Here is a 72089-nt window from a genome sequence, read left to right as displayed (position 1 = left end):
TATTACTTTAGCCACTTTACTTTTATTACAATTTAAATTTTTATTTTATTTTCTAATTTTTCTCTTATTTCCTTCTGACAGGTTTTTCTAGTTAATGACCAGAAGAAACCCGTCAGGACAACTACTTTTTTACGATGAGATCGACCACACAGTTCGTAGAAACTAGAGAGAAATAAGGTGAAGCCTAAGATACACAGAGGACGAGCAAGAGGAGGATTCTTCAACCACAACCGAGGAGATGGCTGAAAACCAAGAAAATCCGCTACCTCCTGCGATTGCTGTTAATTAGAATCCTGCTCCGCGCACTATGTATGATTATGCTAAACCTTCTTTAACAAGAACTGAATCGAGCATAGTTAGACCGGCTGTAGTCGCAAATACTTTTGAACTGAAACCTAATACAAGTCAAATGATACAACAGTTTGTTCAGTTTGATGGTTTGCAGGACGAGGATCCCAACGCTCACTTGGCAAACTTTTTGGAACTATGTGATACATTTAAAATTAAAGGCATTTTTTATGACGCCATTCGTCTTCGGTTATTCCCTTTTTCATTGAGAAACAATGCTAAACAGTGGTTGAACTCATTGCCAAAGGGGTCAATCACTATTTGAGAACAAATGATCGAAAAGTTTTTATGAAAATATTTTCTGCCGGCTAAAACGGTTAAATTACGTAATGATATTTCTTCCTTTGTGCAGATGGATTTAGAAACACTCTACGATGCATGGGAGAGATACAAGGACCTTTTGAGAAGATGCCCTCACCATGGGTTACCGCTTTGGCTTCAAGTTCAAACCTTTCATAATGGCCTGAATCCTTCAATTCGACAAATGGTTGACGCAGCTATTGGCGGAACTATCAATAATAAGACACCTGAAGATGCCTATGAATTTATAGAGGAGATGTCACTGAATAACTATCAGTGGCAAGTCATGAGGACAAAGCCAAAAAAAACAGCCGGCATTTATAACGTCGATACGGTCACCATGCTCTCTAATCAGGTAGAACTCTTGAATAAGAAAATTGATGGTTTCCTTAGTTCTTCACAGGTTCGCCCAGTCATGCAATGCGAAGCAAGTGGAGGCTGATCAAGCAGTTCAGAACACCCACCTTATGGCCACAACATGGAGAACGAACAGTTAAATTACCTGGGTAACAATCCTCGATCTCAAAACAATCCCTATAGCAATACTTACAATGTAGGTTGGAGGAACCACCCTAATTTTTCATGGGGAGGCCAAGGGAATCAGAGACCACGACCTCCAGGCTTCCAACAACCACCCTACCAACAAGAGAAAAACCCGAACCTTGAGGAGATGTTAACAAAATTCATCTCAGTGTCAGAAACTCATTTTCAGAATACCGAGACTGCACTCAAAAATCAACAAGCATCAATCTAGGGGCTCGATACTTAGATTGGACAGCTCGCCAAGTTGATTTCCGAACGACCACAAGGTAGCCTGCCAAGCAACACTAAATCTAACCCAAGGGAGCAACTCAATTCGATTTCCATTCAAGATGCGGAAGGGCTAATTGCAGAACCAAGGCCAGAAACGGTGGTAAGCATAGGTAAGAATGAGGTAGGCCACAATGAGCCAAAACCAGTGATTACAGAATATAAACCTCTGTGCCAACCCTAATGTGATAAGGAAAGACCACTCGACGAACAATTTGGTAAATTTCTTAAACTTCTAAAGAAACTACATATTAACTTACCGTTTAATGAAGCCCTTTCACAGATGCCAAACGCAATCAAGTTTTTAAATGAGCTTTTATCAAATAAACGGAAGTTAGATGAAGCATCGCATGTGAAGCTGAACGTGGTTTGCTTAGCCATTCTACAGAATAAGCTACCTAACAAACTAAAAGATCCAGGGAGTTTTACAATTCCTTGTTTAATTGGTAGTTTAGATTTTAATAATGCGTTGGCTGATTTAGGGGCTAGTATCAATGTTATGCCTTACAAATTATTTAAGCAACTAGGTCTAGGGAAACCCAAACAAACTAGTATGAGCATTCAATTAGCAGATAAAACTATCAGATTTCCTAGGGGTATTATTGAAGATGTACTCGTTAAAATCGAAAAATTTATATTCCCAGTTGATTTCGTTGTTCTAGACATAAAGGACGATAGCAACGTCACCTTAATTTTAGGAAGGCCCTTTTTAGCAACCGCCAGAACAATTATTGGCGTTGGCACAGGTGAACTCACACTTCGTGTGGGAGACGAAACATTCACCCTTCAAGCCCGTAATTCGAATAACACATCAAAAATCGAAGGTGTCTGTACAAATAATTTGGCTAAAACTAACCATATAGTGCAACCTTCTTTTCAGAAAATAGGTTCAAAGAACATACATAAGCCAAGCAACAACAAAGAACCTATCCATGAAGAACGAAGGTTACAAATCGAGGAGCTCGATGAATTGCAGACACATAAATCGAGAAAATAGATAAACCAAAACCACACCATGAGGAGCTTAATTCCTCCAAAAATCCACTTAAAGTTTGAGACAAAGTACTACTCGATGCAGCAGATCCTCGAATCGCCACTTCTAAACCAAATGAAGAAACCCCTCTTACGATAATTAGTATTTTTCCATACAGTACGGTCGAGGTAAACCACTCCAAATTTGGCGGGTTCAAGGTAAATGGTACTCGCCTTAAACCTTATATTGATAAAATTGATAGCAGGGATGAGGAGTGTAAACTCCTCGATTCACCATGATCACGCACCAGAGAAGTAAATTGAGCTTAGACTATAAATAAGCGCTTCTCGGGAGGCAATCCAAGCACTAACAATATTAATTTCCTTAAATTTGAGTTTTTAACATCTAATGTACTAACCGAATCATGGTACACAGACTCTCTAAATACCACACGGCCAGGCACACGGGCGTGCCTTAAGCAGTACGAAAGCAGGGAAAAAATTTTCCAACACGGGAAGCGATAAAGTTGCCACGGCCATGCGACATGGCCGTGGGCGAACCTGCCAAAACAACACGGGAGTTTGACATGCTCGTGCCTTGAAACTGTGGGTGAACTTGTCAAACTAGCACAGGCGTGCGACACACCCGTGCCCATCATTCGTGGGGGAACCTATCAAGTTAACACGAGCATGGACCTATGTACACGGGCGTGGGAGAAACGAATAAAGTGAGACACGATCGTGCGACACAACCGTGTGCACTCATACACCCGAGTAACACGGGCATGGGTCGAATGTCAGATGCACTCAAATTCAAAATTCGAGAAACACACGGGCAAAATTTAGGGCACACGGGCGTGTCCAACAATCGTGTGCCCCAAAATCTATAAAAACCCCTCACTATTCATCATCTCCCTCCCCAAAAATCCTTAACCCTAGCCGCTGCAACTCCACACGCCCTACCCCCACGCCCCTGCGCCACCTACAACATAGATTCCGACTCCCCAAGTTCCTTCTTTTTGCGTTTGTTTACTCTTTCCCCTCTATTTTCTCTAAATATATTGCTTACTTCATGATTCCTTTGCTATATTAAACTATTTTTGAATATTCATAGTTAGAATAATAGAATACTTTTGCTCTTTATAAGAATTATGTCATTTTAGTTACCACGTTATGCTACACTATTCCATTTTTCTTGTTTCCTTGAAATTTATGCTTACACACATGCATCCATTCATTAGATATTCCTGAAACATTATTTTAGTAAGTGCTATTTTCATAACTTGATATATTTGCTTTAATTGTTTTAAGTTTTATCGAGTAATATATAAGCCTTGATTTTCCATACTATTCTTGGGGCTTATTAATTGAACTTTAATTTTTCAATGCAGGTACAATGTCGTCCTCACGCGGTAAGAAGACCGCTGTTCCTACCACAAGAAAAAAGAGGAAAGGAGCAGCGTCATCTTCGGGTCCTACCACAGAGATTAGGCACCCATTCCTCCGAGTTCCCTTGGGACCCTAGGAGGAATTACATCAGATACTACGGGCCTGACCCCTAGGTTGGGCCGTTGCATTGACTGGGTCGCACTCGAGTAGATTCAATTGGTTGACGAGGTCTGAGCCCTCCTAAAAACTGACCCGTGAGGGCTCATCTTCAAGATTGTTGAGTCGACATATCTTGAGTTTTCATTGGAACTCTGCTCGACGTTCCATCTTCAGACCGTCATGACCAACTTTGATGATCCTGGAATAGTCTAGTTCCGCCTTGGTGGTATAGTACGACATTTGAGCGTACCCAAGTTCGAGATTGCACTAGGGCTATACACGGAGGAGTTTATTGACGATAATGATCTTCACACCCTCTACCGCCACATCCACTTCCCCCCTAGAAATGTTGGAGGGACATCGTCCCTGCCTCGGCCGCCTATGATCCTAGCCGCTCTAAGGCATCAGCTCTCCCTCTTTCTTTGAGGTATCTACACGCCATCTTGGCTCACACTTTGATAGGGAGATGAGAGAGCACCAGCATTGTCACCACTCACAATGCCTATTTTTATGGAGTATGGTGAACGGGCACATCATCGACCTTGCCTACTTTATTGCCTTTGCCATTCGCCACCAGATGGAGCGGCACAGGAGAAAGGTCATCTCTATCGGGCCTTATGTGACTCGATTGGCTTGGCACTTCGGGCTCCTCAACACAGCAGCCCAATCATCCTCCCTCACTCTCATCGACCAGATGCCCCCACAGGGCATCTCGAGCATGCTAAGTATGAGGATGATCGAGAAACGACGTGGCACATACCCTCCTCAGTACCGCCTCACCCAGTCCACCGAGGAGGAGAACACAAAGGACATTCCTGATGATGTCCCTCCATGTCACGAGGATCCACCGACTCAGCCACCACCACTCTCTCGTCCAGTTCATGTGGCGGCTTCATAAGTTGACATATCTGAGTGCCTTACTCGATTCGAGCAACAGTGTTTTCAGCGCTTCGATAACATTGATGCTACTCTACAGTAGATTTGTCAACACTTCCACATCTCATTGCCACCCCCACCTCGCGAACCATCTAGCGATGAAGATGTTTAAAAACTTTTATTTCTTATTTTAGGGTAATTTAAAACTACTTTTTTTTTCTTTAAGCTTATTTTTATTAAGTTTTATAAATATTATCTTACAATTTTTAATTTCGACTAATTCATTACGAGTAATTATTCTTCCTTATATATTTCCTAAAAGAGTTCCTGATTCTATCACAGTTATAAAGAGTTCTAAAGCTCACTAATACTCAGGAACTTGAAACTCCATTGGGAAAGGTTCTCCATGACTGCCATGCCCTACTCGACCACGACCATAGCCAACTTGAGATATAATATTCTTTTGGCGCAGCATTTGTGGAACCTAACCTCTACCACCACTGGACTATCCTCCTTCACCCTCATCATTGCTTTGGCAGATTATTCTCCATAACCCCAATTCAAGGAGTTCATTCATCATTCAGGAAGTTTTACTTTTTTCCATATCTTATAATTATATATCTATCTTTTTCAATAGATCTATCTTTGTACATTGAGGACAATGTACATATTAAGTGTGGGGGGGTCTTTCATATCATCATTAGAAATCCCTGAATTTTGTCTTATTCTCATGTGATCTTCTCATGCCATGATTAGAATGAATTTTGATTAATTTATGATTTTTATATGTCTTTGTAACGTCCCGTACCCGAGACCATTTCCGGAGTCGAACACGAGGTGTTAACGGACTTAATTCATTAATTAAACAGCTCATACAATTCATTTTAAAATTTCCAAACAAGTGGCTAACTGCATCACATCGCTTTAAAATCATATCTCGAGTTACAAAACTCAAATCCAATTCCATAAATTTTTCCTGAAACTAGACTCATATATCTATCTACTAATTGTTTTCTAGAATTTTTGGTTGGGCCAATTAGTACAGTTTATTAGTTAAATTCTCCCCTGTTTTAGGGTTCGACTACTCTGACCTCTGTGTATTACGAATCAGATATCTCCCTACACAGAGCTTCAATAACTATGCCGTTTGTCTCTAATAAAACTAGACTCAATAAGGAATCTGTAAATATAAAGCATGACTTATAATTATCTTTGTAAAAGTTATGGTGAATTTCCAAAGTTATAACAGGGGATCCAGAAATTACTCTGGCCCTATTTCACAAAAATTTAAACATCTCATAAAATATAGCTCATATACCTGTTTTGCTTCTTCCATATGAAAATAGACTCATCAAGCTTCGATTCCATAACTTATTCATTATTTAATTTCATTTCTACTATTTTTAGTGATTTTTCAAATTCACGTCACTACTGCTGTCTGAATCTATTTTATGGTAAATTTTACCTATTTCATAGTTTTCATGGATTAGCTAGTAATTTGACATACATAACACCAAATATGATCATGATTAGCCATTCCAATGGCTAATCATTACCAAGCATTTCCATACCACTCAATAACCATATCATAAGACCATATATACAAAATGATTATAATGCTATACATGCCAAACTCAAAATATACAAGCCATTATGCCAAGATGGTATACGGATAGTGTGAGCATGCCTCCGATCGTTCCCGTTTTCCAAGCTGGCTTGTCAACACTACAAGGAATTAAAAGGAGGAAGTAAGCATAAATGCTTAGTAAGTTCACATGCAAATAGCAAGTAACATAACCATATAAGCAAACATAAAACATCATTTGCATAATCATCACCAAGATATTCATATCACATTTTCATTTATCATCTTACCATATTGTTGTTATATCGAGTTTTCAATCCGAGGGTTAAGTACATACTTGTTCAAAGTATCCATTTCACAACACTTACCAATACGTCCCTTTCATCTTGAGTATTCCTCCATTTGAGTTGAACTTTACCCGTTGAACACATCAGAATATAATTCGGATACATAGAAAGTTTGCACATAAGTGCCACATATGTAGCCAAGCTACCATGTAACCCGCCCATAAGTGAACTCGGACTCAACTCAACGAGCTTGGGCGTTCGTATCCATAAGTGAACTCGGACTCAACTCAATGAGCTCGGATGCCTAGTTACATCTCACGAACTCAGACTCAACTCAACGAGTTCGGACATTTGCATCCATAAGTGAACTCGGACTCAACTCAACGAGTTCGGATGCCCAAATATCCCAGTGACATGTCACTTGTATCCTAATCCATTCCTAAGGTTCAACGGGACATTTTTCCCAATCATATGTCTCAACCATCTTCTATGGAATGTCGATACCGATACTCGGTAGTATTTCACATTTTCCAAGTATATCACATAGTTTGACATATTATCAAACAATTGTCACAAGTATGATATTTCATAATAATTATCATATCATTTAAATAACATTAAAACATTTAAAACAATAACTATGTTACCAACATTTACATATGAACTTACCTCGTATGCGAAAATGGCTACTTTTACCATTTCGTCCACAACTTGGTATTTTCCCCATTTTAGCCCAAATTTCAGTTTTCCTTGCTCTATCATTTAAAATATAGTCTAATTAGGACTCACATTATTCAAATTGACCCAAATCATATTTTGGAAAAATTCCAATTTTGCCCCTAAACTTTTGCATATTTACACTTTTGTCCCAAAGCTCGTAAATTAAACTTCAGCCTATTTTCTTATGTTTTATGACATGCTGATCATTTTTCCCTTCTATGGCAACATCAAATTCTCACTCTAACATGTACTTATGACTATTAGGTATTTTTACCGATTAAGCCCTTTTGCTAGTTTTCGCTTAAAACCGAGTAGCACAAGTTGTCTAACATAATTTAAAACCTCATATTCTATCATAAAACACCAAAATACACAAATTTCACCTATGGGTATCTTTCCAAATATAAACCCTAGGTTAAATTATTGCTAGCATAAGCTAAATCGAGCTAGGGACTCCAAAACGTAAAAATCATTAAAACGAGGCTAGAACGACTTACAATCGAGCTTGGAAGCTTGAAAACCCTAGCCATGGTTTCTCCTTGCTATATTCGGCCATGGGGTTGAAGATGAGCAAAATTGGCTTTTAATTTTGTATTTTAATTCATTTCACCCTAAATGACCAAAATGCCCTTACTACTAAACTTTCCAAAATTCCATCCATGTCCAATTTTTTCCATAGACTTAGAAATTGGTAAAATTCTATTTAAGACCTCCTAATTAATATTTCAAAACAATTTCATACTAGAAACTTCTAGAATGCAAGTTTTGCAAATTATTCGATTTAGTCCCTAATTTCAATTTAAGCACTTTATGCATAAAATTTCTTCACGAAATTTTCACACAATCATGCAATCATATCATAGACCTCAAAATAATCATAAAATAATTATTTCTATCTCATATTTTGTGGTCACGAAACCACTATTCCGACTAGGCCCAAAATCAGGATATTACAGTCTTGAATTAAAACTTAGGCATTCATGCATTGATTGTTTAAACTTTAAGATATTAAAGAATCAAGCATGATAAGTTGACTTTTGAATTTAAAATTTTATAGGTTGTTTCTCCCTAGTTTAGGTATTATATTGAGTTGAAATTCATATGTTTAAACATCAAAAAGCCATAATTTTTGGGAGATTTTGAGCCTTTAGAGCATCTATCATTTCTTTCATGCTCACTTTTATTGTTGCTTTGAGTGCGTCAGTATTGAATTGTTATTCTAGAACTTGCTTAACTATGCATGTCTACCACACCATTTGATTTGATATGTCAAAATGATAAAGTCACTTAGGTTTAACCCACTCACTCCACAAAAGCCTACCTTCATAATTAACCCCTAGTAAACCCCTTTGAGCCTAATAAGCAATTAAGTGATTTACCCTCAATATTAACCCATAAACTATTATTGTTGAAATCCCCTAATTTTATCCCTATTTTTGTTGAGATTTGTTTTGAACTAATTGCTTAGCTATGTTTTGCTCTTCTATGTATTTGATGTGTTCTTAAAAAAAAAAAATTCATACTTACATATTAGTAGGAATTCGGTAGTGTTGAGCCGCAGTATCTAAATTTCATCTTTTGAGAAGAAGCTCAATTGTACTCAATTGATGTTTAATTACTTTTTCTAGTTAGGTAATTTTTCAATTCAATCTTGATTCTAACCATTTCTTTCAGCTTGTGACCACACCCCTAACCAAAGCCACGTTACAACCCTTTAAAGACCTTTTGATTGATGTTCATTTCAATATATAGTGGTGGAGATTTAATATCATGCAAGCCTATGGTAATGACTTTTATTATTAACTATTGAGTGCTTCATGTATTGTCCTTAAACACCTCGAGTGATTTGAGTGAATCTTTAGTGAGGATGTAAAACCCTGTGATATTTTGAGTCGAAGGTAAGTACTTAGATGAGGGGAGACACCTATGCTTTAATGATAACATACTCAACTTGGAATGTTTTGGAACTTTGATGTTCTTTCAGCCAAATTCTCAATGTATGATTACTTATGGATTATTTTGAGATATTATTAATAGGAATTATAAGTTAAGAAGAATTTATTTTGATTGTGAGTTGAGGGTTTTGCTTCAGGACAAGCAAATGCTTAAGTGTAAGGATATTTGATAAATCGTAATTTATACATATTTTTACCTCATGCCTAACGCATTTATGGATGGTTTTTCTTTAGATTTGGTGAATTCGATGCTTCTAATCTTTTAATTTCATGTTTTATACTTAGGAGAGCATAGGAGAGTAAAAAGAGCGAGAAATGGGCCAAAAATAGAGAAAATGGACCTACATGGGAAAACAACACGGCCTGGACTTCCTCACACCGGCAGGTTACACAGCCATGTCAATTTGGCAAGATCAAAGCACGACTTACACGGGTGGATCACAAGCCCATGCCCATTTAGCAACCTTGGCCACGGCCGTCAGTGAGGTCCAATTCAAGAGGTCAATTTTGAGGTCTCTTAGGCATTCCAAAGCCTATTTAAACTCTTGAGGAGGCATTTAAGAGGGGCAGGCAGAAGAGGAAGCAAGAGATTACTCAAAGAAAGCCGATTGATCCATCTCAAGAGCCAGATTCATCATCAAGACTAGAGATCTCCCTTCAAGTTCCTTCAGGAGTTTTGGGTTTTCTTATGCTTTGTTATCTTTATGGTTTTGAGATGTTTTCTTTCATAAGTATGAACTAAACCCCTAAATACCTAAGGGGAATGAAACCTAAGACAGATCCTGTTATTATTATCTGAATTGTATGATAAATATTTGACTTGTTCTTAATTATGTGTTCTTAATTCTTGTTTTGATACTCCAGGATATTGATTCAAGTTAAGCTCTTATTCAGAGGAGGAATAGACCATGTCTAAGAGTATTTTTGTCATAATTAAGCGGAGTTGATTGCGCGCCTAGAGATAAGGTGACAAGATTTTGACAGATTAGGGTGAAACCTAATAAGGGAATCCATAGATCAAGTTAATGCAATTCTAGGGTGTTAATTAGAAAGAGATTTCAATTGTTCAACCTAGGGTTAGACGTTATTAGTCTCAAGAGAGATAATGATAAACGCCAAATTATACATGTTTTTACCCCAAATACTTAGCATATTTATGGATGTTTACTATTAGATTTCTGGATTTTGGTGCTCTTAATCCGGTTATTTCATATTTTGTACTCAGGAGAGCACCAAGGGTCAAAATGAGCCAAAAATGAGCTAAAAAAAAGGCAAAATGGACCAAATCGAGAAGACCACACGGCCTAAGCCTTGCCACACAGGCAGCTCACATGCCCGTGCCTTTCGATGGTGTCGACCAAGGTTTACACGACTCACACGGCCTGGCCATTGAGTCCACATGGCCGTGGCAATTTAATGGATCGAACACGGCCTGGCAACCACGTCACACGATCGTGGCACATGGGCGTGTCCCTTTTTCACGGAGTTGTATTTTACATGGAAAAAGCATACTTATGGGGCAAGAAAGACAATCAAAAGCCTATATAAACACCCTAAGTATGACCTAGAAAGGGGGGCTCTCTCCAGAACTTTTCTGGAACACAGAACCACACGTTGGGAATTACTTGAAGGAAGCCAGACGATCCATCTCAAAAGCCGAAGCTACTCCAAGACTGAAGATCTCTCTCAGAATTCCTTCAGAGGTTTTAGAGTTTTCTTTATGTTTTGTTATTTTCATACTTTTGAGATGCACTCTTATTTTATTATGAACTAAAACCCCTTAGATACCTAAGGGGGATAAAACCTATGATGGATCTGGTTATTATTATCTGAACTGCATGATAAATACTTGATTTGTTCTTAATTATCTGTTCTTAATGCTTGAGTTAATACACCGGGTATTAATTCATGATTTGATGTGCTTATGCGGAGGAGGAATAGACCCTGCCTAAGAGTAGATTTGGCATAATTAAGCAGAGTTGATCGGGCACCTAGAAATAGGGTTACGAGATTTTGCCAGATTGGGGTGAAACCTAATATGAGAGTCCATAGACCGAGCTAATGCAACCCTAGAGTGTTAATTAGAGAAAAGTCTCGGTTATTCAATCTAGGGGTTAGAAGTTATTAGTCTTGAATAGGGATAATAACATAGGTTAGGGAGTCTCACGGATCAAGTCAAGTGAATAAATCGTCCGGTTCAGAGTCAGATAACAAGTGAAATCTAGGTGGATTCCTCCTTGGGTGTCGTCTTTATCAATTGCTTTTCTTCAAGTCTTTTTCCAAACTTTCTCTTTGCTTTGATTAAATTAGTTAATTAGCTTAAATAATTAGTTTAATAAACAAACCCTTTTATTCTTAGGCTAGATAATAAAAAGATAGTTATTACTAGTACTTTTGGTTCCCTTAGGTACGATATCCTGGTCTTATCGTTACTATACTATTATTCGATAGGTGCACTTGCCTTTTCGTCGTGATAATAGTTAGTCTAGGTTTGATCTTCATTATAAATATTTATTACTTGTTACGAATCACTGTGATCAAGTTTTTGGAGCCGTTGCTGGGGAACTAAAATATTAGGAACACTAAATTTTTATTACTTTAGCCATTTATTTTTCTTGCAATATAATTTAATTTAATTATTATTATTTATTAATTTACTTTCTCTTTCTCTTGACAGGTTTTTATAGTTTATGACTAGAAGAAACCTGTCACGACCCTTACTTTTTGACGATGAAATCGATCAAACAGTTGATAGAAATCAAAGAGAAATAAGGCGTAGTTTACAATACATAGAAAATGAACAAGAAGACAACACTCAACCTCCAACCGATGAGATGGCTGAAAACCAAGACAATCAGCTGCCTCCTGCAATTGCAGCTAATCAAAATCCTGCTCCACATACTATGTATGACTATGCTAAACCCTCTTTAACAGGAACTGAATCAAGTATAGTTAGACCTGCTATTGCTGCGAATAATTTTGAATTAAAACCTAACACCATTCAGATGATACAACAGTTTGTTCAGTTTGATGGTTTGCAGGATGAAGATCCCAACACTCACATAGCAAATTTCCTGGAATTTTACGATACATTCAAAATCAATGGCATTTTTGATGATGCCATCCGTCTTCGGCTATTTCCCTTCTCACTGAGAAACAAAGCTAAACAGTGGTTAAACTCATTACCACGAGGGTCTATCACTACTTGGGAACAAATAACCGAGAAATTTTTACTAAAATATTTTCCGCCGGCTAAAACGGCTAAATTATGCAATGATATCTCTTCTTTTGTGCAGATGGACTTAGAAACACTTTATGATGCATGGGAGAGATACAAGGATCTATTGAGAAGGTGCCCTCACCATGGGTTACCTCTATGGCTACAAGTTCAAACGTTCTACAATGGTGTGAATCCCTCGACAAGACAAATGATTGACGCAGCTGCTAGCAGAACCATCAACAATAAAACACCGGAAGATGCCTACAAATTCATAGAGGAGATGTCACTGAAAAACTATCAGTGGCAAGTCATGAGGACTAAGCCAACAAAAACAGCCGGCGTTTATAACATCGATTCAGTCACCATGCTCTCTAATCAGGTAGAACTTCTCAATAAAAAGATTGATAGTTTTCTTGGTTCTACGCAGGTATATCCAGTAATAAGGTGACTCAAGCAGAGGAGGTGTGCATACAGAATACCAATCCTTCAATCCTACAACTGAAGAAGAACAAGTCAACTATATGGGTAACAATAACTTTTGATCTCAAAATAACCCATACAGTAATACCTATAATGCAGGTTGGAGGAACCACCTAAATTTTTCCTGGGGAGGTCAAGGGAATCAAAAGCCACAAAATCCTCAGGGTTTTCAACAGCCAACATATCAACAGGAGAAGAAGCAGAACCTTGAGGAGATGCTTTCAAATTTCATCTAGGTGTCAGAAACCCGTTTCCAAAATACCGAGATAGCACTTAATAATCAACAAGCATTGATCTAAGGACTCGAAACTCAAATAGGTCAGCTATCCAAACTAATCTCCGAGCGACCACAAGGTAGCTTACCAAGTAATACGGAACCTAATCCGAGGGAACACCTCAATGCAATTAGTGCCCAAGACATGGAAGGATTCATTGCACTTGAGCCATAATTATAGTAAGACAACACGATGAACAAAGGTCGAGAAGAGGTAAACGATGATGATCCTAAATAGGTAAGTACGAATTATAAACCTCGTGTGCCATATCCTGAAGCGATGATGAAAGATAGAACAGAAGAACAATTTGGTAAGTTTGTCAAACTCTTAAAGAAATTACATATTAACTTACCCTTTATTGAAGTTCTTTCGCAGATGCCCAACTCAGCAAAATTCTTAAAGGAACTTCAGGCTAATAAAAAGAAATTAGACGCTACATCGCATGTGGAACTCAATGCATTCTGCTCAGCTATTCTGAAGAATAAGCTACCTAACAAATTGAAAGATCCAGAGAGTTTTACAATTCCTTGCTTAATTGGTAGTTTATCTGTGAATAATGCTTTAGCTGATCTAGGGACAAGTATAAATGTTATGCCGTATAAAATTTTTAAACGACTAGGTCTCGGTAAAGCCAAACAAACTAGGATGAGCATAAAATTGGCTGACAAAATAGTTCGATTTCCTAAGGGTATTATTGAAGATGTTCTCGTTAAAATTGATAAATTTATTTACCCAGTAGACTTTGTCGTCTTAGATATGGATGAGGAAAACGAGGTACCTTTAATTTTAGGACGACCCTTCTTAGCAACTGCCAGAACCATTATTAATTTAGGCACAGGGGAGCTAACACTTCGTGCAGGTGACGACGCAGTAACACTCCAAGCACGCGACTCAGTCAAAACCCCTAAGACTCAGGATAATGCTATAAAACCTGTCGATGATAAAACTAATATTCAATCATCCTTGCAGGAACCTTCTCAAACCAAGACAACAGAGACAGTGTGCTACTATCATGAAAAGAACAAAGACGTCCATGAAGAACGAAGGCTACAGATAGACGAGCTAGACGAATGGCGAGAACACAAACCGAGAACACATGATAAATTGAAACTACGCCAAAACAAGCACGATACCTCTCCTAATCAACTTAAGGTAGGTGATAAAGTCTTACTAGATACCGTTGATCCTCACATTGTCACTACCACACCGAATGAGGAAATCCCTCTCACGGTACTCAGTATTTTTCCATTCGGTACGGTAGAGGTGAGTCATCCCAAGTTCGACACTTTTAAGGTAAACAACACCCGATTAAAACCTTGTTTTAAGATTGATAGCAGGAACGAAGAGTATGAACTCCTCAACCCACCATGATAAATCAACGGAGAGGTAAGTCTAGCTTACAATATAAATAAGCGCTTCTCGGGAGGCAACCTGAGCACTAACATATTTTGATTTCGTTATTTTTAATTAATTTCTAACACTTCAAATCATCAACTTTATCTTTGAATTGCAAAGTTTTTCAGTACACACGGCCAAGAACACGAGCGTGCCTGAAGCCGTGGCCAAACAGGGGAAGAGACACGGTCATGTGAGACGGTCGTGTTGAAGCAGGACATGATTTCCCAAAACACGGAGTGTGGGATAGAAAACCACAAGCATGGGACATGGCCGTGGGTGAACTTGATAGGAATAACACGGGCGTGGGATAGAAAACCACAAGCATGCCAGGGACAAGGCTCGATTTTGTTTCTTTGACACGGGATTACGACACACCCGTGTACAACAATACACGGGTGTGATACCATAACACACGGGCGTAGAAGAAGCGAACAATGCGAGGCACGGCCGTGCGACAGAGCCGTGCGACACACACGCCTAAGACATACGAGCGTGTGATAGTAGCCGAGCACGACCATATTTGAAAAGATTCGAAAAACACAGGCTACCCGCACAGTACACGAGCGTGGCCCTAGGCCGTGTGCCCCTCCCCTATATAAACAAACCACTGTTCATCTTCTTCCTCCTTTCAAAAACCTAGCCGAAATCCACCCTCCCCAACCCCTACTCCCTATTCCAGCCACCATTCCCTAGATTCTCACTTCCCCAACCCTCAAACCACCCTCAAAGTAACTCCACTTGCATTAATCCCCATTTTCCCCTCCCTATACCCTCCATTTTTCCCACCAAACGGTTTCCTCTCTGTGTCACACGCCGGTGCTCACCATCACACGCCCGTGCACCGCCTTACAATAGCCCTTGGTTCACTTTCTTAACCTTGTCTTTCCTATTTGTGTTGCTACATCAGTATTTTTCATGCTTTACAAAGATATTGTTACTATTACAAATATGTTTTAGACAACTTAAGAATTTGCTTTAGAATTTTCTATATTTGACTTATTTAAAACACTAAATAGCATATACTAGTTTTAGGCCAATTGCTTAATTATTGATGTATCTTAGATTCTATCAATGCTCATGTATTTTCAGGTATATTATGTCGTCATCAAGGGGCAAGAAGGCCGCGGTCCCATCCTCAAAGAGACGTAGGGGACTGAGTTCTTCATCGGTACGAGCTACAGCCGAAGTTCGGCACTCGTTCCTTGAATTTCCACAAGCTTCGCAGGAGGAGCTGTTTCAAATACTAAGCGCACGACCCATCACTACAGGTCGTTGCATCGATTGGGCTACCGTAGAGCAAGTCCAGCTTGCTGATGCCATCCGCGCCCTCCTGTCTACAGACCTATGGGAACGGTTCTTCGCTATTATCGAGCCCACTTATTTAGAGCTAACTTATAATTATGCTCTACTTTTCATTTACAGGTGGTGATGACGAACAATGACGACCCAGGCACCATTCACTTCCGATTAGGCGGTCTAGTTCGTGCGATGAGTGTCCTAGAGTTTGGAGTTGCTCTGGAACTTTACACCGATGAGTTTATAGAGGAGGAGGACATGAATGCACTCCCACTCAACATCCACATCTCCCCTTCCTTGTGCTAGAAGGCTTTGCCACCACCCTTTTCCACCTACGACCCCAGCCGCTCGAAGGCCTCAGCTCTCCCCCTTTCCCTCCGCTATATCCATTCCATATTGGCTCACACATTGACCGGGAGGAGAGAGAGCACTGACATCATCAACACCCATGACGCCTACTATTTATGGTGCATGGCGAACGCACACGTGACTGATTTGGCATACTTCATTGCTTTCGCCAGTCGCCATCAGACTAAGTGGCATCGGAAGGGAGTAATCTCCATCGGCCCCTACGTGACGCGCCTTGCCAGACACTTCGGCCTCTTCAACATTGTGACCCAGTCATCCGCGCTTACACTGATCGTTCAGATGTCCCCACAGGGCATCACGACTATGTTACACATGAGGATGATCGAACATCGACGTGGGACTGATCCTCCTTAGTACCGTCTCTCTCATGCCATTGATAAGGAGGATCTTGAGGACATCCCTGATGATGTTCCCCCACAGCATGAGGAGCCTTCCACCGCGCCACCTAGGGAACGACCAGTTCATGCTGTTGCTTCATTGGCGCACCTTTCCGACCGACTCGCTCACTTCGAGCAGTATTGCACTACACAGTTCGAGATGATTCACGAGCGAGATTGGCGACGGGACCGACAGATGGATGACATGCAGGCCATGATGCAGCAGCTGTGCCAGCACTTCCACATCACCATTCCAGCACCACCACCTAAAGGCCCCACTACCGAGGATCATTGAATCCTCCTATTTTATTTTTATTTTTCTTTTGATTTTTAGTTTCCAATTTTCTTATTTTGAAAGACATATCTATATTAGTAAATTTTTATTTTCCATTTCCTGGTATTTCTAACAAGTAATTCCACTACACTCTCTTCCACACCAACTCTTAATAAGCTCTTCATGATTCTACAGACTTCGAAGCAAAGCTGCTAGGAATATTTTACACAATGAGGAAATAAATAGGGAACAATGCCTAACCAGTGCCATGTTCAATGAGCCAATTTCTTCATCTAGCCAAGAATAGTGGCCGTTACCATTTTCCCCAAACACTCCATCCTCAGAATCAAGCTCCGCATCCTTCCAACAGGGAGTTTCACCTCTTTAACTCTTATGATTTTCTTTATGTTGAATAGTCTGTCTTTGTACATTGAGGGCAATGTACATCTTAAGTGTGGGGGGTGAACATGAAACCTAACTTTTTGCATTATTCTCAAATCCCTGAATTTGGTCTTTTATTTAAGTGATGTTCTCATAATCCTGATCGAATGAATTCTGATTGATCTATAATTATTTTTGATATGTCATGAACTAGAACAAGAGAATTATGCATGATTATTTGATTATAGGACATTAGAGAATCAAGCATGATAAGTTGATAATTTGAGAACTAAAATTTTTAGGTTATTTTCCTGAATTGAGGTATTATCTTGAAATCTTAAGTATACAAGAATGACATCAAAAACCCAAATTTTTGGTGAGATTTTTTAGCCTTTTGAGCATATAACTTTCTTTCTTGCTCACTTCTTTTGTGGTTTGAGTGTGTCAACATTGAACTGTTATTCTAGAACTTACTTCGGTTATACATGTCAAGATCACACGTATGATTTGATATACGGAGATGATAAAGGCACTTAAGATTTAACCCACTTACTCCATAAAAAGCCTTCCAACATAATTAAACCCTTAGTGAACCACCGTTGAGCCTACTAACCTTTTTTCATTGATTAACCCTCGTCATCAACCCATTAACCCATTATTGTTGAAATCCTCTTACTTAATTTGACCCTTTTTATCGAGATTGAATTTAATATTGTTACCTCACTATGTTCACCATTTTTTGTTACTGAATCATGAAGTATAATTTCTGTATTATATTAACTTAATTTGTTCTTAAAAAAATAAAAAAAAAATGTGTGTGTAATTCTCAGCAAGCTAAAGTTGTCATGAACTCATGTAAATAGTTCTAGCTAATTGTTCGTGATTCAGTGATTAAGTTTTTGATAGTGGGGTAACATATTGAAATTATCTCGATTCTAACCCCTGTTCTTCAACCTGTATCCATACCTGTAACCTAAAGCCTATTACAACCATGCAAAGACCTTTTGATTAGTGTATCATATCATTTACAAGTGGTGGAGATTTGATTTTCATGCAAGCCTATGGTAATAACTTTTCATGTTAGACAATCGAGTGCTTAATCTTGACCCTTAAACACTTTGAGTGATTTGAGTGAATCTTTAGTGAGGATGTCATCTCTTGTGTATTTAGGACTAAAGTTCATTACTTAAAGGAAGGAGCTTACCTATAATTTTATTATCGAGATATCCAATTTATATTGTTTGAGGCTTTTAATGCCCCTATAAGTTAAATTCTCACTATATAAATTTCAGTGGAATAGTTTGTAACATTATCAATAATGATTATGTGATTGAAAAGAATGAATTCTAGCAGTAAGTGAGAATTTTGCTTGAGGACAAGCAAATGCTTAAGTGTGGGGGTATTTGATGAACGCCAAATTATACATGTTTTTACCCCAAATACTTAGCATATTTATGGATGTTTACTATTAGATTTTTGGATTTTGGTGCTCTTAATCCAGTAATTTCATGTTTTGTACTCAGGAGAGCACCAAGGGTCAAAAGGAGCCAAAAACGAGTTAAAAAGAGGCAAAACGGACCAAATCGATAAGACCAAATGGCCTAAGCCTTGCCACACGGGCAGCTCACACGCCCATGCCTTTCGAGGGTGTCGACCAAGGTTTACACGACTCACACGGCCTGGCCATTGAGCCCACACGGCCGTGGCAATTTAACGGATCGAACACGACCTGGCAACCACGTCACACGGCCGTGGCACACAGGCGTGTCCCTTTTTCAAGGAGTTGTATTTTACACGGAAAAAGCATACTTAGGGGGCTAGAAAGCCAATCAAAAGCCTATATAAACACCCTAAGTACGACCTAGAAAGGGGGGCTCTCTCCAGAACTTTTCTGGAACACAGAACCACATGTCGGGAATTACTTGAAGGAAGCCAAATGATCCATCTCAAAAGCCGGAGCTACTCCAAGACTGAAGATCTCTCTCAGAATTCCTTCATAGTTTTTAGAGTTTTCTTTATGTTTTGTTATTTTCATACTTTTGAGATGTACTCTTATTTTATTATGAACTAAAACCCCTTAGATACCTAAGGGGGATAAAACCTATGATGGATCTTGTTATTATTATCTAAACTGTATGATAAATACTTGATTTGTTCTTAATTATGTGTTCTTAATGCTTGAGTTAATATTCTGGGTATTAATTCATGATTTGATGTGCTTATGTAGAGGAGGAATAGACCCTGCCTAAGAGTAGATTTGGCATAATTAAGCGGAGTTGATCGGGCGCCTAGAAATAGGGTTACGAGATTTTGCCGGATCAAGGTGAAACCTAATATGGGAGTCCATAGATCGAGTTAATGCAACCCTAGAATGTTAATTAGAGAAAATTCTCGATTATTCAATCTAGGGGTTAGACATTATTAATCTTGAATAGGGAAAATAACATAGGTTAGAGAGTCTCACGGATCAAGTCAAGTGAATAAATCATCCGGTTCAGAGTCAGATAACAAGTGAAATCTAGGTGGATTCCTCCTTGGGTGTCGTCTTTATCAATTGTCTTTTTTTTAAGTCTTTTTCCAAACTTTTTATTCGCTTTGATTAAATTAGTTAATTAGTTTAGATAATTAGTTTAATAAACAAATCCTTTTATTCTTAGGCTAGATAATAAAAAGATAGTTATTACTAGTACTTTTGGTTTCCTTGGGTACGATATCCCGGTCTCGCCGTTACTATACTATTATTCGATAGGTGCGCTTGCCTTTTCTTCGTGATAATAGTTAGTCTAGGTTTGATCTTCATTATAAATATTTATTACTTGTTACGAATCACTGCGATTAGATAATAATATAACTTAGGGATTTCTACGGATCAAGTCAAATGAATAAATCGTCTGATTCAAAGTCAAATAACAAGTGAAGTCTAGGTGAATTTGTCCTTAGGTATTGTCTCCATCAATCGAATTTTCCCAAAAGTATTTTCCTAAGTTTTTCTTTCTGTGCTTTCTTAGTTAGTAATTAGTTTAGACAACCAAACCTCTTAAATTTTAGGCTAGATAATAAAAAGTAAGTAAATACTAGTACTCGTAGTTCCTTTGGGTTCAATAGTCCGGTCTTGCTAAACTATACTACTATCCGATAGGTACACTTGCCTTAATCGTGATAATCAGTTAGTCTCAAATCACGCATCATTTGATGGGTGATAAACATCTTTTACTAAGTGATTTTTAGTTAAAACACCTAAAAGGAGTTATTTGTAAAAGATGAAGAAATGGGTAGTGGGGATGTGATTTAATGAGAAATATGGGCTGATGTGAGATAGAATATGAATCGACTAGGCTTGGGTAAAAAAGAAAATGCATGCATTTCCTTTTACGAGCTTAGGGACTAAAGTGTAAATAAGTGAAAAGTTAGTGGTAAAAAGGTAATTTTACCAAAGTATGTGTTATATGCCAATATGAGCAATGTGTGCATTGAACAAGTTAAATTTGGCATTATAGATCAACAAAAACGTGATTCGGGTCTTAATCAGAGGGAAAATAAGGTTTACGAGGATTAGGCTTATTTCTATCATTTTGTACCGAGGTAAGTTCATTTGCAAATAATGCAACATGTACCATACTATAAGTGCTTTTATATTGCATGTATGGTAAGTATATATATAATTAATGTAATGTTGTACCATGTGTTTAATGCTTAATTATTATTATGAATTATGCTTTATTATTCCATGAGTATGTGATTGGTGCAATAGGTATTGAAATCGACATTACGAGCAAGCTCAACGGAAATGTGGTATCGAAGAATCCCATTTGAACTTTAGGAATAGTTTAGGATACAAGTGACATGTCACTAGGAAAATTATGTGATCTGAACTCATGAGTTGTGGTCTGAGTTCATGATTTATGTGATTTGAACTAATGAGTTGTGGTTTGAGTTTATGATTGTGAGTCACATGTTATAGTGGTTCGGGTACTAGTCTCGTATATACTATTGATGGCGAGGTAGTCTGACATGTGTTGCGGATACCTGACAGCCTTTATGAGCAGACCCGTGAGTAGCTCGAAAGTGAGCAACATGTGATATGAGATATGAAGTAGCATTGGCTACATATGAGGCCTTAGGTGCCAAATTCCAATGTATCCGATAATATTTCGAGTGTTCAACGAGTAGTTCAAGAGAAGCTAAATGAGTAATCTTAATGATTGCATCAAGATGAAAAAGTAAGTTATTTTTGCAAGTCGCACAGGTATGTACCTCGAACTCATGAGAATACCATGAGATATGATGAACTTGGAGTAAGAATATATATATGAAGTGTAAATTCAAGAGATGGGATAAAAATGCAAGACTATGTCCATTATGCTAAATGTATGATAAATGCTTATTTAAGTTGCATTTTATTTGCATGTGAACTTACTAAGCTTTAAAGCTTACCCCATTTCCTTTCCTTTCCTTTCCTTATAGTGTCGCCAAGCTAGCTCAGGGATCAAAGGACGTCGGAGTTTTCGATTACACTATCAATTGGAAAATTTGGTATAGTTAGATTCAATGTTTTGAATATGGCATGTATAAGGGCTTGGTCTTTATGTTATGTGTCATATTGATTAGCCAAATATGTTGGCTCATGATGGTATTATGATTATATTGTATATGGCCATGAGAGGTGGCTCATATTGATTATTTGGGTTGTAACCCTAATTAATGGTGCATGCATACAAATGTGTTATGCTTGATGGATGTGTGGTGAAGTGTGATTTTCATGCTAAATGTATGTGTTTGATAAGGCTCGTGGTTGTTTATGTTAATGGGTATGATGGATGGCATGTTTGTTTAATGTATGTAATATGATTAATGTGTATGACAATAATTGTAGTATAATGATGAATAGATATGAAATTGGTGTGGAATGCCATATGAAAGCCCAATGGTCTAAGTATGTGATATGTTGATACTACTAAGTTATAATTCAACCATGTTTTTGAATGCTTGAGTAGCTAAGGGTGCTACGTTGCATGCCATAAAGTGGGTTTAAGTGTGTGAGTGCTTAAGGGTGACAAATGGCTTGGAAAATAGCCTAGAAATTGTCCACACGGTTAGACACATGGGCGTGTGTCTAGGCCGTGTGTGACACACGGTCTGGCCCATGGGCGTGGGGTTTGGCCGTTTGTCCCTTGCACCCTAATTAATGCAAAACAGAATACCAGTAGTAAACACACGGGCAGAGACACGGCCGTGTGTCTCAATCGTGTGGAGGACACAGTCTCAGGACATGGGCATGTGCCCAAGCCGTGTGAAGTCTGTGCTTATGTTTTGGAATTTAATTCTCCACACGACCTAATCACACAGGCGTGTGACTTGGCCGTGTGACCCTAATTGTATGATGACATCATAGTCTGAGAGTTACACGGGCTGAGGACATGGGTGTGTCCGCCACACGGGCGTGTGACTCTCTAAAAAAGAAAATGTTCTAAGTGTCATAAAGGTTCTAAAAGTGCTTGGTTTAGTCTCAAACTCTTCTGATGTATATTTTAGGCTTCGTAGGCCCTTATAAGTGACATTTTGCATGTAATTGAAATTTTTTAAATTTGGATGAAATTTTATGGCTTGGTTTTGTATGTTTGATTATGTTTAAGTGCGATAATGCCTCGAACCCTATTCTGGCATCGGATACGGGTAAGGGGTGTTACAGAAGATGGATTAAATGAATAAATCAGATTATTGGTTGCGATTCTTGAGCTGAACGAGTTTGTCATTCTAGTTGACAGGGCTTACAAAGCCGAAGAGCTTAGCAAAGAGAAAAGAAAAGCTGATTTTGAGGCTAGAGACTTTAGAAAGAGATTTGCGGGCAAATCACATCAGTCAGCATCAAAGAAATCTAGAGAATATCATCCCCGTTCTATTACTTCTACAGGAATTTCGATCAGAGATAGAGATGTGAGACATTTTAGCTCTAAACCTCAAACAATATCTGTTGCTAGTATGGGTAATGTTAGAAATGTTGGACCTGAATGTAAGCACTGTAATAAACGACATTATGGTAAATGTAGAATAATAAGCATAGGTTGTTTTAAATGTGGATCTCCTGGTCATTATCTCCGGGACTATCCAGAAAAGTCTATAGATGAAAGAGATCAACCGACGAAAGTAAATAATATAGCTACTAGAGGGAGACCACCCCGAAACACTGGAAATATGAGTGGTAACTGAGGTGTTACGAGAGATTCTGCTGTGAGATCTGAGGCACGAGCACCTGCTAGAGCTTATCCTATCGGTGCACAGGAGGAGGCAACATCGCCAGACGTTATTACCAGTACTTTTTCTCTTTTCGATACTGATATAGTTGATTTGATAGATCCTGGATCAACCCATTCATATATCTGTAAGAATTTAGCATTTAAAAAGAGTTTACATGTCGAGCCTACAGAGTTTGTAATTAAAGTATCGAACCCCTTAGGCAAGTCTGTTTTAATTGATAAAATTTGTAAGAATTGTCCTTTGATGACTCAGGGTTACTGTTTTCTGGCTAACTTGATACTTCTACCGTTCGATGAGTTTGATGTGATTCTAGGTATGGACTGGCTGACTATGCATGATGCAGTTGTGAATTGTAGACGAAAGATTATTGAATTGAAATGTTAAAACGGTGAAATTCTTCGGATTGAGTTTGATGATTCGAGTGAATTACCTACTATGATATCATCTATGTTAGCTCAAAAATATATGAAAAAGGGCTCTGATGCATATCTTCCATACGTACTGGATACAAAGGTGTCTAAATAAAAGATTGAATCTGTACCTGTTGTTTGTAAGTTTTCAGATGTATTTCCAGAAGAATTACCGGGTTTGTCACTGATCAGAGAGGTTGAATTCGGTATTGAATTAGTACTAGGAACAATATTGATATGGATAGCTCCGTACAAAATGGCTTCAACAGAATTAAAAGAGTTGAAAGCTTAGTTGCAAGAATTAACAGACAGAGGTTTTGCATGATCGAGTTATTCGCCCTGGGGTACACCGGTATTGTTTGTAAAGATGAAAGATGGCATGATGAGAATGTGTATCGATTACAGACAGCTAAATAAAGTGACTATAAAGAAAAAACTACCCTCTACCACAGATTGATGATTTATTTGATCAGTTGAAAGGGGCTATAGTATTTTCAGAGATTGATTTGAGATCGGGTTATTATCAGTTGCGAGTTAAAGATCCGGATATGCCGAAAACCACATTCAAAACAACGAATGGACATTATGAATTCCTTGTTATGCCTTTCAGATTAACTCATGCTCCTATAGTTTTCATAGACTTGATGAACTGGATATTCAGACCGTATTTAGATAGCTTTGTTGTTATATTCATTAATGACATTCTAATCTATTCGCGAGATGAATCTGAGCATACTGAGCACTTGAGAGTTGTGTTACAAACTCTATGTGATGAGCAATTACTTGCAAAGTTCAGCAATGTGATTTTTGTCTCGAGAGGTTTGATTTCTGGGGCATATTGTTCTAAAGGTATTAGAGTTGACCCGAGTAATATTTCTGCTATTATTGATTGGAAACCTCCGAGAAATGTGTCTAAAGTCTATAGTTTTCTAGGTTTAGCGTGTTATTACCTAAGATTTGTGAAAGGATTTTTGATGATTGCAACACCGATGACACGATTGCTTCAAAAAGATGTGAAATTTGAATGGTCAGAAAAATGTGAGTAAAGTTTCGAACAGTTGAAAGTTTTGTTAACTGAAGCACCGGTTCTGGTTCAACCTAAATCGGGGAAAGAGTTTGTGATTTATAGTGACATATCATTAAATGGTCTGGGATATGTTCTAATGCAAGAAGGAAAAGTTATAGCTTATGCTTCTCGACAATTAAAACCGTATGAAAACAACTATCCGACACACGACTTAGAGTTGGCTGCAATTGTGTTTGCATTTAAAATTTGGCGTCACTACTTATATGCGAAAAATGTCACATTTATAAAGATCACAAAAGCTTAAAATATCTAATGTCATAGAAATATTTGAATATGTGACAACGAAGATGGCTTGAGTTATTGAAAGATTATGAATTTGTGATTGATTAACATCCGGGAAAAGTTAATGTTGTTGCTGATGCCCTAAGCCAAAAATTTTTGTTTGCATTACGAGTAATGAATACCCAGTTGATGATTTGTGATGATAGGTCCATTTTAGCTGAATTAAAAGTTAAACCAGTATTTCTTCAACAAATCTGTGAAGCTCAGAAAAATGATCGTGAATTACAAGTTAAACGAATTCAATGTGAGACTATCCCTAATTTAGAGTTTCAGATCGAAGCTGATGATTGTTTAAAGTTCCAGAATAGACTTTGCATACTGAGAAATTCAGAACTTATTCAAAAGATTTTGCATGAAGCATACAATAGCTGCTTATTTGTTCATCCGGGAAGTACCAAAATGTATAACGATTTGAAACAGTTTTACCGGTGGCAAGGCATGAAACGAGATATCTCAGAGTTTGCTTCTAAATGTTTGATTTGTCAACAAATCAAAGCTAAACATCAAGTACCATCGGGTTTACTACAGCCTGTGATGATTCCTGAGTTAAAATAGGATAGAATTACAAAGGATTTTGTGTCGGGATTGCCCTTTACTCTGAAAAAGAAAGATGCTATCTGGGTTATCATTGATCGACTAATGAAATCTTCTCATTTCATACCGGTACGTAACTTGATAGACTAGATGAATTGTACATTTCTGAGATTGTTCGATTGCATGGGGTGCCACATCTATTTTTTCTGATAGAGATCCTAGATTTATGTCGCGATTTTGGAAGAAACTGCAAGAAGCTTTGGGAGCACTATTGAATTTCAGTACTGCTTTTCATCCTCAGGTCGATGGTCAGACCAAGAGAGTTATTCAAATTCTCAAAGACATGTTGAGATTTTGTATTTTAAAGTTTGAGAGCAGTTGGGAAAAAATACCTTCCATTGATTGAGTTCACGTATAACGATAGTTTTCAAACGAGTACAAAGATATCACTGCACAAAGCTTTATATGGTGGCAAATGTTGAACGCCACTTTACTAGACTGAGCTAAGTAAGAAAAAGATTCATGAGATTGAATTGATCAGAGAAACTAAACAAAAAGTGAAAACGATTCGCGAAAGTTTAAAAGCAGCTTCAGATCAACAGAAATCATACGAGGATTTGAAACGTAAAGAAATTGAGTTTCAAGTCAGGGACCGAGTGTTTCTAAAGTTGTCAGTGTGGAAAGAGGTTCTTCGATTCGGCTGTAAAGGAGAGTTGAGTCTGCGATTTATCAGACCGTATGAGATTGTCGAAAGAATAGGGCCTGTAGCTACCGACTAGCTTTACCGTTAGAACTTGAAAAGATTCATAATTTCTTTCACATTTCTATGCTACATCAATACAGATTCGATCTGTCACATGTGATTTCTCCGGTAGATGTTGAGATACATACTGATTTAACATATAACGAAGAATCGTTTAGGATTATAGCTCGTGAAATTAAAGAATTGAGAAATAAATGCATAGCTCTAGTAAAGGTTCTTTGGCATAAACATGGGATTGAAGAAGCTACGTGGAAACGTAAGGAAGCTATACGAAAACTGTAACACCCTATACCCACAACCGACGTTGGGTCAGAGTACGAGGCATTACCTAACTTTATCTTATGCATACAAGCAGTCTCAAGTCACCGAGACTTGGTCCAAATTAAAACTTTTTCAATTTCTACTTTAAACTTCTTATTATGGGCCTACGATCCCCAAATCGACCGTTAAAAACTATTTGGAACCATTCTGGGTCCTTAAACCAACCTTAAGAAATTTGCCTTAAAATAGGGCACACGCCCGTGTGGAAGGGTAACAAGCCCATGTGACCATTTTGACATAGTCGTGCTGGTGGTCTGTGTGGCTCACACGGCCTAAGCACCCTGGGACATGCCCGTGTCCCACACCCGTGTCGAATTAAATTCTAATTCATACATACAGGGGTTTTCACACGGCCAGACACATGCCCGTGTCAATGTCCCGTGTCCCTCACACGGCCACGACATGCTCGTGTCTTAACCCGTGTGCAAAAACTTGAGTATTCTGTTTCTGACGTCAGCATTCCTAAATTGTCACACAGCCAAGGCACACACCCATGTACTAGGCCGTGTTCTCCACACGGCTGAGACATACGGTCGTGTCTCTACCCGTGTGTTTATTATCATGCATACTGACTTGAAATTTTTACGTGCAGGGGTCACACAGTCGAACCATACGCCCACAAGGCTGACCGTGTGTTACATACGGCCTGGACACATGCCCATGTGTCTACCCATGTGGGCAATATAAGGCTATTTACCAAACCTCATTGCCACCCTTGCATACCTATTTTCACGCAAATACCAGCCAATACCAAAACAAGCATAATTTCCAAAATCAAATCAGCCACAATAGACATTCATTCAACCATGTAGATGTAACTTTTATAAACTAAAAATAAATATTAGCCATCATTCATGGCTTAATACTCAGTATGGGATCTATCCCAAGCCAACACATTTCGCCAAATCTCCAAGACTCAAAATAATAAGTTCTAATCCTATATATGCCATATTCAAAAATATAAATCCAACTATACCAAATTTTTCAGCTGATAGTGTGATCGATATCTCTGACTTTCGGTAATCTTTGAGCTAGTTAGGTGGCACTAGAAGAAGTGGAAAGGAAAGGGAGTAAGCATAAAGCTTATTAAGTTGCATATAAATAAATATACAATAATAAGTCTACAATTTACCAACAACTTATGATACCAAAGTGGGCATAAGCATGACTTACTCTTTACTTCATACAAATCACATAGCATATACAATAAGTTCGCATCTTATACATATGTATCACTTAGGTACTTGTAATACTCACAATATGGTTAATACTTTTCTGATTAACTTAATTTATAACTCTAGCCGTTGAACCATTCGGAACACTATCGGATATTCTATAGGCCTCAATCATAGGTAAAGTGCTGATGCCATGTCCCAGTCATGGTCTTACACTAGCTATCATCTTCGAGGCCGATGCCATGTCCCAAACACGGTCTTACACTAGCTCTCACATAACCGTGTCGATGCCATGTCCCATACATGGTCTTACATTGACACATCTCGTAGCCGATGCATGTCCCAGACATGTCTTACACTAGCTTACGTCCCAAGGTTGATGCATGTCCCAGACATTTCTTACACTAGCACTCGTCTCAATGCCGATGCCATGTCCTAGACATGGTCTTACACTGGCTCGCATAATGTGGCCGATGCATGTCCCAGACATGTCTTACACTAGCTCACACAAATGACCTAAGTGATACGGCATGAATATCCGATTTACTTCCTAAGGTCCCAACGAGAATTCTACTATATCAATGATCATTACACATTCTCAATCTCGAAAACAAGCAATTCATACCATATCTATTCAATGACAATTTAAATACGGATAGTAGCACTATAGTTATATTATTTACATACAACTTACCTCGAATTTCAAAATGTAGCAACTATATGGTTTAGTCGATTTGCTTGGCTTTCCCCTGGTCTTGGTTCAGATTTGACAATTCTTGATCTATATTAGAAAAATACACTCATTTAGTCACTAATTAAAATTAGGCAATTGAAAATTCATATTTTCGGTAAAATGACCATTTTACCGCTAGACTTTGGCAAAATGACCATTTTACCCTTATGTCCGAAAATAAATTTTTATCAAATTTCTTCACCTCTTAAGCTTAGCTAAACTCTTTTTACTCTTATAGCAACCTAAAGTTCCCACTATTTCACACACTTATCACTTATTTTGCAACTTATGCAAAATAGTCCCTTTAGGTGTTTTCATGCTAACACCTTTCATAAAAGTTGTTTATAAGACAACCAAGATGATCTCGTGATTTTGTGATAGGTTTTAAATATTTATAATTAATCGTTCTTGAAACTAACTATTATCGCGATGTAGGCAAGTGTACCTATCGAACAGTAGTATAGTTTTAGCAAGACCGGATTGTCGAACCCAAGGGAACTAAAAGAAATAGTAATGACTGTCTTTTTATTATCTAGCCTAAGAATAAAGAGGTTTTTGTTTTAACTAACTAATTATATAAACTAAAAATTCACAGAGAATGGAATTAGGGAATTGCTTTTGGGAAAATCGATTGAATTAAGATAATACCTAAGGAAAAATCCACCTATACTGTACTTGTTATTCTGGCTCCAAATCAGATGATTTATTCATTTAACTTGTTCCATAAAGATCCCTAAGTTATGGTATTATCCCTATTCAAGACTAATAACATCTAATCCCTAGATTGAATAATTGAGACTTTTCTCTAATTAACACCCTAGGATTGTATTAACTCGATCTATGGATCCCCTTATTAGGTTTCACCTTAATTTGGCAAAATCTTGTCACCCTATGTCTAGGCGCACAAACAACTCCACTTAATTATGAAAAATGTACTCTTAGACAGGGTCTATTCCTCCTCTGAATAAGAGCTTATCTTGAATCAGTATCCTGGGATATCAAAACAAGAATTAAAAACACATAATTAAGAATAAGTTACATATTTATCATACAATTCAGAAAATAATACAAGATTCGCCTTAGGTTTCATTTCCCTTAGGTATTTAGGGGATTTAGTTCATAACTAAAAAGGAAAACATCTTAGAAGAATAACGAATATAAAACGTAAAGAAAACCCAAAACTCCTGAAGGGAAATTGAGGAGAGATCTTCAGTCTTGATGGTGAATCCGGCTTCTGAGATGGATCAATCGGCTTCCTTGGAGTAATTCCTTACTCCCTATTCTGTGCCTCCTTATCCTTCCTCCTCTAGGGTGTATTTATAGGCTTTGGAATGCCTAAGAGCCCTCAAAATTAGCCTTTTCTGAATTGGACTCAACTTGAGCTCGACAGGGACCCGCCCGTGTAACACGCCCGTGTGGTCTGCCCGTGTGAGGAGGAACAGGCCGTGTTGATTTCGTACTTTGGCTCATTTTCTCTGGTTTTGTCCCGTTTCTCGTTCCTTTCGCTCTCCTGTGCTCTCCTAAGTATAAAACATGAAATTAAAGCATTAGGAGCATCGAATTCACCAATTCTAATAGGAAATCATCAATAAAATGCGTTAAACATGGGGTAAAAATATGTATAAATTACAGTTTATCCAATACCCCCACACTTAAGCATTTTCTTGTCCTCAAGAAAAATTCTCAACTCATAATCAAAATAAATTCTTCTCAACTTATATTTTCTATCGATAATATCTCAAAATAATCCATAGGTAATCATACATTGAGAATTCAACTAAAAGAACAGAAAAGTTTCAAACATTCCAAGTTGAGTATTTAATCATGGAAACATAGGTGTCTCCCCTCATCTAAGTAATTACGTTTGATTCAGAATATAACAGAGTTTCATATCCTCACTAAAGATTCACTCAAATCACTTGAAGTGTTTAAGGACAATAAATGAAACACTCAATAGTCAATAATGAAAAGTCATTACCATAGGCTTGCATGAAAATCAAATCTCCACCACTATAATTTAAGATGATACATCAATCAAAAGGTCTTTTGAGGGTTGTAACGAGGCTTGGTTAAGGGGTGCGGTCACAAGCTGAAAGAAAGGGTTAGAATCGAGATTGAGTTGAAAAATTACTTAATAGAAAAATAGCTAGTTATCAATTGCGTACAACAGAACTTTTCTCAAAATATGGAATTTGACTTTTTTAGCTCAGAAGATTACTACTATTAAGATGTATACATTTTTTTTAAGAACAAGTTAAATAGAAAGTAGAATAAAACTTAGCTAAGCAACTATTTCAATTCCAATCTCGACAAAAAATGGGGATCAAATTAATTTAGGGGATTTCAACAATAATGGGTTAAGCGTTAATATTAAGGGTAATACAAGAAATGGGTTGTTAGGCTCAAGGAGGTTTACTAGGGGTTAATCGTGGAGGTAGGCCTTTCATGGCATGAGTGGGTTAATCCTAAATGCCTTAATCATTTTGACATATCAAATCAAATGGTGTGGTCTCACATGCATAATCAAGTAAGTTCTAGAATAACAGTTCAATACTGACTCACTCAAAGCAATAATAAAAGTGAGCATGAAACAATTAATAGATGCTCAAAAGGCTCAAAAATCTCACAAAAATTATGGCTTTTTGATGTTTAAAACTTGTGAATTCCAACTCAAAGTAATACCTAAACTTTGGGGAAACAACCTAAGATTTTAAATTCTTAAAAATCAACTTATCATGCTTGATTCTCTAATGTCTTGAGGTTTAAACAATCAATGCATAAATGCCTATGTTTTAATTCAAGATATATCAACAAAAATCATAAATCAATCACAATTTATCCTAAATATGATATGAGAGCTTTTCAATAGAACAAGGTAGTCATTCAGGGATTTTTCTGATAATGAAATAAATACCCCCCCCCCCCACACTTAAGATGTACATTACCTTCAATGTACAAAGATAGATATTAGAGTATAAAAATAAGATAGGGAAAGAAGTGAAACTTCCTGTATGATGAATTCCTCGAACTGGAGTTTTGGAGAGTAATCGGTTCGAGAATGGAGGATGATACTCCAACTGTCGTAGAGGTTTATTAGTCCATAAGTCCTGTGCCAAAAGAATATTATATCTAGTGGTAGCTATGGTCGTGGTCGATCAGGACATGACAGTTGTGAAGAACCTTTCCTAGTAGAGTTGTTAGTTCCTATGCGATGATGAGCTTAAGAGCTCTATATAACTGTGATAAAATCAGGAACTTTTTAGGGGATATTAGAAAGAATAATTACTCATAAAGAAATAACCGAAATTGATAATTAAAAATAAAATTCTAAAATCTAATAAAAATAAAAAGTAGTTTTAATAAAAATTAAAAACATAAAATAATAAATAAATGTTTTTAAACATCTTCATCGCTGGATAGTTGGCGAAGTGGGTCTGGCAATGAGATGTGGAGGTGCTGACAAATCTGCTGTAGAGTAGCATCAATGCTGTCAAATTGTTGAAAACACTGTTGTTCGAATCTAGTGAGGCACTCAGAGATGTCAGCATATGAAGCCGCCGCATGAACTGGACGAGAGGGTGGTGGTGGCTGAGTCGGTGGGTCCTCGTGCTGTGGAGGGACATCATGAGGAATGTCCTTGTAGGCCTCCTCCTCGGTAGATTAGGCAAGACGATATTGGGGAGGGTAGGTTCCTCGGTGCCTCTCTATCATCCTCATGCTAAGCATGCTTGAGATGCCTTGTGGAGACATCTGGCCGATGAGGGTAAGGGATGATTCTTGGGCCGCGGTGCTGAGGAGCCCGAAGTGTCGAGCCAACCAAGTAACATAGGGGCCAATGGAGATGAACCCCTTCCTATGCCGCTCCATCTGGTACTGAATCACGAGGGCGATGAAATAGGCAAGGCCAATGACGTGCCCTTGCGACATACACCATAAGAAGTAGGCGTCGTGAGTGTTGACGATGCCAGTGCTCTCTCGCCTTCCTGTAATCGTGTGAGCCAAAATGGCGTGTAGGTACCTCAGGGATGGTGGGAGAACTGATGCCTTGGAGTGGCTAGGATTGTAGGAGGCTGTGCCAAGGGCCAAAGTGTGCCAGCACTTTGAGGGAGAGAAATGTATGTGGCAAGTGAGAGCATGTAGTTCATTCTCCTCCTTGAACTCCTTCATATAGAAGCCCAGTGCAGCACTGAAATCTAAGACACTTAGCTGGCGGACTAACCAGCCTAGGCGAAACTGGACCGTGCTAGGATCATCGTAATTCGTCATTACGGTCTGAAGATGGAACGTTGAGCATAGTTCCATCGTGAGCTTAAAGTATGTTGGTTTGATGATCCCAAAGAACAACTCCCAAGGGTCGGTGGTTAGGAGGGCTCGAATCGCATCAGCCAACTAAACTTGTTCTATGGCAGCCCAGTCAATGCAGCGGTCGCAATTAAAGGTTGGGCCCGAAGTATTTGGAAAAGCTCTTCTTGGGGCCCTCGGGGGAACTGCAAGAGAGGGTGAAAAATTTCCGTGGTTGGACCCGCAAAAGATGACGCTCCCTTCCTCTTCTTCAAAATAGGTACTACAGTTTTCTTTCCTCGTGAAGACGACATGGTACCTACGATCAAAAACTATTAATTCATTTTGAGGAATGATCAAAGTAAAATGAAGATAATTTGTAAATAACAATCATAATTTCAGCAACTACTAAGACTAACAAGTTAATCAAAGCAATTAATTGTATGGCATAAAAATGGCAACGAATTTCATGGAATACAATATGTGTGACAGATGAAAAATGTTAACACTAAAGGCATGAGTATATATATTGTTCTAATCATTAATATTTACTTCTAACTAATCAAATAAAGTAGAGAAATCATATAATGAGTAAGAATTTTAACACGAGAAAGATAATAACTATTCTAGATATAACATTTGTATGATTAAAAAAAGAAAGGAACATGAAATTTTTCATATTATTATGATAAATAGTCCTAGAAATTAGTAAGAATAAACAAGAAAAGAGTGAACAAATGCTAGAAAGAGGAGAATGGGTGTCAAAAATAGAGTTGGAAGCAGCGCACGGGCGTGGCAAGGAGGCCTTGTAGAATTGCAGCGGCTAGGGTTAGGGTTTCTGAGTGGGGAAGACAATGAATAGTGCAGGGTATTTATAGATTTTGGGGCACACAGCCAGGTAACACGCTCGTGTTCCCCAATTTCAGCCCCTGTGATTCGCGAATTTTGAATTTGGGCACGTCTGACATTTAGTACACGCCCGTGTTCCTTGGGCGTGTGGGTGCACACGGTCGTGTCGCACGGCCGTGTCTGACATTGTTCGCTTCTCCCATGCCTGTGTATTTAGACCCATGCCCGTGTCAATCTAATAGGTTCAACCATGGGTGCTAGACACGGACATGTCGCACGCCCGTGCTGTTTTAACAGGTTCACCCATGGTTCTTCCACACGGGCGTGTCTCACCCTCGTGTTATTTTGGCAGGTTCAACCACGGCCATGTCGCACGGTTGTGGCGTTTTATTGTAGCCCAATTTTGGGAAAAATTGTTGTCCTTTTTTCACACGGCCCTAAGCACACCCGTGCTCTTGGCCGTGTCCCTGTGGAAAACATGTATTCAAGTGATCCGTTAGTAAGTTAGATGTTGAAGACTAAATTTTAAAGAAGTTAATACAGTTAGTGCTCGGGTTGCCTCCCAAGAAGCGCTTATTTCTCTGTTGAATGATCATGGTGGTTTGAGGAGTTTATACTCCTCATTCCTATTATCAATCTCATCAAAATAAGGTTTTAAACGAGTGTTGTTTACCTTAAAAGTGCTAAACTTAGGATGACTCACCTCGACTGTACCGAATGGGAAAATGTTGAGTACCGTAAGAGTGATTTCTTCATTCGGTGTGGTAGTGAAAATGTAGGGATCTGCGGCATGTAATAGGACTCTATCTCTAACCTTAAGTTGATTTGGAAAGGTACTAAGCTCGTCTTAGCGTAGATTTGGTTTATCGTGTGTTCTCGGTTTACACGTTCACCATTCATCAAGCTCCTCTATTTTCAACCTTCGTTCTTCATGAGTAGGTCCTCTACTATTTCTTGAGAATGACTCATGTGCTTCCTTCAGACTTATTTCCTGCAAAGTAAGTTGTACCATATTGTCAGTTTTAGTAGAATGGGTTAAACGATCACCCTAAATTTTTGATGTGTTGCCAGAATTGTGAGCTTGAAGAGTGATTGTTTCTTCTTCCACACGGAGTGTGAGTTTACCTGTGCCAACATCAATAATCATTTTAGCAGTTGCTAAAAAGGGCCTTCCTAGAATTAAAGGAGTGTTGCTATCCTCCTCTATGTTTAGAACAATGAAGTCAACGGGAAATATAAATTTATCGATTTTAACTAGCATATCTTCAATAATACCCTTAGAAAATCTTATAGTTCTATCTGCTAATTGAATACTCATCCTAGTCTGTTTGGGTTTCTCGAGACCTAATTGTTTGAACATTTTATAAGGCATGACGTTAATACTAGCCCTCAAATCAGCTAATGTATTATTAACATCTAAACTACCAATTAAGCAAGGAATTGTAAAACTCCCTGGATCTTTAAGTTTGTTGGGTAGTTTATTCTGGAGAATAGCTGAGCAAACTGCGTTTAGCTCCACATGCGATGCCTCATCCATCTTCCACTTATTTTCTAAAAGATCCTTTAAAAATTTCATTGCGTTTGGCATCTGTGATAGAGCTTCAATAAACAGTAAGTTAATATGTAATTTTTTTAAGAGTTTAAGGAATTTACCAAATTGTTCATCTGAGCAGTCTTTCCTTGTCGCGTTGGGGTATGGCACACGAAGTTTATATTCGTCATTCACCGATTTGTTTTTATTGTGATCTACCTCACCTTGACCTTTGCTTACCACAGTTTCTTGCCTCGGTTCTGGCTCAGGCTCAACAAATCCTTCTTCATCTTGAACATTAATCGCGTTGAGCTGTTCCCTTGGGTTAGGTTCAGTATTACTTGGCAAGCTCCCTTGTGGTCATTCAGAGATTAGTTTGGAAAGCTGGCCTATCTGAGTTTCGAGCCCTTGGATCAACGCTTGTTGATTTTTAAGTGCTGTCTTGGTGTTCTGGAAACTTGTTTCTGACACCGATATAAACTTTGAGAGCATCTCTTCAAGGTTCGACTTCTTTTCCTATTGGTAGGGTGGCTGTTGGTAGCCTGGAGGTGGCTGTGGTCTTTGATTTCCTTGACTGCCCCACGAGAAATTGGGGTGGTTTCTCCAACCTGCATTGCAAGTGTTACTATATGGATTGTTTTGAGGTCGAAGATTATTACCCATGTAATTTAATTGCTCGTTATCGATGTTGTGGCCGTAAGGTTGGTATTTCGAATGGCTTGTTCCACATCCACTTGCTTCGCATTGCATTACTGGGTAAACTTGTAAAGAACTAAGAAAACCATCAATCTTTTTATTTAGAAGTTCTACCTGGTTTAATAGCATAGTAATCGAATCGACATTATAAACGCCTGCTGTTTTAGTTGATTTTGTCCTCATAACTTGCCACTGATTGTTATTCAATGACATCTCCTCTATAAACTCATAAGCATCTTCAAGTGCTTTATTATTGATGGTTCCGCCAGCAGCTGCGTCAACCATTTGCCTAGTCGAAGGATTCAGGCCATTATGGAACGTATGAACCTAAAGCCAAAGCGGTAACCCATGGTGAGGGCACTTTTTCAGTAAGTCCTTACATCTCTCCCATGCACCGTAAAGAGTTTTTAAGTCCATCTGCACAAACGAAGAGATATCATTACATAATTTGGCCGTTTTAGCCGACGAGAAATATTTTAATAGAAATTTTTCGATCATTTGGTCCCAAGTAGTGATTGACCCTCGTGGTAATGAGTTCAACCACTGTTTAGCTTTGTTCCTCAACGAAAAAGGGAATAACCGAAGACTAATGGCATCATCAGAAACACCATTAATTTTAAATGTATTGCATAGTTCTAAGAAGTTGGCTAAATGAACGTTGGGATCCTCATCCTGCAAACCATCAAACTGAACAAATTGCTGTATCATTTGAATAGTGTTAGGTTTTAGTTCAAAAGTATTTATAGCTACAGTAGGTCTAACTATGCTTGATTCAGTTCCAGTTAAAGAAGGTTTAGCATAATCATACATACTGCATGGAGAAGGATTTTGATTAACCGCAATTGCAAGAGGTAGCTAATTGTCTTGGTTTTCAGCCATCTTTACGGTTGGGGTTTGAGTATCGCTCTCTTGCTCGTTCTCTGTGTATCTTAAGCTTCACCTTATTTCTCTTTGGTTTCTGTGAACTGTGCGATGGATTTCTTCGTTAAAAAGTAGTGGTCCTGACGGGTTTCTTCTAGTCATAAACAATAAAAACCTGCCAAGAGAAGGAAAACAATAAGTAATAAAATAAATTAAAATGCAAGAAAAATAAATGGCTAAAGTAATAAAAATTGAGTGTTTCTAATATCTTAGTTCCCTGGAAACGGCGCCAAAAACTTGATCGTGTGATTTTGTGATAGGTTCTAAATATTTATAATTAATCGTTCTTGAAACTAACTATTATCACAATGTAGGCAAGTGTACCTATCCAACAGTAGTATAGTTTTAGCAAGGCCGGATTTTCGAACCCAAGGGAACTAAAAGTACTAATAATAACTGTCTTTCTATTATCTAGCCTAAGAATAAAGAGGTTTTTGTTTTAACTAACTAATTATCTAAACTAAGAATTCACAGAGAATGGAATTGGGGAATTGCTTTTGGGTAAATCGATTGAATTAAGACAATACCTAAGGAAAAATCCACCTAGACTGTACTTGTTATTCTGGCTCCGAATCGGACAATTTATTCATTTAACTTGTCTCGTAGAGATCCCTCAGTTATGTTATTATCCCTATTCAAGACTAATAATGTCTAATCCCTAGATTGAATAATTGAGACTTTTCTCTAATTAACACCCTAGGGTTGCATTAACTCGATCTATGGATCCCCTTATTAGGTTTCACCCTAATCCGGAAAAATTTTGTCACCCTATGTCTAGGCGCGCAAACAACTCCGCTTAATTATGGCAAATGTACTTGAGACAGGGTCTATTCCTCCTCTGAATAAGAGCTTATCTTGAATCAGTATCCTGGGATATCGAAACAAGAATTAATGACACATAATTAAGAACAAGTTAAATATTTATCATACAATTCAGAAAATAATAACAAGATTCGTCTTAGGTTTCATTCCCCTTAGGTATTTAGAGGATTTAGTTCATACCTAAGAAGGAAAACATCTCAGAAGAATAATGAATACAAAACATAAAGAAAACCAAAAACTCCCGAAGGGAAATTGAGGAGAGATCTTCAGTCTTGATGGTGAATCTGGCTTCTGAGATGGATCAATCGGCTTCCTCGGAGTAATTCCTTACTCCCCATTTTGTGCCTCCCTTTCCTTCCTCCTCTAGGGTGTATTTATAAACTTTGGAATGCCTAAGAGCCCTAAAATTAGCCTTTTCTGAATTGGACTCAACTTGGGCTCGACAGGGACACGCCCGTGTGCGATTACTTTGGTCGTGCTCGAGCCTGCCAAATTGACACGACCTTGTGGTCTGCCCGTGTGAGGAGGTCCATGCCGTGTTGATTTCGTACTTTGGCCTATTTTTTTCGGTTTTGGCCCGTTTCTCATTCCTTTCACTCTCCTATGCTCTCCTAAGTATAAAACATGAAACTAAAGCATTAGGAGCATCAAATTCACCAATTCTAATAGAAAATCATCCATAAAACGCGTTAAACATGGGGTAAAAATATGTATAAATTACGGTTTATCACAAGACTCATTTTCTTCCATAAAAGCTCAGAAAAAAACACAAATTTTTTCATGGAAAAACCCTAAACTCTTGATCGTTTTGTAAGATAGCACCCTCATTTGAAAACTCATGCTTCAAGGGTCTCAAAAGTACAAAAATATTTTAGAAAAGCCATTAGGATCACTTGTGAGTACTTCAAGTTGCTACAAATTTTTGAAGCTTAAATCCACAATGATGGCTGATATTTTCAGCTAAGAAGAAATGGGAAATAGGGTGATATCATTTCCTTTTTTTTATTTTCTATTTTAGGCAAAATTTGTCACCTAATCCCACCAAAAATTGAAATTTTTGACCACACATGTCTCCTATGGCTGCCACCCTATTTCTAGGGGCCTAATTTCCCTTTAAAGGCCGCCAATTTAGGTTCTCTAGCTATTTAGCACCTTTAGCTATCAATTTAGTACTTTTACACTTTATGTGATTTAGTCCTTTTTCACAATCGGGCTCACAAATGTCAAAATTAACTCACAAAGTTTTCATGTACTAATATAAACATGCTATGACTCCAAAATAATAATAAAATAATTTCTCCAACTTCAGATTTGTGGTCCCGAGACCACTATTCTGACTAGGCCCTAAATCGGGCTGTTACATTTCTCCCCTGTTAGGGATTTTCGTCCTCGAAAATCTTACCAGCAAATAAGTTCGGGTACTGATCTCTCATAGTCTCCTCGAATTCCCATGTGGCTTCCTCGACTCCATTTATATGCCACAAAACCTTTACAAGTTCTATATTCTTATTTCTCAACTGTTTGACTTCCCGAGCCAAAATCTTGACCGGCTCCTCACTATAAGTTATGTCCGGAAGAATTTCAACCTCTATCAGCTTATTCACATAAGAAGGGTTTGATCTATATCGACGTAGCATGGACACATGAAACACGTCATGAATCTTTTCCAATTCCAGTGGCAAATCCAATCGGTAGGAAACTGGCCCTACTTTCTCGGTAACTATATAAAGACCTATGAAATGAGGACTCAACTTGCCTTTTCTACCAAATCTGAGGACTTTCCTCGACGAAGATACTTTTAAAAATACCTTATCACTAACTTGAAACTCAATTTCCTTTCATTTCAAATTCGTGTAAGATTTTTGTCTATCTAAGGCAGCCCTCAAGTAGTCACGAATCACTCTAACTTTCTTTTCAGTCTCCTTAATTAATTCGACCCCATCAATCTGACCCACTTTAAGCTCGGTCCAATATAAGGGCGTTCGGCACTTTCGCCCATATAATGCCTCATAAGGTGCCATTTTCAGACTTGTTTGATAACTGTTATTATAGGCGAATTCAACCAACGGTAGATACTTTTCCCAATTACCTTGGAACTCAAGGACGCAACACCGTAACATGTCCTCTAATATCTAAATTACTCTCTCCAACTGACAGTCGGTTTGCAGATGAAAAGCTGTGCTAAAATTCAACTTTGTTCCCAGAGCCTCTTGTAACTTTTCCAAAACCTCGAGGTAAATCTCAGGTCTCTGTCTGAAATAATAGATATGGGCACTCCGTGTAGTCTCACAATCTTGAAAACATACAATTCGGCTAACTTTCAAGGGAGTAATCGATACGCACTTGTATAAAATGTGCTGACTTTGTTAGCCTATCCATAATAACCCAAACAGCATCATTTTGCTTTGGGGTTAACGGCAAACCTGTCACAAAGTCCATAGTGATCCGATCCCAGTTCCACTCGGGAACCATGATAGCTTGAAGTAGACCTGAAGGCACTTGATGTTCAACCTTTACTTGTTGACATACCAGGCACCTAGACACAAACTCTGAAATATCTCTTTTCATACCCGACTACTAATACATTTGCTTAAGGTCGTTATACATTTTCATACTGCCCGGGTGGATGGAAAAACAACCATTATGTGCTTCTCTCAAAATCTTCTGAATAAGCTCATTATCCTTAGGTACACAAACCCTGTTTCTGAACATTAAACATCCATCGATACCAATACGAAAATCTGATTCAATTCCCGACTCACACTGAGTTCTCTTGGCTTCCAATTTCTCATCACCTTTCTGAGCTTCTCGGTTCTCTTGAAGAAACGTCGGTCTAGCTCTCATCTCTATTAGAATTGTACCATCATCAGACAATGTCATATTGTCATTCATTTCTCTCAGCGCAAATAGCGATTTTCTACTTAAAGCATCGGCGACTACATTCGCCTTTCTCGGATGGTAGTCAATAATCAATTCATAGTCCTTTATCAGCTCTAACCACCGTCGTTGTTGTAAATTCAATTCCTTTTGAGTCATCAAGTACTTTAAGCTCTTATGGTCAGTGAATACCCGACATTTCTCCCCATACAAATGGTGTCTCCAAATTTTCAATGCGAACACGATGGCAGCCAACTCTAAATCATGCGTCGGGTAGTTTTTCTCATGTGGATTTAGTTTCCTTGAAGTGTAAGCTATGACCTTACCTTCTTGCATAAGCACGCACCCTAAACCATTTAGGGAGGCGTCGCTATATATTACAAACTCCTTGCCCGACTCCGGTTGCACTGGCGTCGCTATATATTACAAACTCCTTGCCCGACTCCGGTTGCACTAACACTGGGGCTTCGGTCAACAAAGCCTTTAATTTCTAGAAACTCTACTGGCACTTTTCTGTCCATTCAAATTTGACATCCTTTTGTAGTAGTCTCGTCATCAGCGCAACTATCATAGAGAATCCATTTACAAACCGTCTATAGTACCTGACCAACCCTAAAAAGCTTTGAACCTCTATCACATTCTTTGGAGGTTTCCATTAAACAATAGCCGAGATCTTACTTGGGTCAACTCGGATCCCGTCTCCTGAAACAAGATGTCCTAGAAAATCAACCTCCTTAAGCAAAAATTCACTCTACTAAACTTGGCATACAATCTCTTGTCTCTCAAGGTTTGCAACACAACTCTCAGATACTCTGCGTGCTCACTCTCACCATGCGAATAAATCAATATGTCATCGATAAAGACGATGAAAAACTTATCCAAATATGGCCTGAAAATGTGGTTCATTAGATCCATAAATACCATCGGGGCATTAGTCAAACCAAAAGGAATAATAAGGAATTCATAATGCCCATATCTAGTCTGAAAAGCAGTCTTTGGTACATCTTTCTCTTTTACTCTCGACTGGTAGTACTCAGATCTTAGATCAATCTTGGAAAATACAGTGGCCCCCTTCAACTGATCGAACAAATCATTGATTCTTGGCAAAAGATATTTGTTCTTCACCGTCACCTTATTGAGCTGTCTATAGTCAATACATAATCTCATCGACCTATCTTTTTTTTTCACAAAAAGTATTGGAGCACCCCATGGTGAAAAACTTGGTCTTACAAAGCCCTTATCCGTTAGCTCTTGCAACTGTGTTTCCAACTCTTTCAACTCGGTTTGAGTCATCCTATACAGAGAAATCGAGATGGGCGTCATACCGAGAACCAACTCAATTCCAAACACGATTTCCCTCACTGGAGGTAGTCCAGGTAATTCTTCCGAGAACACGTCTTTAAACTCATAGACCACTGGTACTGATTCAATCTTCAACTCAAACACTTGAATATTCAACACAAAAGCTAGATAGGCCTCATATCCTTTCCTCAAATATTTGTCAACAGTTAAAGACAATATTACCACAGGCAGATTATCTGATCCATCTGGTCCAACTCGAAGAACATTCTCGTCTTCACATTTTAACTCAATAACTTTCCTTCCACGGTCCACTACAACACTATGAGAACCCAACCAATCCATCCCAAGGATTACGCCAAATTCATTAAACGACAATAACATCAAGTTAGTTGGTAAACAATGACCTCTAATTGTCAAAGGACAATCCTTACACACTTGGACCACTAATACATATTTTCCTAAAGGGTTAGACACTTTGATCACAAACTCAGTGAACTCTACTAGCATACTCATACGAGGTACCAATTCCATACAAATATAAGAGTGGGTAGATCTCGGGTTAATTAATGCAACAACAAATATATCATGGATAGAAAAAGTACCCGTGATCACATCGGGAGACTCTGCCTCTTCTCGAACTCGAATAGCATAAGTCCTTGCAGGCACTCTACCCTCGGACCTCACTGCAACGTCTTTGGGTGCACTTCTGCTAGAAGCCCCGCTTCTCGGGTTCTTTTGTGGTTTACCCCTTAATGGAGCACTACTTGCCTTTACTTCTTGCTTTCTCTCTCCCATCTCAGACCAATCACGAATAAAATGGTCTAGTGACCCACGCTTGTAGCAACCCCTCTCATTTCCTCGGCACTTTCCAAAATGATGCCTACCACACTGCGAGCATTCTGGCCTATTTGGCTGAGCACTACTGACACTCGCGATAGAAGCGGTCTGGGCTCTAGAAGTTGCATTCTGCTGGCTCTTGTTTCTATTTGAAAACCCCACCAAAACGTTCGATTGGATAGCAAACTCTTTTGATCTTTTAGACGAGAACTGATATGATTTCCCCATCTGTCTCTTCTTTGAATCCCTGACTCAATAGCTACTTTTCTCCTTTCTTTTACTAGCTCCTCAACCTTTCATGCTTTCTTGACGAGCACTACAAATTCTCTTATCTCTAAGATGCCAACAAACACTCGGATGTCTTCATTAAGTCCATCCTCAAACATCTTACACATGGTAGCTTCAGTGGATACGTATTCCTGCGCATATTTACTGAGTTTCACGAACTCACGTTCATACTCCGTCACAGTCCTATTACCTTGCTTCAACTCTAAAAATTTCGTCCATTTTTGATCCATGAACTTTTGGCTAATATACTTTTTTTAAAACTCTTCTTGGAAAAATTCCCAAGTTACTCTTTCTCTTGGTACCACAAACACGAGAGTATTTTACCACTGATATACCGAATCCAGTAGAAGTGATACCGCACACTTCACGCATTCTTCAGGTGTGCATGATAACTCATAAAATACCCTGATGGCATTTTCTAGCCAAAATTCTGCTCTCCGCAGATCATCATCTATGCTAGCCTAAAATTCCTCGGTCCCTTATTTTCGGATCTTGTCTACCGGAGGCTTCTTTCTTCTAAACATGTTTACGCCTTGTGGAGCTACAGGGGCATACTTAGGAATCGGGGTAGGTAGGGGAGGTGGAGTGTTCGAGTTCGCACAAACGAACTCCGTGTACCAAGCATCCATCATCCGGAGGTAGGCTTCTCTAGCCCATTCGCCTTGGCCCATAGTCACAGGCTCACTCTTAACCAGTGCGGTCCCTTTGGCGGGAGCCGACGCATTACTTTTCACGTCAGCCGCCGTGGCTTTATCAGGATCCATTTACTATATAAAAACATAATTTATAATCATCATAATTCGTCCCACTATCAATGTACAATTATGACATGTACAGCTAGACTTGTACTCTTGCTAGGTTAGTTTTAGAATCGACTAAACCATAGCTCTAATACCACTAAATGTAATACCCTATACCCGTAACCCACACCGGGTTAGAGTACGAGGCATTACCTAACTTTATCTAATGCATACAAATAGTCTCAATTCACCGAGACTTGGTCCAAATTAAAACTTTTTCAATTTCCACTTTAAACTTCTTATTATAAGATTATGAGCCCCAAACCAACTATTAAAAACTATTCGAAACCATTCTGGGGCCTTAAACCAACCTTAAGAAATTTGCCTTAAAATAGGGCACACGCCCTTGTGGAAGGGTAACACGCCTGTGTGACCATTTCAACATGGTCGTGATGGTGGTTCGTGTGGCTCACACGGCCTAAGCACCCTGGGATACACCCGTGTCCCACACCCGTGTGGAATTAAATTCTAATTCACACCTATAAGGGTTTTCACACGGCTAGACACACGCCCGTGTCAGTGTCCTGTGTCCCTCATACTGCCACAACACGCCCGTGTCTTAACCTGTTTGCAAAAACTTGGGTGTTCTGTTTTTGACATCAGCATTCCTAAATTGTCACACGGCCAAGGCACATGCCCGTGTACTAGGCTGTGTCCTCCACACGGCTAAGACGCACGACTGTGTCTCTGCCCCTGTGTTTATTATCATGCATACTGAATTAAAATTTTTACGTTCAGAGGTCACACGGCCAGACCATATGCCCATAGGGCTGACCGTGTGTCACACACAGCGTAGACACACACCCGTGTGTCTACCCGTCTGGCCAATATAAGGCTATTTACCAAACCTTATTGCCACCCTTGCATATCTATTTTCACACAAATACCAGTCAATACCAAAACAAGCATAATTTCCAAAATCAAATCAGCCACAATAGACATTCATTCAACCATGTAGATGCAACTTTTATAAACTCAAAATAAATATTAGCCATCATTCATGGCTTAATACTAAGTGTGGGATCTATCCCAAGCCAACACATTTGGCCAAATCTCCAAGACTCAAAATAATAAGTTCTAATCCTATACATGCCATATTCAAAAATATAAATCCAATTATACTGAATGTTTCGGCTGATAATGTGATCAATATCTCTGACTTTCGGTGATCCTTGAGCTAGTTAGGCGACACTGAGAGAAATGGAAAGAAAAGGGAGTAATCATAAAGCTTAGTAAGTTGCATATAAATAAATATACAACAATAAGCCTACAATTTAGCAACAACTTATGTTACCAAAGTGGACATAAGCATGACTTACTCTTTACTTCATACAAATCACATAGCATATACAATGAGTTCACATCTTATACATATGTATCACTTAGGTACCTATAATACTCACAATACAGTTATAGTTTTCTCATTAACTTAAATTTATAACTCTCGCCGTTGAACCATTCGAAACACTACCAGATATTCTATAGGCCTCAATCATGGGTAAATTGCCGATGCCATGTCCCAGTCATGGTCTTACACTGGCTATCATCATTGAGGCTGATGCCATGTCCCAGACATGGTCTTACACTAGCTCTCACATAACCGTGCCGATGCCATGTCCCAGACATGGTCTTACATTGACACATCTCGTAGCCAATACATGTCCTAGACATTTCTTATACTGGCTTACATCTCGAGGCTGATGCATGTCCCAGACATGTCTTATTCTAGCACTCATCTCAATGTCGATGCCATGTCCTAGACATGGTCTTACACTGGCTCTCATAATGTGGTTGATGCATGTCCCAGACATGGTCTTACACTGGCTCTCATAATGTGGCTGATGCATGTCTCAGACATGTCTTACACTAGCTCACACAAATGACCCAAGTGATATGGCATGAATATCCGGTTTACTTCCTAAGGTCCCAACGGAAATTTTACTATCTCAACGATCATTACACATTCTAAATCTCAAAATCAAGCAATTCATGTCATATCTATTCAATGACAATTTAAATACGGATAGTAACAATGTAGTTATATTATTTACATACAACTTACCTCGGATTTCAAAATGTAGCGACTATATGGTTTAGTTTATTTGCTTGGCTTTCCCTCGATCTTGGTTCGGATTTGAAAATTCTTGATCTATATTAGCAAAATACACTCATTTAGTCACTAATTACAATTAGGTAATTGAAATTCACATTTTCAGTAAAATGACCATTTTGCCCCTAAACTTTGGCAAAATGACCATTTTACCCCTATGCGCAAAAATCGATTTTTATCAAATTTCTTCCCCTCTTAAGCTTAGTTGAACTCTTTTTACACTTATAGAAACCTAAAATTCCCACTATTTCACACACTTCTCACTTATTTTGCAACTTATGCAAAATAGTCCCTTTAGGTGTTTTCATGCTAACACCTTTCACAAAAGATGTTTATAAAACAACCAAGACTCATTTTCTTCCATAAAAACTTAGCAAAAAACACAAATTATTTCATGGAAAAACCCTAAACTCTTGATCATTTTTCAAGATAGCACCCTCATTTGAAAACTCATGCTTCAAGGGTCTCAAAAATACAAAAATATTTTAGAAAAGCCATTAGGATCACTTACTTGTGAGTGCTTCAAGTTTCTAAAAAAATTTGAAGCTTAAAACCCCAAAAATGGCTGACATTTTCAGCTAAGAAGAAATGTGAAATAGGGTGATAGCATTTCATTTTTCTATTTTCTATTTTAGTCAAAATTGGTCACGTAAGCCCACCAAAAATTGAATTTTTTTACCACACATGTCTCTTATGGCCTGCCACCCTATTTCTAGGGGTCTAAATACCCTTTAAAGGCCCCAAATTTAGGTTCTATAGCTATTTAACACCTTTAGCTATTAATTTAGGACTTTTATACTTTATGCAATTTAGCCTTTTTTCACAATCAGGCTCACAAACGTCAAAATTAACTCACCAAATTTTTCATGTACTAATATAAACATTTTATGACTTCAAAATAATAATAAAATAATCTCACCAACTTCAAATTTGTGGTCTCGAGACCACTATTTTGATTAGGCCCTAAACCGGGCTGTTACAAAAACAGTACCCTAACCTATTCACTGGTAAGATTTTCGGGGACAAAAACCATAAGGGGGAGAGTTGTAACAATTCATTTTTAGTCAAATCGGAATAGTGGTTTTAGGACAAAAAATTCAAAGTAAAAATATTTATGTTATTATTTTATTAAATTCTACAGCATGATAGAATTATTTTGTAAAAGTTCCATAAAGAAATTTGATCATTTGAATGCTTAATTTGATAAAAAGGACTAAATCCCGTAAAGTGTAAAAGTGGAGTTCCATTAGTTAAAGGTATTATAGTTATGGATTATTAAAATGGAAGTCCTTATGTTGTAATTAGTCCATTTATAATGTAAGTGAACATTCTTGGACATTGTTTAAATGGCCTTTATGTTTAATTAATAAGGCTACTTATGTAATTTGAAAATTAATGGTTAATTAAAATAAAACAAAATTTTGTATCATCTTCCATTACCAATTCTTCCACCGAAAATTGAAAGATTAAAATCCATGGTAATGAGCTAGGCTTCAGCTACTTGAAAGCTCAATTGATCAAGATAAGCCAAGATCGGGGAAAAGGAGAAGTGGACGAATAGTCGATAATTTCTATTTGAGCAGCGTGAGGTAAGTTCGTATAGTTAGAATCAAACTTTTAAATACTTGTAATTCTTTGAAATAAATGTATGTAATTGAGTAAATGATCTACTTGTAATTCAAATACCTTATTGATATGATTTGATGGTTACCAAGGCCCATTTGAATCTTAGGAATTCGTAGGATATGAGTGACATGTCACTAAGGTTACCGTTTAGGTTGAGATCCTACATGTGTTGCGGACTCACCGCAACTCGTATGAGCTTGCCGATATATCATCTCATAAGAGCTTATTATTTTCAGCTCGTCAAAGCTTACCATTTCAGCTCAATAGAGCTTATTGTTCATCAGCTCAGAAAGAGCTTACGATCATAGCTTGAAAGAGCAAATACGATGATGAATTGACAGATTACTAATTAATACACTTAGTATGTATAACCCGTGTATCTATCGATATTCAAATAGGTTCAATGGGCATAAATTCTGTTATTGATTATGTGAAAAAGCTATGTGTTATACGGATGAATTATTGTTATAGGGATGAAGTACTGTTTATACGGATGAGTTATTGTTATCGAATGAATTACTGTTTATATGATTGAGAGTGAAATGTTACAAATGATGTACATGATATATGTGAATTTGATATGACATAATGTATTAACTATTAAATTGAGTTATTGGATGGTTACATGCACTTATGTGACTAACTTGTTGATGAATGCTTGTGTATAGGCATTTGGCAAGTGAATTTAATATACTTTGTTTAATTGTTTGATTATATTTAAATGGTAAGTTAAATTCTAAATTATATGGGCTTACTATGCTATTAAGCTTACTCTGTTTCTTGTCCATGTTTTATAGAGGTTACATAGCTCGCTCGATTCGAATAAGTCAAAGTTACGCATCACACTGTCCAACTGTCGATTGGTACTTTTGAACTTATGGATATATGTAAATATGGCATGTATAGGCTAGATATAAAGATGATAGTTATGGTTACTTGAGATAGTTATTTTGGTACATGTTGTGTTATAAGATTAAGCCATGTGATTTGGCTTAGCTTGGTATAATGTTTAGGTTATGTATAAGTGTTCATTATGGTATATTTTGGCAAGTAGTAACTGGAACAGAAATATGCAATGTTGTCTTGATATGTGATAGGCATATGAATGAAGATGATTATAGTTGAATTGGTTTAAATTGTGTATGAAATGTTATGGATTGGTTGCCAATTGAGTTGTAAAAGGAGGGTGGCAAAATGGATTTGCAAATAGCCTATTTTTGTCCACATGGGTAGAGACACGGGTGTGTGTCTTGGATGTGTGTCCCCTAGTGTTGAAATTAAAATGAAGTCAGTATACTCCACACGGTCTCACACACGGGCGTGTGACTGGCCGTGTGGTACAAGTCAGTATACCCCCTAATTGGCACATGGCCTAACACACGTGTGTGTGAGTTGGCCGTGTTGCATAAGTCAGTATACCCTACAGGTTTGGCACGACCTAGCACACGGCCTGGCATACGGGCGTTTGTGGCTACTTAAAAGTGCACACGGGCTAGACACACGGGCGTGTGGCTGGCTGTGTGACCCAAGTCAGTATGTACCCCTTGTTTTCACACAGCTTGTGACACGGGCGTGTCTGGTGATCATGTAAGACACACGGTCTGCCCACAGGGGCGTGTTTCCTCTGTTTTGAGAAATAATTTCAAAGTTTGAGAAAGTTTTATAAGTTATCAGTTTAGTCCCGAACCGCTTCTAAAGCATGTTTAAGGCCTCGCAGGCTATTATAAGGGACAAATTGATTGTGATTGAATGATTATTGTATAAATTGATCGAATGTATGAGAAACGTATGGTTATATGTGTTATAAGTCTGGTAATGCTCTGTAACCTTATTCCGGCATTGAATACGGGTGAGGGGTGTTACACCATCAATCTATGATACATATGTCTTTAATTATATCATAAATAGATTTCATAATATACATCATTTAACTAATCAACATTTTCACAAGATCATGAACCATTTCATTTACTTTACATACATGTTGAACCGTCTAGAACTATATCGGATACTCAGGAATGCTCACACATAGTGTGCCTTTCCATATAACCGTCACCTTTCCTTTTCAGTAGTGCTCACACGAGCTATGAAATGGGTCTACTCACATGAGCTCTGGGTCAGAATGTTAGGTACACTATGCTACTCACACGAGTTGTGGAGAATTCATAACAAATGCAGGACCTCGGCCATCGGTAGGACATTCAAGACTAGAACCCGAAACATGAAATCCCTAATGACATGACATTCCTATCCTAAGAATTCTTAAGGTTCAAACGGGATTCATTATCCTTCAATTACTGAAAACATCGATTCATAAGAATTTTCAAGTCCGTTTATATTAACACAATATGGTAAATAATCAATTTAGATATCATTAATATGATTATAATTCATACGAACTTACCTCGATAACTATGGTTGTGAAGTAGAATTTAAAACTAATCTGAAGCTTTCGCCTTTCCTTGATTTAAGTCCAGCTGTTGTTTATCTTGATCCAAATAGATCAATTAAGTACTTCAAGTATTCAATTCAATCCATAATTCTTATTTATGTAAAATTATGAAATTAACCCTAATATTTTAACTTTTCACAATTTAGTCATTAAGTTCATAACTTGAAATTTAATTATTTTAATCCTCCATACAAGCTAGCTGAGTTTCTTAGGGACTCATATCAACCCACTTAAATTATCCTTTCATAATAATACCATGAAATTTTACTATTTTCATGAATAAGTCCTTAAACCCTAAAATCACTAAAAATTCTTAAATCATCATTTCATAATAATGCCTTACCTACCTTAGACGCGGTGCAAGTAAGCATTGAGCAGTCGACGATTAACACCAATAATTTTGAGATAAAGATGGCCACCATCTTGATAATCCAAAACAAACTGAAATTCAAGGGGAGCATGGTTGAAGATTCGAAACAACACCTAAAGTGGTTTCTTTAACTATGCGACACCTTCAAATATAATGGAGTATTCGACGATGCTATACGCCTTCGATTATTCCCATTTTCATTATGTGATAATACAATCGATTGGTTGGACTTGTTAGAACCAGGTTCCATTACCACATAGAACGATCTTGCGAAAAAATTTCTTCATAACTTTTTCCCACTTAGTCGAACCATTCAGCTCTAATAAAAAATCACAAATTTTAAACAATATGAAGGAGAGTCCTTATATGAGGTGTAGAAGAGTTTCAAGATAATGTTAAGGAAGTGCCCACACCATGTACTACAGACATGGCTCCAAATACAAATTTTCTACAACGATGTTGATGGACACGTTAGATCTAACTTAGATGGAGCATCTAGCAGATCTCTCATGTTTCACACATACAAACAAGCTTACAAAATTATTGAAGACATGGCCACGAATTTATACATGTGTCCCAATGAGAGGTTCATGTACAAATCTAAGCCTTCGATGGTGAAAGCAGTGAACAACGAGAATGACAACGATCGATTCCGAGGAATCCTAGAAAGCTTAATTGTTTGGAGACACCCATTAAGCCAACAAGAGTGGAGCCAAATTGCGAAAGCCAACTAAAAGAGGTGAGCTACATGAATAATATGGGTTGAGATCCCTATTCAAATACCTATAATCTCAGTTGGTGGGATCATCTGAATCTCAAGTAGCGGGTAATCAATGAGGTGCAAACCAAGTACAAACTTGACTGAACACTCTTTATCAACCCTTACTAGTGCACCAAAGAACCATGGGAAATGACCAAACTGCATGTGCTCAAACATTTGGGGAGAGATGCAAATCATGAAGATGGACATTCAAATCCCGGATGGATAATCTTTGAAACCAAATGAGCCAATTAATGACAATGTTCTAAAAATAATATGACAGCCCTATTTTAAGCCTAGTCGGGAAGTGGTTTCGGGACCGCTAAACCGAGTCACCAAAATATTTGAATATAATATTTTATGTCTAACATATGTGTTTATGCCTGTGTGAATTTTTAAATGCTTTAATTTTTGCAAATTGATGTGAAATTAATTGAAAATAGACTTGTGTGAAAATTTTGAAAATGTGTTAGGTAAATTTTGAAATGGCCTTGTATTATGTGACTTTAAAACATAAGGACTTGCATGTCAAATTGACATGTTTTTTTTATAGTGGCCGGCCATGTGGAATAATCATTGAAATGTATGTATTTTATACATATATTTGTATTATAATAAAATTATAATTATATATGTTATTGGTGTTAAAATAAAATAAATAAAATAGTGAAAGGTGAAAAGAACAAGGCTTAGTTCATCTTTTGTTCTTCATTTGCCGAATATAGGAGGGAAAGCTAGGCTCTCGGTCACTCTTTGGTTTTTGCTTGATTAAGGTAAAAATTTCATGTTATTTCCTTTGAATTTTTTTTAAGTGTGGTTGATAGCTAAGTATTTGACTTAGCCCATTTTGAAATTTTGAATTCTATGGTGATTTGGGCATTCGGCCATGATATGGATGGTAAGAAATGGTGGTTTTTTTATGCTCTTATAAGTAAAGGTGGATAAGTGAGGTTTAAACTTGTTAGATATGCATAGTAGTGGTTTAGGTGCTTTGGGGAATTTTGGCTAACATGTTTGTGCTTACCAAAATTGAATTTGAGGTTTTGAGCATAATTTGTGTAACTTGTGAATGAAATACTTGAAATTATGAATTAGGAACATGAATTTAGTCGGCTACTTAAGACAAATTGTCAAATAATGCTCAACATTAGTGTTATTTACTTAATTGCTAAATTGAGCTTAGAATAGGTGAATTCGTGGGTATGGGGCAAAGTATTTATATTCGACCATTAGCTAGATTTTGTTAAGATTTGGATAATTGAGAATTTAGTCAATATGCTTAAAAGAAGCTTTCATGGTTACTGAATTGTAAAGTGAGAAGTTGCTAAGTAAAATTGATGTTAAAATCAATGAAATAGAGAATGGTAGGTTTAATTGAAGAAGTCATGCTTTGTATGCCTTATTTGCTTATTGAACATTCGGCTTTGTACCTAGAGAATGAATGAATTGATGATAATTGTTTATGGGAATTAGCTTTGCCATGTTTATGTTAACAAGATGAGAAATGAATTAAGATGGTCCTAGTGTGCCGATTGGGAGCTAGGAAATTGAGTTAAAGATAGAAGATAGTGAGTAAATATTTCATAGACATTTTTGACACTTAAGTTCACATGAATTTAAGCTTACTATGTGATCACATATTCATCTCTTGATGATTATTATGTCATGAATAATGAGTTTGATTAAAAGATTATGTAAACTTGATCAAATCAATAATTTAGTTGTGACTTGTAACATAGTTGTATTTGGCCGAATGTGTATGTAAAGGAAAATTGTGTGTGTTTGTGTGTGTCATATTGGAATGAAAGTGTAATTATTGAATGAGAGGTATGAATAAGGTTTAATAAAATTAAACTTGTTTAACATAGCTCAAGAGCATAGAGGGGCAACATCGGATAAGGGAAAAGCTAAAGTCACGGAATAGCCAACTCAAAATTTGTTCAGAAAGATACAAGGTAAGTCTTTGAGTAATGGAACTTAGCTTATGATTTGATAAAATCATGATATATAAGCTTAATAAATAAATTGTGACCTAATGGTTCTACTTGAATTACGTAGTGAGATAAATAATTTGTGCATATGACTTGTAGCCGAATGGTTATAGAAATCATGTTGGATAGTGAAACGAAATCGTGTTCTTTGTATGTGGCTATTGAGCCGAAAGTGGAATGGTTGTTAAGCATGTTGTGCTTGTGTTCTAGTAATGTAAATGAAAAGCTAATGTGTTATGATATATATATATGTGCATGATAATTGAGGATTATAACCAGGCTAAGACCCGTAGGCCTTGTCTGAGATTTATATCTGGGCTAAGTCCCGAAGGCATTCGTGCTGGTGTTATATCCGGGCTAAATCCCGAAGTCATTCGTGCTGGTGTTATGTCTGAGCTAAGCCCCGAAGGCATTCGTGCTGGTGTTATATCCGGGCTAAGTCCCGAAGGTATTCGTGCTGGTGTTATATTCGGGTTAAGTCCCGAAGGTATTCGTGCTGGTGTTATATCCGGGCTAAGTCCCGAAGGTATTCGTGCTGGTGTTATACCTGGGCTAAGTCCCGAAGGCATTTGTGTTGGAAGTGTGTGATCTTGCTATAATAATTCCAATTAATGTGCTCACAAGCCTAAGATGGTCAGGTATGTACCGTATATACGTTGTAAAATTTGATTTGGTTTAAATTGTGATTATTCATTCGGATAGTGCTCTTCCAGCCATTGCTTAGGGTTGTATGAAGTCTATAGCTTATTCAGGATACATAAATTTTGATTCAAGTGGAAATATGTTAAGATTGGCTCTGAGTATGTGAGTATATTGGTTGAAGTGTGAAGTAACATGAATATGTGAATATGCGTATATGTATTTATTTAGCCTTGTAATTGAATTAGATGTATTCGGCCAAGTGATGAAGTTGGTTGGATAAAAAGAAGTTATCTACGTGATATGAATTTGTGTTTAAGGAAAAATTTAAAATAACATGCATGAACAATAGTGGTATATTTTAGTCATGGTTACATTCGGTCAAAGAAAAGATGATAAGCCTTATGAATGCTATACTTTAATTTTAAATGATTTCATTGCTTAAAACTTGCTAAGCATAGAAATGCTTACTCTGTTGTCCTTAATTCTCTGTTTTATAGATCTCGTTCGTTAGCTACGGTCTCGGGAATCTCAAAGTCGAAGTCGTCCACACTATCTAAGCCCATTCAGTACTCTAGTAGCTAAACTTTGATAATGGCATGTATAGGCTTGACTTTTTGATGTTAAATAAGTATCTTTTTGATGATGTATATATGTATAGCCATGCGAAAATGGCTTGTTAAGTTACTATATGTGTTCCACATAGTTAATGTGAATGTGTGGTTGATATTCGATTAATGTTTTCCATGTTTTGATGTGAATTGAACTTAAGAATGAATCAATGTACCCATTAACTTGAGATGCTCTTTTGTATAATGTATAATTGAAAAAAAAACAAGTTGGAATTCGGTTTTATAAGTGTGCCAACGGGAGTTATTCGAATAAAGTTAAATGGAATTTCATGCTTGTATGGTAATACTCCTTAACCCTCCGGCGACGGGTACAGGTTAAGGGTGTTACAAATAAAATGGCCAAATCCTCCCTAGTGATTGCGCAAAGATGATCGCACTACGATTGAGCAAGGCATTGAAGCCGCCAATCACGCCCTTGAAAGGAGGGGGTTCACAAAGAGATCAAAAAGTATACAAAATAGGAGTAAGCCAAGCACCACGAAGAGATCAAAGTCAAATAGGTGTTTGATCCGATGATGACAAACTCGAGCACAACAAAGGTACCATTCCCGACGAGATTAGAGGCAAGCAGAAAATGGACGAAATAGATTTTATAAATTTTCTTAATTAATTTAAATCCATCAATGTCAATTTGTAACTACTAGAGCTCATAGATAAAATTCCAAAATATGTCAAATATTTAAAGGAAATCATGAAACGACATAGGAAAATGAAAAAGGATGAGCAAATTTGAAATTAATTCTTCATGTAGTGCACTAATTGCAAAGAAGATACTTGACTGCCTCTGAACATACTAACGTCCAAAGTGTAAATACTGCTATAAAATAAAGACTTATGATGTGGTATCTGTAAGTATATGGGTCGAGTTGTAATATAGATTTTACAACGAAGTATGTGAGTACTTTGCAGATCATATCCAATAGAGATGAATACTAAATCAATCTTAACCTAAACAATTAAAAAATCAGTTATAGTATGAAAGTAAAATAAGAAATATTGTTTTAGGGTTTTTACATTAATAAAATAACATAAAAGAATTAAAATTGTAAAAGATAGAGAGAAATAAAGTGAATCAAATCTAAAGATGGGTGATTAGCTTGATTCAGCAATCTCAATCAATTGTTGTCTCAGGTTCTTCTTCAATCAACTAGTTCCTACCCTAGCAAGATCTTTTCATCTTCCACTAACATAACAAGTTAGCAACAACTACTTATCTTCCGACCTCACAGTCCAAAGTGGCTTGGGGTAAAGGTGTTCATGAATGGGCAATACCAATTTTGGGTTAATTCCCACCTTTATGACTTCCCAGAGTTGTCAGGCCTAGTTTTGTTTTACATTATTCATTTCCCAAATAGTTGATCCATTTAATAACCCTACAAAATAGTTAAAAGATAATGCTTCCACTCGCTAATCCCCCATAAAAGGATTAGTTTCTCATGGATTTCATAAACAACATGGAATAGATGAAAGAATTAGGCATAGGGAATGGATTGGAATAGAGATTTTAAGAAAAGACTGATTGATATTGATAATAAGTGCGAATCCACAATAGTTGATCTTCTTTATAACTCAGCACTCTTGAAAGAAACAAAGAACAAATAAACTAAAACTATGAAAACCTAAAGTAAGCAAGAAAACAAAACTTAAACCTAAAGAGAGAATCTAAGCTAATGGAATATGTATATAATGTGTGCCAAAGGAGCCTATTTATAGCCTTCAGGTAGCCTTCGTCCTTAACCCTAGGTTAGCTGGCATTCTCGAGCTTTAAGTTCAATTGTGCAAACCAAAATGCCCCTACTTAGTGTTTTATTCTCATCACAGATTCGATGTCACGACACACCAGTGCCTGTGTCACGACATAGCAACTAGCTCCTCTGCAACCATCTTCAAGGATAAGTCGTGATACCTTCAGCCTATGTCGTGACATTGAAGGCAGTTTCTTACTTTCTCCATTTTGTTCTCTATGTTATGACATTGGATCTCCCATGTTGTGACATAACATCTAGTATTGGTCCAAAATGCCTTCTAATGGTCTCATGTACACTTACAAAGTACATTAGCTCTCCTTTAGGCCTCATTTAGCCCTTAAGGTAAATACAATACTCAATGTGCACATTTTATTGGATGCAAATAAAACTAAAGAAATTTACTTAAAACGTAACAAAAATGCTTGTATTCAAGCTCTTTAAATGTGAAAAGTAGTTTAATCTACTACACCGAATTACGGTAGATCAATACCTCCAAATTTAACAAATCAAGGTAGCTTTACAATCCTAATAGAGATAAGAGATCAATATATTAGCAAAGCCCTTTGTGACTTAGGGGCTAGTGTAAATTTAATGCCCATATTTTCTATCGAAAACTCAAACTTAGAGATCTAAAACACACCTCAATAATGCTACAACTCACTGATAGATCCTTAATGCGCTTGAAAGATGTCATTCAGGATGTATTGGTTAAGGTACGATGATCCATAATTCTCGTCAACTTTGTAGTCCTTGACTTCGAGGAAGATCGAGAAATCCCTATTCTATTGGGTAGGCTATTTCTAGCCACTTCTAAGTCAACAATTGACCTCATGCGAAACGAGTTAATAATAAAAATTGATGATGAACTAGAGTGTTCAAAAGTGGCCACAACGAAGTATGTATGTTACAAATATTACAAATATTGCATGATTGATTCATATCACTTTTCAACTCTTTACAATTTAGTACATACCTAAAATTAATATCTCTCAACATACTACTCGTTTGAACTTCCTTCGACATCCATCAACCTTCTTGGCTATTATTGATATGCTTTATTTCATTTAATCAAGAAATCCACTATGCAAGTTCTCAATTTTGTACTACTTATATAGCATAGTGGTTTTATGGGTGTTACACCTACTATGACTTCCATGTATTGGTATAATTATGTGTGTTGCTTGGTCTTTAAACCAACCTATATAATTTCACCAATTTAATAACTTGTTTTCTATTCTCAAAATATTAATTAATTAAATATAATATTTTTCCTCATTAAATTATTTTTTCAACCCAATTCTAATTTCGTTAAAGTCATGACTACTTTACTGTACTCGTGACACCCCACACTCGTCACAGTCGCTAGATTCAAACTCAAGAAGTCACATTCCGTTGTTGAAGCTAATCAGAATAACTTGTGCATTATCACAAAGCTTAACATGTAATTATCTTATATTCCAAACTGATCTTCATTCATAATCATATACATATATTTTGGATGTTACTTGATTTCATTTAACATGTCTTAGGGTTGCTCAGGGTCAAAATAGAGGGACTCAAATCCAAACTCAATCTATCAAAGTTCAACTACATGTCTTGAGACATGAGATCCATGTCTCAAGACAGGCATCCTCTATTTTAGACCCCTAGCTTCATTGTTTCCTATCTCGAGACAAAGGATCTTTATCTTAAGAAAATAGCTCTCATGTCTCGATACATGGTCTCCAGACTTAACTCCTCTATTTTGGACCCTTACATTTGATGTTTGGTGTCTCGAGAACATTGCCCACAAACTCCTAGAATAGTCATTTTTGTTCATAGTGTCTTGAGACATAACCATACTGCCTCAAGACCAACATACTAAATTGTCCAAAATGTAACATTTCAAATGTAGAATTCATATCTAAATGTTACCTAACTTACCGTAACATCAGACACATGTTTAATACACCAAAACACATTCACATGTAAACAATGCATTCAAAGCATCATATCTTAATCTGAATAAGAAGATAATAAAGCAAGTGAATACCTATCTAAAATAAACATCAAAGTTCATCTTTAAGAAGATTTTAAGTCCAATACGTACCAAAGCATATCGAACGACCCAAAATGACATTAAATGTAACAGTCTGGTTTAGACCTTAGTAGGAACAGTGGTTTCGGGACCACATATCTGAGTCAAAAAAATATTTAAATATTATTTTCTGTGTTTATGATATATGAATTAGTATCTGTGAAAGTCTCGTATGAAAATTTAAATGTTTGTGTGCTTAATTTTGAAAAAGGACCTAATCGCATAAAATGCTAAAGTGGCCTTCTAATTGTTAAAGTGCCTATTTGATTTGATTTTATAATTGTGAGGTCCTTATGTGGTTATTTGACCATTGTAAGTTTGAATGGACATAAATAACCATCCATTAAGTGAATTTGTAAAGGATTATTAAAGGTTAAAATTGTAAAAGAATTATTAATTTTAATTAAAATAAAACAAAGGCATGAAAATCAAGTCATTTGTGTTCATCTTCAATCGAAAATCAAAAAATAAAAAATAAAAAGAGTTAGCTAGGGTTCGGCCATACTAAAGCTCAATTGAAGGTTTGTTTTTGTTCTTTTTTGATAATTTCTACTTTTTTGTAATCGTTGCTTTGTATACTATTAAGCCCATGTTTCAAGTTTTGATTTTTTTGGATTTTGAGTTATGCCATTGATGAAACTATGAGTTTTGTGAAGTTAGTTGTTGATAAATAGAAAATATAATTTGGGTTAATATATTTTGTCTTTGGATTTTTGATGATTTTGAGTAAAATGGGCTAAATTGTGAAATTTATAATTTGAGGGACTAAAATTTGAAATAAATGAAATGTGTGGACTTGTATGAGTGCTATGAATATTCGTCCAAGCATGAGTATATGCAAGTTATGTGTATTTTGTGATTTTGTGAATTAGGGACTAAAGTGTCAAAATGTGAAAATGTGAAGGCTAGTTTGTAAATTGCCCTAAATATGTATCTATTGATTGTTTTGAATGAAATTGTGATTGAATAAGTTAAATTTGAATTTATTTAGATCAAGAATTAAAGAAAACAAAGTTAGATCGAGGAAAGTTAAAAGTCGTCGAGTAACCGATTCCATCAATCCGAATCCCTACGAGGTAAGTCAATATACAAATAAGTTTGTTTGAATTGAATTATTATTATTCATTTGATATTGAATTGTGATGAATGAATGTCTGAGGTAAATGTATGCTATCCGATAAAGTATCGACAAGGTTTCGACGTCAGAAAGGTCCCTACAAACCTTAGGAATAGTTAGGATACATATTCATGACATAGGATCTGATATGAGTTTTTGTATAAGACCATGTCTAGGACGTTGGCATCGAATATCCTTCTCGAGCTTTCCGCGTATCCTTGTGTTTCCAAATGGTTCAAAAGGGCATTTCGTGTGACAGCCCTAAAGTGACCCTAGTCGGAAAGCGGTTTCGGGACCACTAAACCGAGTCACCAAATTATTTGAATATGATAATTATTGTCTAAAATATGTGAATATGAATGTGTGAAAGTTTTAAGCTTCGATTTAGTTAATTGCATGTGAATTTAGTCAATAGGACTTATGTGTGACACTTTTGAAATGTGATAGGTTAATCTATAAGGATCTATTAGTGCATGTAATCAAAGGGGTGGACTTGCATGTCAATTTCCCCATTTAATTAGTAGTGGCCAGCCATGACAATAAGGGTGGACAAAATGTGATGGGTAAAACATGTCATAAACATGTTGTGTTAATGCTTTATGTTAGAAATTATAAAATAAGGAGCATGGTAATAAAATAATGAAAAGGAAAATGATGAAGAAAAAAAAAAGAACAAGTTCTCATGTTGTTGAACTTGGCCGAATAGAAGAAAGAAAAAGAAGGAAAAGAGCTTGGAGAAAATCGGCTATGGTGGTTCACTAGACTAAGTTATGTTGATGTTGTTCCATGAGATTCATGCATAGTTTTAGTTGTTAGCTTGAGTTCTACCTAGCCCATGGTTTAAATCTTTGCTATGAGATGGAGATGATATTCGGCCATGGGTGTTGTCTTCTTAGTTGGTGTTTGATGTTGTGGTGATGAGGCATGAAGATGAGCTAAGTTTCGGCTAAGGTGGACTTGTGTTGATGTCATTTGCATGCTAAGTGTGAAGCTTAAGAAGATACATGTAATGGTGATTGATGACTCTTGGATTTTCTTTTTAGCATTTTGAGTTAGACATTAAGTTCTTTGTTTAACCCATGACCAAAATTGAAATGGTATGGTGTCTTGATGCATTCGGCCATGGTAGGAAGTAGATGAGAATTTGTAGTAAGGTGAAGTGCAAATGTTAGTATTTGATTACTAGTGTATATATGTGTATTAGCGAGTTTTGAACTTGAAACAAAATGGTATGTAGTCAATACAAGTAACCATATTTGTAGGAAGTATTAAGCATATAATCGGCCTCAACATGGACATGCATATTCGGCCACATGAGGTAGATGTGTTGCATGTATTCGGTTAGAAGCAAGCATATTGATGCTTTTATCTTGGCTTAGATAATCGGCTAAAAGAGAGTGTGGGCTAAAATGTTGAGTTGATTCATGATTTCGTATATATGTGACTCTAATGTCTAATGTATATATAGGTTAAGTACCTTGAGTTTCTCTTTTTGATGTTCAAATGATTAAATCAATTTATTTGTTAAATTAAGCTCAAGAGCAAGGGGGAACTAAATCCGATAAAGGGAAGGAAAAAGTGATCGAATAGCCGTCGAAATCGTTCGACAACATCCGAGGTAAGTTTTCGAGTAATGAAACTTAGTTTACGATTTGATTAAGTCATGACGTATAATCATAACAAATATACGGTGATATAATGACTCTACTTGAATTATATGTTGAGTTAATTAGTCTATACGTATGATGGGTAGCCGTATGTGCATAGAGATCATGTCATAAAGCAAACCAAATCATGCTGTTTGTATGTGGCTATTGAGCCGAAAATGGGAATGCTTAATAATTGACTTGTGTTTGAATTCTAGTTTTGAAAATGAAATAAAGATGTATCATGATTTACTGATATGTGCATGAATATTCGGATGATAATTCCAGGCTAAGTCCCGAAGGCATTTGTGCTAGTGACTAATTCCGGGCTAAGTCCCGAAGGCATTTGTGCGAGTTACTATATCCGGGCTATGTCCCAAAGGCATTTGTGCGAGTTACTATATCCGGGCTAAGTCCCAAGACATTTGTGCGAACTACTATATCCGGGCTAAGTCCCGAAGGCATTTGAGCGAGTGGCTATATCCGGTTAAAGCCCGAAGGTACTTGGTTTGGGAATGAGCGATCTTACTGTAATAATTTCAATCAATATGCTCGTAAAATCCCAACGATGAGGTATGTTTCGTATATGCATTGGATTAGTTGATTCCTTTTAAATAGTATTCACTCAGTCGATTAATGAGCTTCCGACTTTTGGTTAAGTTGATCTCTTATGTATGAATATAAGGGTTGGTAATGTGAAGTAGGTATGATTTTGAGAATGTGTGTATATGAAATTATCCGTTTAGTCATATGAATGCTATACTTCAATTGTGCCTAATTTCATTGCTCAAAACTTACTAAGCATTAAATGCTTACTCCGTTTCTCGATTTTCATTTTATAGATTTTGGTTCGTCACTATCGGACTCGGGATTGTCGAAGTCGAAGTCGTCCACACTATCAAAGCCCTTTTGGTACACTTTTGGTTGAACTCTGAAAATGGCATGTATAGGACTACCCTTTTGTTGTTGGTCATGTACCCTTTGGTTTTGTATAAATTTGGATAGCCATGCGAAAATGGCTTATATATACTTTGAGCATAGCATTATAATCGTTTTGTATGTTGTTCATTGAGAGGTATGGAAACGTTTGGTAACGATTAGCCATTGGAATGGTTAATCATGATCATTTTGGTGCTTTGTATGACAAATTCTAGTTGATTCATGGAAAACCATGAAATAGGTAAAGTTTACCTTAAAAACAGATGCTAACAGCAGCAGTGGTGTGGATTTGAAAAATCACTAAAAATAGTAGGAATGGTATTAAATAGTGAATAAATTATGTAATCGAACCTTGATGAATCTACTTTCATATGGAAGAAACGAAAGGATCATATGAGTCTTATTTTGAGAGATATTTAAGTTTTTGTAGAACAGGGCCAGAGTGATTTCTGGATCCCCTGATCTGACTTTAGAAATTCACTATAAATTAACCACAGATAATTAGAAGTCATTCCATATATGTATAGATTCCTTGTTGAGTCTAGTTTCGTTAGAAATAAACGGAATAAGTATTGAAGCCCTGTACAGGAAGATATCTAAGTCGTAATGCATGAAGGTCAGAGTAGTCGAACCCTGTAACAGGGGAGATTTTAACTAATAAACTGTACTAATTGGCCAGACCAAAAATTCTAGAAAAAAAATTGTAGATGAACATATGAGTCTAGTTTCATGAAAAATTTACGGAACTGGTTTTCGAGTTTTGGAACTCAAGATATGATTTTTAAGGTGACAGTGATGCAGTTAGCCAGCTTGTCTGGAAATTTTACATGAACTGTGTTTTACAATGAAATAAGTCCGTAAGTACCTCGTGTTCGACTCCGGCAACGGTCTCGGGTACGGGGTGTTACAATTTTATTGGTATCAGAGCTACGGTTTAGTCGATTCTAGGACTACCGTAATACGTTTGGGTCTAGCTATACATGCCGTTATGCGATTATTTGATAGTGTGGTGATTTCTGACAATTGAAAATGTGTTTATTTATAGTAATGGATCCCGATCCCAACCGAGCGGTAGCTGATGATCTTGAGAGTGTAGCGCCTGCTCCCGCGCAAGGGACAGCACCGGTGGACTCTCAACCTATTGCTAGTAATCCGAACGATGAAGCTAGACAAGCTTTTTATAGCGTGATGAATGATTGGTTCAACCAATACATTCGAACTAATACGGCTGTTCCACAACCTCCATTCCCGACTAATACCACCCCCGCACCTACAATACCTCAGGCAACTGACCAAATAAGGTCAAATAAGCCCCCAGTTGACAAAATTCGAAAACACGGGGGTACTGAATTTAAAGCTACGGACAGCAATGATGCCGAGCAAGCTGAATTTTGGTTGGACAACACTATTCGGGTACTCGGTGAGCTATCTTGCACACCCGATGAGTGCCTAAAGTGTACTATCTCGTTGCTACGTGATTCTGCCTACTATTGGTGGAATACGTTGACTTCTGTTGTGCCCAGAGAGCAAGTAACTTGGGAGTTTTTCCAAACCGAGTTTCAGAAAAGGTATATCAGTCAGAGATTCATGGATCAAAAACGGAAGGAATTTCTTGAACTTAAACAAGGTTCCATGTCGGTTACCGATTATGAACGAAAGTTTGTAAGGCTTAGCCGGTACACTCGAGAATGCATTTCTTCAGAAGCCGTGATGTGTAAACGTTTCGAGGATGGACTTAATGATGATATAAAGCTGTATGTTGGCATTTTGGAAAATTGAGAATTTGTGGTACTTGTCGAGCGAGCTTGTAAAGCCGAGGAGCTCAGTATGGAGAAAAGAAAAGCTGATATGGGAGCAAAGGAGTTTCATAAGAGGTCTTCGGGGAGGCATTTTCAACAGTCATCGAAGAAATCTAGAGATGATTTAGGCCGATCTAGAGACACTTCGAGTTTTTCTAGACGAGATCGTGATCAACCCCCTGTGAGTGCACGAGTCACTTCGGTCGCCAGTGTTGGAAATGATCGTCGAGACGAAGCGGAGTGTCGATTGTGGTAAATGGCATTCGTGGAGTTGTAGATTCCATGACCGCTCTGTTACAAGTGCGGATCGGTGACCACTTTATTAAAGATTGCCCGAGATTGTGCGAGCAGAACATAAATCGAGTGGGAAACACGGTGCTACTATCTTGCTCGGGTAGACCATCTAGGAATACGGGCAATGCTAGTGGCGGTCGAGAGGATCTAGAGATGCTACAACCGGATCGAGGCTCGTGCTCTGCTAAAGCTTACGCTATACGCCGCATGCGAGGATGCTTCCTCGCCGGATGTTATTACCGGTACTTTTACTCTCTTTGATACTAATGTGATTGCTTTGATTGACCCTGGTTCTACTCATTCGTATATATGTGAAACCTTAGCATCCAAAGAAGACTCTACCGTTGAGTCTCTCGAGTTTGTAATTCGGTGTCAAATCCTTTGGGTCGTTACGTGCTTGTCGACAAAGTGTGCAAGAAATGTCCCTAATAATCCGAGGTTCTGTTTTCGGCCGATTTGATGCTTTTACCGTTTGATGAATTTGATGTTATCCTCGGTATGGATTGGTTGATCGTACATGATGCAATTGTAAATTGCAAAGGAAAACCATCGATTTAAGGTGTGTAAATAACGAGGTAATCCGAGTTGAGTCTCTTGACTTGAATAGGTTGCCACCGTAATATCATCGATGTTGGCTCGTAAATATGTAAGAAAGGGTGTGAAGCGTACCTTGCGTATGTACTTGATGACAAGGAGTTAGAAAAGAAGCCTGAATCTGTGCCAGTGGTTTGTGAATACCCGGATGTTTTTCCCGAAGAATTACCGGGTTTACCACCTGTTCGGGAGGTAGAGTTTGGTATTGAGCTTGTACCTAGGACTACACCGATTTCGATAGCTCCGTATCGTATGGCACCAACAGAATTAAAGGAATTGAAAGCTCAGTTGCAAGAGCTGACGGATAGAGGTTTCGCTCGACCAAGTTTCTCACCTTGGGGTGCACCAGTATTGTTTGTGAAAAAGAAGGACGGAACCATGAGGTTGTGCATCGACTATGGTCAGCTGAATAAGGTGATAATAAAGAATAAATACCCGATACCGCGCATTGATGATTTGTTTGATCAACTAAAGGGAGCCTCAGTGTTTTCAAAGATAGATTTGAGATCGGGTTATTATCAGTTGCGAATTTGAGATTCGGATATACCCAAAACAGCTTTCAGAACGAGATACGGTCACTACGAGTTCTTAGTGATGCTGTTTGGGCTCACTAATACCCCTGCGGTATTTATGGATCTGATGAATCGGGTCTTCAGACAGTATCTGGACCGGTTTGTAGTTGTGTTTATTGATGACATCTTGGTCTACTCAAGAGATGAAACCGAGCATCTTGAGCACCGAGATTAGTGTTGCGATTTTACGAGATAAGCGGTTATATGCTAAGTTCAGTAAGTGTGAGTTCTGGTTAAGAGAGGTGAGCTTCTTGGGTCATGTGGTATCCGCATCGGGTATTCGAGTTGATCCGAGCAAAATTTCAGCCATACTTAACTGAAAGCCTCCGAGAAATATTACTGAGGTTCGGAGCTTTTTGGGACTTGCTGGTTACTACCGACAGTTTGTAAAAGGTTTCTCGATGATAGCCACACCAATAATGAAACTACTTTAGAAAGATGTTAAGTTTGAATGGACAGAAAAGTGTCAGAAAAGTTTCGATCAATTGAAAACTCATTTGACGGAAGCTCTAGTACTAGTGCAGCCCGAATCAGGCAAGGAGTTCGTCATTTACAGTGATGCATCCTTACTTGGGTTGGGTTGTGTATTAATGCAAGAAGGTCGAGTTGTAGCTTATGCGTCGAGGCAACTAAAGCCACATGAGAAAAATTATCCAACCCATGATCTCGAACTGGCTGCCATCGTATTCGCTTTGAAATTATGGCGACATTACTTATTTGGTGAGAAGTGCATGTATATTCGGATCACAAAAGTCTCAAATATTTGATGACTCAAAGAGACTTAAATCTGCAACAAAGACGTTGGCTTGAGTTGTTAAAAGATTATGAGCTTGTCATTGACTATCACCCGGGAAAGGTTAATGTGGTTGCGGATGCGGATGCTTTGAGTCGTAAATCACTATTTGCTTTACGAGCGATGAATGTACACTTGTCTGTTCTAATCGACAATGTGTTAGTGGCAGAAGTAAAGGCCAAACCATTGTTGATTCATCAAATTCGTGAAGCTCAGAAAGTCGATGATGAACTGGTTGCAAAACGGGCTGAATGTGTTTCGAAAATGGAATCAGAGTTTCAAATTGATGATGACAATTGTTTGAGGTTCAGAAGTTGTTTGTGTGTTCCAAGAAATTCAGAACTTATTTCGATGATTCTGAACGAAGCTCATTGTAGCCGAATGTCAATTCACCCGGGGAGTACGAAAATGTACAACGACCTGAGACGTCAGTTTTGGTGGCATGGTATGAAACGAGACATTTCTGATTTTGTTTCAAAGTGCTTAGTATGTTAGCAAGTGAAGGCGGAACATCAAGTGCCTACGGGTTTACTTCAGCCGATCATGATACCTGAATGGAAATGGGATCGAGTCACGATGGATTTTGTGTCTGGGTTGCCATTGTCGACAAGTAAGAAAGATGTGATTTGGGTTGTTATTGATAGACTGACTAAGTCGGCTCATTTTATTCCCGTACGTACGGATTATTCACTGGATAGACTAGCTGAATTGTATGTTTCTCAAATTGTGAGATTACACGGGGTACCCATTTCTATTGTGTCGGATAGAGATCCGAGATTCACCTCGCGATTTTGGAAGAAATTGCAAGAAGCTTTGGGCACCAAGTTGCATTTTAGCACCGCTTTTCATCCCCAAACCGATGGTCAATCCGAGCGGATAATTCAGATACTCGAGGATATGCTAAGATGTTGCATCCTTGAGTTTAGTGGTTCATGGGAACGGTATTTACCTTTGATTGAATTCGCTTACAACAATAGTTTTCAATCAAGTATTAAGATGGCACCTTACGAGGCTTTATACTGTCGTAAATGCCGTACACCATTGTTTTGGACCGAGCTCTATGAAAGTAAAATTTTCGGAGTTGATTTGATTAAAGATCTTTGAGCGAAAGTAAAAAAATTCGTGAAAGTCTGAAGGCAGCATCCGATCGTCAGAAGTCATACGCGGATTTAAAACAAAGAGATATTGAGTATCAGGTGGGAGACAAAGTGTTTCTTAAGGTTTCACCTTGGAAAAAGATGCTCAGATTTGGCCGTAAGGGCAAACTGAGTCCGAGATTCATTGGGCCGTATGAAATAACGAGTTGGTCCAGTTGCATATAGGTTGCTTTTACCCCCTGAACTTGAAAGGATTCACAACGTTTTTCATGTTTTGATGCTTTGACGTTACAGATCTGATCCTTCGCACATAATTAGTCCATCAGAGGTTGAAATTCAATCTGACTTGAGTTATGAAGAAGAACCGATTCGTATCCTCGCTCGTGAAGTGAAAGAGTTGCGAAACAAAAGGGTTCCGTTAGTAAAGGTGTTATGGCTCAAACAGGGAATCGAAGAAGCTACTTGGGAAACCAAGAACTCTATGAAAGAACGATACCCAAACCTATTTGCCGGTAAGATTTTCGGGGATGAAAATTTCTTAAGTGGGGGAGAGTTGTGACAGCCCTAAAGTGACCCTAGTCAGAAAGCGGTTTCGGGACCGCTAAATCGAGTCACCAAATTATTTGAATATGATAATTATTGTCTAAAATATGTGAATATGAATGTGTGAAAGTTTTAAGCTTTGATTTAGTTAATTGCATGTGAATTTAGTCAATAGGACTTATGTGTGACACTTTTGAAATGTGATAGGTTAATCTATAAGGATCTATTAGTGCATGTAATCAAAGGGGTGGACTTGCATGTCAATTTCCCCATTTAATTAGTAGTGGCTGGCCATGACAATAAAGGTGGACAAAATGTGATGGGTAAAACATGTCATAAACATGTTGTGTTAATGCTTTATGTTAGAAATGATAAAATAAGGAGCATGGTAATAAAATAATGAAAAGGAAAATGATGAAGAAAAAAAAAAGAAAAAGTTCTCATGTTGTTGAACTTGGCCGAATAGAAGAAAGAAAAAGAAGGAAAAGAGCTTGGAGAAAATCGGCTATGGTGGTTCACTAGACTAAGGTATGTTGATGTTGTTCCATGAGATTCATGCATAGTTTTAGTTGTTAGCTTGAGTTCTACCTAGCCCATGGTTTAAATCTTTGCTATGAGATGGAGATGATATTCGGCCATGGGTGTTGTCTTCTTGGTTGGTGTTTGATGTTGTGGTGATGAGGCATGAAGATGAGCTAAGTTTCGGCTAAGGTGGACTTGTGTTGATGTCATTTGCATGCTAAGTGTGAAGCTTTGTAGTGATACATGTAATGGTGATTGATGACTCTTGGATTTTCTTTTTATCATTTTGAGTTAGACATTAAGTTCTTTGTTTAACCCATGACCAAAATTGAAATGGTATGGTGTCTTGATGCATTCGGCCATGGTAGGAAGTAGATGAGAATTTGTAGTAAGGTGAAGTGCAAATGTTAGTATTTGATTACTAGTGTATATATGTGTATTAGCCGAGTTTTGAACTTGAAACAAAATGGTATGTAGTCAATACAAGTAACCATATTTGTAGGAAGTATTAAGCATATAATCGGCCTCAACATGGACATGCATATTCGGCCACATGAGGTAGATGTGTTGCATGTATTCGGTTAGAAGCAAGCATATTGATGCTTTTATCTTGGCTTAGATAATCGGCTAAAAGAGAGTGTGGACTAAAATGTTGAGTTGATTCATGATTTCGTATATATGTGACTCTAATGTCTAATGTATATATGGGTTAAGTACCTTGAGTTTCTCTTTTTGATGTTCAAATGATTAAATCAATTTATTTGTTAAATTAAGCTCAAGAGCAAGGGGGAACTAAATCCGATAAAGGGAAGGAAAAAGTGATCAAATAGCCGTCGAAATCGTTCGACAACATCCGAGGTAAGTTTTCGAGTAATGAAACTTAGTTTACGATTTGATTAAGTCATGACGTATAATCATAACAAATATACGGTGATATAATGACTCTACTTGAATTATATGTTGAGTTAATTAGTCTATACATATGATGGGTAGCCGTATGTGCATAGAGATCATGTCATAAAGCAAACCAAATCATGCTATTTGTATGTGGCTATTGAGCCGAAAATGGGAATGCTTAATAATTGACTTGTGTTTGAATTCTAGTTTTGAAAATGAAATAAAGATGTATCATGATTTACTGATATGTGCATGAATATTCAGATGATAATTCCGTGCTAAGTCCCGAAGGCATTTGTGCTAGTGACTAATTCGGGCTAAGTCCGAAGGCATTTGTGCGAAGTTACTATATCCGGCTAAGTCCGAAGGCATTTGTGCGAGTTACTATATCCGGGCTAAGTCCCGAAGGCATTTGTGCGAGTTACTATATCCGGGCTAAGTCCCGAAGACATTTGTGCGAACTACTATATCCGGGCTAAGTCCCGATGGCATTTGAGTGAGTGGCTATATCCAGTTAAAGCCCAAAGGTACTTGGTTTGGGAATGAACGATCTTGCTATAATAATTTCAATCAATATGCTCGTAAAATCCCAACGATGAGGTATGTTTCGTATATGCATTGGATTAGTTGATTCCTTTTAAATAGTATTCGCTTAGTCGATTAATGAGCTTCCGACTTTTGGTTAAGTTGACCTCTTATGTATGAATATAAGGGTTGGTAATATGAAGTAGGTATGATTTTGAGAATGTGTGTATATGAAATTATCCGTTTAGTCATATGAATGCTATACTTCAATTGTGCCTAATTTCATTGCTCAAAACTTACTAAGCATTAAATGCTTACTCCGTTTCTCTGATTTTCTATTTTATAGATTTTGGTTCGTCAGCTATTGGACTCGGGATTGTCGAAGTCGAAGTCGTCCACACTATCAAAGCCCTTTTGGTACACTTTTGGTTGAACTCTGAAAATGGCATGTATAGGACTACCCTTTTTGTTATTGGTCATGTACCCTTTGGTTTTGTATAAATTTGGATAGCCATGCGAAAATGGCTTATATATACTTTGAGCATAGCATTATAATTGTTTTGTATGTTGTTCATTGAGAGGTACGGAAATGTTTGGTAATGATTAGCCATTGGAATGGTTAATCATGATCATTTTGGTGCTTTGTATGACAAATTCTTGTTGATTCATGGAAAACCATGAAATAGGTAAAGTTTACCTTAAAAATAGATGCTGACAGCAGCAGTGGTGTGGATTTGAAAAATCACTAAAAATAGTAGTAATTGAATTAAATAGTGAATAAATTATTTAATCGAACCTTGATAAATATACTTTTATATGAAAGAAACGAAATGATCATATGAGTCGTATTTTGAGAGATATTCAAGTTTTCGTGGAACAGGGCCAGAGCGATTTCTGGATCCCCTGATCTGACTTTGGAAATTCACTATAAATTAACCAGAGATAATTAGAAGTCATTCCATATATGTATAGATTCCTTTTTGAGTCTAGTTTTGTTAGAAATAAACGGCATAAGTATTGAAGCCCTGTACTGGAAGATATCTAAGTCGTAATGCATGAAGGTCAGAGTAGTCAAACCCTGTAACAGGGGAGACTTTAACTAATAAAATGTGCTAATTGGACTGACAAAAAATTCTAGAAAAAAATTGTAGATGAACATATGAGTCTAGTTTTAGGGAAAATTTATGGAACTGGTTTTCGAGTTTTGGAACTCGAGATATGATTTTTAAGGTGACAGTGATGCAGTTAGCCAGCTTGTCTCGAAATTTTAAATGAACTGTGTTTTACAATGAAATAAGTCCGTAAGTACCTCGTGTTCGACTCCGGCAACGGTCTCGGGTACGGGGTGTTACATTTCGAAAAATGAATGACTTGTGAAATACATATCCGATTCAGGTACGTTCGAAATGAGTATCACATTTGATAGTGAAAGGTAAGTATGTATTCTTTAATAAACAAAAGATGATATGTGGTAAAACCATGAGAAATTATGCTAGATGTGTCATGGAAATTGGAAGATATGAAATGTATGTGAATATGGAAGTTGTAATAGTTTATGACTTGAAGTATATGTAAATTGATAATGAATTCATGTTTAATGTGTTAAGTTTATTTGTATATGGCTTACTAAGCTTTTGTAAGCTTACTATGTGTGTCTTTTAACTGTATTTTAGATATCGTAGCTACTGGAAGCTCGAGGATCATTGTGGATCATCACCGCACTATTGAACTTCATTTTGGTACATTTTGGAAATGTAAATATTGGAGTATGGCATGTATAGGCTAGAAGTTCTTTGAATATGTTTTGAAATGTGTATATATCTAGCCATATGATTTGGCTTGATTATGGATATGTTTATGAATAAGTTGTGGTATAAGTTATATGATGAAGTTATGTTTATGACATGTTCTTGTTTGGCCAAAGTAAATGGTCAATCTGGCAAGTATTTGGTAAGTTCATAGTATGAGATTGAGTGGTATGTACTAAGGTTCATAAACCAGATGTTTTGAGATGTTTTGTCTTATGTTTTGGCATAAAATAGTAAGGTTATTAAGCATGGAATTGGTTGGCAATGATATAACATGAATGGTTAAAGTTTTGGTTGTGATTT

At 37.5% G+C, this 72089-nt stretch overlaps 4 non-coding genes across 4 annotated transcripts; 1 reads left to right on the top strand and 3 right to left on the bottom strand.

The window, feature by feature from the left end:
* Nucleotides 1–667: 667 nt before the first annotated feature.
* Nucleotides 668–774, bottom strand: LOC128280166 (small nucleolar RNA R71). Its single transcript, XR_008270346.1, has one exon. It is a non-coding gene; the product is annotated as a small nucleolar RNA R71 (small nucleolar RNA).
* Nucleotides 775–12664: 11890 nt separating this feature from the next.
* Nucleotides 12665–12771, bottom strand: LOC128280281 (small nucleolar RNA R71). The gene has a single exon (XR_008270461.1). It is a non-coding gene; the product is annotated as a small nucleolar RNA R71 (small nucleolar RNA).
* A 23960-nt stretch (nt 12772–36731) lies between these two features.
* LOC128279769 (small nucleolar RNA R71) lies at nt 36732–36838 on the top strand. Its single transcript, XR_008269965.1, has one exon. It is a non-coding gene; the product is annotated as a small nucleolar RNA R71 (small nucleolar RNA).
* A 14270-nt stretch (nt 36839–51108) lies between these two features.
* Nucleotides 51109–51214, bottom strand: LOC128280277 (small nucleolar RNA R71). The gene has a single exon (XR_008270457.1). It is a non-coding gene; the product is annotated as a small nucleolar RNA R71 (small nucleolar RNA).
* Nucleotides 51215–72089: the final 20875 nt, after the last annotated feature.

Source organism: Gossypium arboreum, chromosome 8 (genome assembly GCF_025698485.1).
Source record: "Gossypium arboreum isolate Shixiya-1 chromosome 8, ASM2569848v2, whole genome shotgun sequence".
Taxonomy (NCBI): Eukaryota; Viridiplantae; Streptophyta; class Magnoliopsida; order Malvales; family Malvaceae; genus Gossypium; species Gossypium arboreum.
The sequence above is the reverse complement of the archived record's forward strand: the minus strand, read 5'-3'. Positions and strand labels throughout refer to the sequence as shown.